This window comes from Haliotis cracherodii, unplaced genomic scaffold (assembly GCF_022045235.1).
Source record: "Haliotis cracherodii isolate W230 unplaced genomic scaffold, xgHalCrac1.p SCAF_10, whole genome shotgun sequence".
In the NCBI taxonomy this organism is placed as follows: Eukaryota; Metazoa; Mollusca; class Gastropoda; order Lepetellida; family Haliotidae; genus Haliotis; species Haliotis cracherodii.
Genome location: NW_027266265.1, coordinates 40804735 through 40866054, shown reverse-complemented (window position 1 = coordinate 40866054; position 61320 = coordinate 40804735). Strand labels below are relative to the sequence as shown.

General features: G+C 39.8%; 2 protein-coding genes across 2 annotated transcripts; one reads left to right on the top strand and one right to left on the bottom strand.

The window, feature by feature from the left end:
- Positions 1-19168: 19168 nt before the first annotated feature.
- LOC139452163 (uncharacterized) lies at positions 19169-22261 on the top strand. The gene is made up of 3 exons (XM_071233517.1): positions 19169-19769; positions 20696-20869; positions 22038-22261. The coding sequence occupies exons 1-3, from the start codon at positions 19169-19171 to the stop codon at positions 22259-22261; spliced, it is 999 nt and encodes a 332-aa protein (XP_071089618.1).
- A 16968-nt stretch (positions 22262-39229) lies between these two features.
- LOC139453821 (sodium- and chloride-dependent betaine transporter-like) lies at positions 39230-59582 on the bottom strand. The gene is made up of 15 exons (XM_071235280.1): positions 59544-59582; positions 58822-59091; positions 54974-55118; positions 54698-54829; positions 52369-52657; positions 49927-50059; positions 49469-49603; positions 49038-49141; positions 46505-46629; positions 46165-46277; positions 45676-45813; positions 43506-43605; positions 42163-42263; positions 40651-40818; positions 39230-39352 (listed from the first exon to the last, which is right to left on the bottom strand). Exons 1-15 carry the CDS (start codon positions 59580-59582, stop codon positions 39230-39232), a joined length of 2115 nt encoding a protein of 704 aa, XP_071091381.1.
- Positions 59583-61320: the final 1738 nt, after the last annotated feature.

The following is a 61320-nucleotide window of genomic DNA, read 5'->3' as shown; positions in this document are numbered from 1 at the left end:
TGTCATGACTAACAAAAGTGTTGAGATGCTCATAATTTTGTGCTGACAAATATTTTATCTGGAAGTACAGAGGACAATTGGAAATTACGTGCGCTTCATCTTCAAGTTCATTACGTTTATTTAGAAATCGCATTCACGTAGCTAGAATATTGCTGAGTGCTGCGTTAAACAACTAACGAATAAGGGACATACAAGCACGACATACTTGTAATAAAAGGAGCATTTGACGATGGTAAGATTTTATGTACTTGCAAATTTAAGTTCGTCGTCATATTAGTAAAGTAATTGTAGCCCACTCCATCACGCAGCGGATAGTTGACGAGTTGACGATCGACACGGAGACTCACGAGGGAGCAGCTGTGCAGCAGATGGTGGCATTGCCTAAAAGTCGGGCCGGGCCGGGCCGGGCCAAGACGGGCCAAAGTGTTATTGGCTAATTACTTCATTATCGGCGATCATACCTACATATTATTGATGCAACATACACACATGACATTAATGAACAATCACCAACCAAAAACGTGAAACATAATTAGGTATTTCGGAGTAAATCGTTTGAAATCCCGAAAGTGGAGCTGTGTGTAAGCGTCGCTGATCTAGGTAACATGTAAAAGAGCAATCGTTAAACGAAATAAGATTTGAAACGTATCAAATACTTCTAGCTATCGCGATACAAATTTCCATCTGTCGGCATAGCGTTTATATTTATAGGGTAGTACTATATCTATGTAAATACCACTTAATAATGTCACTTTTCATCGTGTATAAAGCAGACACGTTGGTTAAAGTAGACCTCTTCTCCACATACTCTCAACAGTCTCACAAGTGTTCGGTCCGACTTGGCCCCGGCTGTCAAAATCAACTTAAACCTCACAGATGTAACATGAAATGGATTCACACATATAGATTAGTATTATATCTACCTAAATATCTCTTTATAGTGTCTCAGATCGCGGTTTTTAAAGAAAAGGTGCTCAAAGTGAAGCCCTTTTCCCTCTACATTCTCAACATAGTCTCTATCAGAAGTGTTTGGCTTGTGCTCGGTCCTACTTGTCCCGGGATGTCAAAATCAATTATACACACAGATGTATCATCAAATGTGTTAACATCTGTAGCTTAGTATTGTATCTACCTATAAAACACTTCATAATGTCACAGTACATCGTATTTAAAGAAAACTTGGTGCTCAAAGTGAAGCCCTTTCCCCTCTACATTCTCAACATAGTCTCTATCAAAAGTGTTTGGCTTGTAGTGGGTCCGACTTGGCCCGGGCTGTCAAAATCAACTTTAAACACACAGATGTATCATCAATGTAGAGGGAAAAGGGCTTCACTTTGAGCACCAAGTTTTCTTTACATACCGCGATCTGAGACACTATAAAGTGGTATATAGGCAGATATAATATCATTTTCTCTTGGAACATCTATAAGATGTACAGCTACATGTATTTACCAAAAGAAAGAATCTACGTTTTTACTTCATTATATAAACATTCACTCATTGAACATCTCCAACAGTTTTGTCCATGTTGAGATCCACTGAAATGGTTAGTTCACTTGTTACATTTATATAGAACAGAACGATATTTGTGATTAAATATGATTGTGGATACATTTACCTTGGCTATATTTTAAAATTCAACAATAGCTTGAGTGTGGTTTGTTTGGAAGCATAAAATCAACTATTGTTTGTAAAAACCATTTGTGTTTGTTAATATATATGTTTTTTAAAGGAAGAGAATTGTTTACAGTTAAGTAAAATTCTAATTAAGATTTCTTAAAGCTGTCACGGTGGCAAATTCAAACTTCGATATCATGGTACACAGTTCTATTGTAAAGTCAGATTGGGAGTTCGAGATGGCGCTATGTATTTTTATCTCGAATTTGAAATAAGCTGTTAAATTTACATGTTTTGTTGGTTTGTTTTTTTGTTTAACGCCACACTCAGCAATATGCCAGCTATATGAGGGAGGTCATGCAAATAATCAAGTCTGGACCTGACAATCCAGTGATTGACATCACGAGCATCAATCCACACAATTGGGATAAGATGACATGCATCCAATCAACCAAGTCAGCGAGCCTGACAACCAACTCGATCCCGTTAGTCGCCTCTAACGACAACCATAGTCTCATTTTAATACAAGCATTGGTTGCTGAAGATCTGTTCTAACCCTGATCTTCACAGGTCCAAATCTATATGTATTTTTATGGTGAGGCGGTCGTGATCGGAGAATAGGTTCGAGAGTTCGGTACACACATTCGTGGTCAATATCTCTCATGTTGTGGATGATAGGGATTTTGTCATGTTTTGAAGAAATGTCATCACTGGCATGCTTTTGATGGTACACAAAACGTAAGCTTTACCTCGAACATGCTAGTTCCGGTCACAAAATATATGCTTTATCTTTTACTGATTTTTGTATTAATAATATTACAACGTTTCTCAAGGTTACAGACTCCAAGGATTCATTAAAGTGCATTTTAAGCACCTAAATTTGACAACTAACATCCTGATCGCAAAACTCCTAACGATTTTTACTAAAAATAGATACGAAAACTTTTGCTGAACCCGAGATTTGAATGACTGACAAATCCGTACTTTCTTGTGTTCTCATACATAAAACAGCAGTGTAAACATGATCTAACATGGCTTAATGTGGAATGTGTCTAGGATTGTAAACTGTCCATATTATTCCAAATTGTATGCATACACATGTGTCATGTCTTTATTTGGTTTTGTGTCTCTACCCGCAAACATATGTGGCAAGATACACCTTCCAGGATAGTTACCAAACAGACAGAATCCTATGCTTTCTGAAAGTGAATCCAGCACATCGTTGTTGTCGTTGTCGTTTTTGTCGTCTACGTCATCATTATCCTTCAAGGACAGTGGACGGTATGGACACTGGGATATTTCGAATATTTGGAAATGTGTGCAATTTAATTAATATCAACACTATTTTAAGCGTCAGGAAACGGGATTTTTCATTTTTGTCATGAATGGCGATATAACAACTTGGGAAGCTAGCTTGACATTTCGTTAGTACGGTCCTCATACTGTCTTTGCCTTGTTTCTCCTGAATCTCATTAGTTTCAAAAGAAACAGATAAATCGGTCATACAATGCTTTCATTGGATTTATCAAAAAGGACCATATCAGGTTTGACTCTGTATGTTGGCGTATTCCAAAGAATTTTATATGTAATTATCCTTTCCCACGACGCCCTCTGCATATTCTGGGTCGTACCATTGATGGTCTCGGAGTCAAAACCACACATAACGGTAACAAGAGGATCAAACCATGCCAAATATACTGTGTTTGTGTCAAGCTGGACATCAACTTTGACACAAAATCACACATTGACGTTTTCGAGTGGCAAGTGACTGGTTCTGGGTCGATTTGATATGGCACTTCGCTTGATTGACACTCATTTCTGTACCGTCCAGCACCATCAACAAAATAAACATTAACATTGATATTCAGTACCACATCAATGGGTCGTTTAGGAAAACCAAGTGAATGACTTGTTTTCAGTCTTGACATTCTTCACAAGAGGATTTTCAGATAAATAAATATGTGCAATAGTGCACGATTAAATTCAATCATGAAAGGCCTCCTTGTTAATCACACCATAGACGTTAAAATATGGTGACGATCCTCATCATAAACAACTATCATCATCATTATCATTATATTGTTTATGTTCCCGTCACAGTACATCGTATTTAAAGAAAACAAGGTATAGATATAAACACATTTGATGATACATCCGTGAGTTTAAAGTCGGACCCAACACAAGCCAAACACTTTTGATAGAGACTATATTGAGAATGTAGAGGGAAAATGGCTTCACTTTAAAAACCATGTTTTCTTTAAATACAGCGACTTGAGACACTATAAAGTGGTATATAGGTAGGTATAATGCTAGTCTATAGATGTAAACACATTTGATGAAACATTTGTGAATGTGAATGTAGAGGGAAAATGGCTTCACTTTAAAAACCATGTTTTCTTTAAATACAGCGACTTGAGACACTATAAAGTGGTATATAGGTAGGTATAATGCTAGTCTATAGATGTAAACACATTTGATGAAACATTTGTGTGTTTAAAATTGATTTTGACAGCCCGGGCCAAGTCGGACCCAACACTTCTGACAGAGATTTTCTTAAGAAAATACAGTAAAAGTGTTCTTTTTAACGGACCAGTTTTCTTTAAATACGATGTACTGTGACATTATAAAGTGCTATATATGTAGATATAATACTAATCTATAGATGTTAACACATTTGCTGATGCATCTGTCTGTTTAAAGTTGATTGTGACATCCCGGGCCATGTCGGACCCAACACAAGACAAACACTTTTGATAGAGACTATGTTGAGAATGTAGAGGGAAAGGGGCTTCACACTGAGCACCTTGTTTTCTTTAAATAGGATGCACAGTGACATTATAAAGTGGTATTTAGGTAGATATAATACTTATCTATAGATGTGAATCCATTTGATGATACATCTGTGAGGTTTAAGTTGATTTTGACAGCCCGGGCCAAGTCGGACCGAACACTTCTGACACAGATTTTCTTAATAAAATATAGTAAAAATGCTTCACTTTGAGCACCTTGTTTTCTTTAAATACGATGTACCGTGACATTATAAAGTGGTATATAGGTAGATTTAACACTAATCTATAGATGTTAACACATTTGAAGATACATCTGTGCGTTTAAAGTAGATTTTGACGGCCCGGGCCAAGTCGGACCCAACACAAGCAAAACACTTCTGATAGAGACTATGTTGAGAATGTAGAGGGGAAAAGGGCTTCACTTTGAGCCCCTTGTTTTCTTTAAGTACAGCGATCTGATACACTATAAAGTGGTATTTAGGTAGATATAATACTAATCGAAAGATGTGGATCCATTTGATGATACATCTGTGAGGTTTAAGTTGATTTTGACAGCCCGGGCCAAGTCGGACCGAACACTTCTGACACAGATTTTCTTAATAAAATACAGTAAAAATGCTTCACTTTGAGCACCTTGTTTTCTTTAAATACGATGTACCGTGACATTATAAAGTGGTATATAGGTAGATATAACACTAATCTATAGATTTAAACACATTTGAAGATACATCTGTGTGTTTAAAGTTGATTTTGACGGCCCGGGCCAAGTCGGACCCAACACAAGCAAAACACTTCTGATAGAGACTATGTTGAGAATGTAGAGGGAAAAGGGCTTCACTATGAGCACCTTGTTTTCTTTAAATACAGCGAACTGAGACACTATAAGGTGGTATATAGGTAGATATAATGCTAGTCTATAGATTTAAAGACATTTGATGATACATGTGTGTGTTTAAAGTGCATTTTAACAGCCCGGGCCAAGTCGGACCCAACACAAGTCAAACACTTTTGATAGAGACTATGTTGAGAATGTGGAGTGAAAAAGGCTTCACTTTGAGCTCTGTGTTTTCTTAAACTACTGAAATATGAGACAATAAAGTGGTATATAATTAGATGTAACACTAGTCTTTAGATATAAAGAATGTTAGGAACTTTAGAAGCGCTTGGACAGTTATTAACACATGTCGTGTCAGTCCTTTGACATTCGCGAATATCCACTCCCAGGAAACATCCTGTGTTGGTTTTACACGAATTAGTAAAGGTTAATTACCGTAACACGTTAATTAATGAAAGAAGAGTAGTCAAAACACTGTCGTTTCCTGCCCAGGACATCACACCCCTACACGCTAAGGTCGGTGAGAAGCATTCTAATCAAAGAATACACACACTCAAGACACTGACTTTTCTACGAGACTCACGGTATGTAGTCATAATCATCAGTTTATTACGTTGTTGAAGGTGCATTTTTATTAAAACTCAATTAAATGAGCAAAACTATACGTTTGTGGACATTTGAGATCTGCCTAGATATGCGCGTTTCGTTTTAATATTCTGCAATCCATTTTTAGTATTACCCGCTGGCCCGGCCCGACCCGACTTTTCTTGGCCCGACTCTTAGGCAATCCCGCAGATGGTGGAGACAGGTGTGATGAGACATATGTGGCAGGTACTGGTGGAGTGGCATATGTTGCCATATATGACCTAGTTGCGCTTGTACGAATGATGTCAGTTTATTATCGTTAGCGTTAGTAGAAGTAGGATGCAGACCAGCAGTGGATAGGGAAACGCGTTATAACCAGCAGGTGAAATTTTGTAAGAGATTCGTAGTAAGTTGTTAATAAAGATGTTTGTATGCTATATCTTTATGTGTAGCGGGAAAAGCTACTGCGTTTGAGTTGAATGCGCGCGCGTGTGTGTGTGTGTGTGTGTGTGTGAGAGAGAGAGAGAGAGAGAGAGAGAGAGAGAGAGAGAGAGAGAGAGAGAGAGAGAGAGAGAGACGGGGATTCCAGATGTACTGTATGTATGATTTTCATAATTTTCAGGATGGGGAACTATTCCGGCGTTTCAGAGGGTGCCTTGAAATGATATATCAACATTTATGCAATAACTATGACATGCACGTCCCAGTTTACTCTTTCGACCACCAAACGTGGAGACTATCAGCCGAATTCAACCCCACAGCAGAGATATATCACACGCGAGCCCAGATGGTGTTCCCTGAATATCAAGATTCAGGTCATTACTCGCGTCACATAGGCAGGATCCATGCGTCATGTCAAACGCCGACATCATACAAGAACATGTATCTGATTTTAATGAGATTGAGGTAATCTAAGCATGTGATTAATCCTGTTTTCTTTATCTAAAGCATTAACTGTTTATTATTAAGCAAGTTTATCTCTGCAGCCAGTGTAATATGCATATACCAGCCGACTCGTCTCGCATCAAGAGCTGTGTACTCGCGGGCAGATGACCACGGAGTACGCTGATCACTGTGGCGGATTAACGAGACTGATTGATGAGTGATTTCGGTAATTCGTTGCAAATTAGGTGTGTCGGAGTCGGAGCGCGAGATTAATAGGTCTAAATAGCACTGATTTAATCGGTTCCCGTCATTAGTGTCGGATAAAGTCGATTGTCGGATTAACGAGTGTCGGATCAACGAGACATGCCTGTATATGGTTCCAAATGTCTTATGTAATCAGTGCACTCAATGTGTTTGTGTTTTCTTTATATTTGGATTTGGTCACATTCGAGTCAATGTAAATTAAGAAATAAAATCGTGAAAATGAGCACAGCAAAGTTTATTGAAGGTAGGAATTAATTACAGGGGTAAACGATGTGAAATACAAACACGTCCATTACTGGAGTACGTGGTGCAATGCCTTTAACAACGATGTCAAAGCCATGTCCGTGCACAAATCGATGCGTCTCAGCAACTGTGTCACTAGGTGTAAGGGAGATAACTCAGTAAGGCTGGTGATGTCTCACGACGTGACATGTGACTGTATTTTAGGTATCGTGTCCCACGGTTCTGTCTGTATGTATCCAGGCATTGCTGCAAAGGAAGCACATTGCCCTAGTAAATAGGACTCAGTTACCTATAATCCCTACATAATAGGGCCTTCCCGTAATTACGTTAAATTAATTTCATTTTCATGCTTCCTACTTTTTATATTTCGAAATCCAACTAACTAACTAACTACAGATGCTTACATACAATAGGCCGTCATTGACCCAAAGTACATTATATAACACCAACAAACAAATTCATATCAATTAGAAACGCACTGAATACAATACTGCAACCTACGGTGGCCTATAAGGGACATGGAGTCTGTTTATCCATATTTTGATATTTCACTTACTTTTATCGTAACCTTTTGCAAATTAACACGATTTGTCTTACAAATATGTGATAAATCATGTGTAAAGAAGATATTGAATCGCTGAAAAGTGAAAATATAGAAAACTATTTCCACCGCGGTGATGATATTCCCACCGCGGTGAAAACTATATAATAGTTTTCAGTGGTTTCGTTTTAGATTTTTTGACATTTTCGTTTTTGTTTTGACATTTTCATTTTAGTTTTTGACATTTCCATTTTAGTTTTTGACATTTTGGCTTCACATTTCAGAGACTCAATAGCTACTTGAAAGTACATTTTCTATGTTTTCGGTTGTTTTTATACGTGATTTATCACATATTTGTATGACAAATTGTGTTAATTTGCAAAAGGTTACGATAAAAGTAAGTGAAACATCAAAATATAGAAAAACAGACTCCATGTCCCTTATGGGCCACCGTAGCAACCACACTAACAATATAAACACAGCCTAAACATTACATACAATAGATAAATATTACACGCGTGCTGTACAGAACACATGCATACACTTGCAACAACAAAAACACAACACACTAAATATAAACAAAGAATATAACTATGTACATGCCATGTATTCATAACCGCTTGTACAAAGACTACATGGCGGTCAACGTGGTGGTGGCATGCGGTGCCATGTGGTTCTCAACACATTTTGCGGAGAGTAGTTGGATGGGTGGTTTGACTATTGGGAGTTTCTAATGCTTCGGACCTTCCCCACACTGAATCATATGCAACACATGTGTGAGCTCCTCGAAATATGCCTCCGTTCACCCAGCAGTGAACGGGTATGGTGACTTATCCTTCCAACACCTCACAGGAAGCTTGTTTATTGTATACTCCCCAGGGAGGTGAGAACATAAATGGAGCGTATACTGATCAATTGACAGAGGTAATAATTTAGACTTGCTTACTTACTTATGTTGGAGATTTTACGTGCGCTTTCCGACTGAAGCGTATTTCGCACACGGGGTATAATTATACTTTAGAGATTTGAGTATACTTTAGGATGAGGATGTAGCGCATAATATATATGCACATTATATTTACATACACTCCTGTGACATAACTTAAAAGGCATATCACCGAGTTTGCTTATCTATGTAATTGGAAATTGAAAGAACTGTATTATGGCTATTTAACCATATCTCATCGCTACAAGACTTTGTGAAAAGTAATCAATGGCTGGGTAATTTTGTGTAAAAATACATTTGTTTAATGAAGACTAGGCTGAGACCTGTATTTTCAACCACATAGCCCCTACCATGTTTGAAATGTTATAAATTTGTGCCGAAAACAGCAAATGTATTGATTTTCAAAGATAACATGAGTACGATATCCATCAGCAGATGGCAACATCGCGCCATAATATCGATGTATTTGCAAACGTCCTTGAAAGTCAAGGGGGGCACGGGTGGCCCAGTCGTCTAAGGCACCGCGTTCGCTGTGCAGAGTTGCGTCCCTTGGGCACGCCTGAAACCTATGATTGTGGGTTCGAATCCCGGTTCGCCCCGATTATGTTTCTAGGTCTGCCAGCACCATACTCCTGCTCGTGGGTTTCACCGAAGTGGTAAACGTCTGAGACCTGCATCACTTCGGGCTTTCCTCCCAAATCAAGCTGACACGCCGTGATGTAACTGGAATACTGTTAAAAGCGGCGTTAAACCCAACTCACTCACTCACTTGAAAGTCAAGAGAACAAAGAAAGCTGTTGGTGCAGCTGACCCTGCATCTCTTTGTACGGGTCCCACGTGATCCAGGCAGTGAATGTTCTGCAATATTACGGTTGTAACAGGACAACCTGAAAATTATCGAGCCATGACAAGGCAATCTGGTGACAGCAAGCACTTAGTCTAGCAACATCACACACTGCCTAGACGCAACGAAACACAATCATCCGACCGTCCGATTCAAAATAACACCAGTTTGCAGGCAAGCAATGGGATCAAACTCGTTAAAATCAGATTTTTACTTCGAAACGATACCTCTCTGCGTGAAGATCTGAGGATCTAATATATCACTGCGGCCTATCAATAATAGAGTCTGTACTTTACCCTTGGCTTCTCCCCGCTCAAACAGAACTAGCACATTCAGATTCATATCTACATGACATGTACTTCGAAATGAAAATGTTCAATTATTCCTCAAAAATGACACTTATGTCACTGCCAAATCAATTCAACATACAGACACTTCCAAATGCCGTTTTAGACAGTAATCGTGTCTGTAAGAAGCATACAATTCTGTAAATTTGGTAGAACATAAGGTCTTAAACAGTCTACTTAGAACTCTGGTGTTGTCAATATCCTCTCCAAAGTCCCTGTGAGCTCTTGAAGCTGCAAGGGCGGTCGGTTATCCTACTGGTTAAAGCGTTCGCTCGTCACGCCGAAGACCCGGGTTCGATTCCCGACATGGGTACAATGTGTGAAGCCCATTTCTGGTGTCCCCCCGCCGTGATATTGCTGGAATAATGCTAAAAGCGGTGTAAAACCATACTCACTCACTCTTGAAGCTGCATATTTTACACTCTAACTCTTCATCCCATCATGGAGGTTGATTCTGTATTGTTCTAAAGTAAAAAATAACTATAAGACTTACATAACCTTTTAGTGTGACATGAAGGAGATCTGTATGCATTTTGAAAAAATTAGTTCTTGAAAATTGGTCAGTTGATTGTCATCATTCAACTCACTTACTTACTCCAATGTGTACTGTTATGGTTTACATGATTCACTGTAGAAATATCATGTTTCTACAAGTCATTTCTTACAGACAAATATACCCTGTAACAGCCAAACAAATATCAATTTCCCAACTTTCTTAAGCTGCAAGGACCGAAGCCAGAGCCAAAACAAACAGCTCACTCTCATGCAGAACTAGTCCAGTCATATTCATCTCCAGATGATAGACTTACACTCAACAGATATATTTGGACTCATGCAAATTCACACTAATGTCACTATCGATTCCATTCCATCCTGTCGATTCCTCCAAACGTCGTTTTGGAGAGTAATTGTGTCTTATTCCCAGAAGCAAGCATACTGCTTTGAAGGGCTAAACGTCTATTAAAAGTCTTCCAAATCTCTGCAACACTCGAACATTAACAACTGCATAAATGCTCTACATTAAACTTTTATCATTGGTATGTCAGTTGTCTATAGACTGATGACACATGTAGAGGAAATGGCATGGCTTCCATATTTTAAATTCAATTAAGGACGGTTTGTGTGTGTAGGTATATTATAGTTGTGTTACTTTGAGGAATAATAATTTATAAACATTACGTTTGTATTTAAAAAGGTTATAAATGTATATACTACTCATCTGTGTTAAGCTGAAAAGAACATATATGTGTATGAGCATTCACCGTGTTCTCAGCTTGCACATTTCTTCTATGGAAAGGAAGTGATGGCCCGAAACATTTATTTTTGACGGAACATTTGAAATTGAGCAGTTTTATGTTCATAGCATTCTTTGGGGATATTTGGTAGCTCCGACAAGAGCTTTTGGTCTTCATTGACAAGAGTGAGTAAGCATGGTTTTACGCCGCTTTTAGCAATATTCCAGCAATATCACGGCGGGGGACACCAGAAAAGGGCTTCACACATTGTACCCATGTCGGGAATCGAACCCGGGTCTTCGGCGTGACTAGCGAACGCTTTGACCACTAGGCTACCCGACCGCCCCCATTGACAAGAGAAATAAGTTGTCAGCTGAAGGGACATCTGGTGTCCCATGCTGGTGTCGCTCTCGTAGTCTTCACAGTCGGCCTCTGTGTTGACGGCCACATAATATCTCAGCTCAGCTATTTTCTCGGCCTTTTCACAAGCATACGCGAAGTATGCATGGCGAACGCCTTCCATACTGGCCATTCGGAGAGGGAGGTTGTAATGGACAGAACGGTGGTTTCCTTGACAGGCCTGTTATGTCTTTATGTACACTCAATGTAGTGGTCTATGGGAGATAACTCCGGACGGCTTAATGTGTTCATGGTATGGTCTAGGGGAAATAACTCCGGACAGCTTATGTTTTTAAATGTACTCTCAGGACGGCTTAATGTGTTCATGGTATGGTCTAGGGGAGATAACTCCGGACAGCTTATGTTATAAAATGTACTCTTCAGTTAGGGAGTAAGAGAGGGGAGAGTTCCAATATATCTGCCTGCATGTATGCCATGTGCTCTGTGTGAATTAAAACCCTAGTTCTATATTTCCTGAATCCATTATACAACAGGGCCTTGTCATAACGATGCTGCAGTCCTTCAATCTTGTCGTTCAACAAGACAACTTGCAGGAATAATACATTATATCCTGTAACAGCCAGCAAACATAAATTTCGTTTTTTTAGTGCTGATCCCTTTAAGCTAGTTGATGCAATTATTCTTCCAATTCTGTGCTATGGATCTGAAGTGTGGGGTAACATCTTACTGACAAAACAAATATAAAATTTCCAAAGCAAAATATTTAAATGGTGCTTAAGAGTTGGTGAAAATGTAAAAAGCAATATTACAATTGATGAATGTGGGTGATTGTCATGGCATTTCACTTATATGTCAAAGCCGGTTAAATATTGGTGTAATTAATCATTCAGATTGCCTCACCAGTGTTTTTTTATGTTAAAATCTCTCGGTGAATCAGGTCGAACTACATATTCTTTCGAAGTTCGGTCTTGGTTATGTTAGGCTTTCTCAAGATCTTATATATGCAACAGTTTAAGCTTTGTATTTCAGACTAACTACGACAAGCATGGCATGAATCCAGTGACAGTCAATCTGGTTCTTATACTTCTATAAGGTACAGGTCACTTCTACACATAGCGAGTTATCTCCCTTCACCAATGACCATCTTAAAACTTTATTAGTTAGATTTAGATGTAGTAACTTTGGTTTACAAAAAGAGTCTAGAATGTATTTCAAATACCCCTCACGAGCACAGGCTATGTACTTTTTGTCAAGGTCCCGTGAAGGCTCCAGGTTAGAATTCGTCTTCAGCAATCCATGCTAACCGTAAGAGGCGACTAACGGGATCGGGTGGACTAGGTTGATGCACGTCATTGTATCACAAATTGCGTAGGTCGATACTCATGATGTCAGTCACTGGTTTGTCTGGTCGAGACTCGATTATTTACAGACCGCCGTCACATAGCTGGAATATGAGCGTGGCGTTAAACAACAAAAACTCTTTCTCACACAAACACAAACAAGACTTATGTAGAATGTTTTCTTGAAGATGAAACCAATGTTTTGTGTTTTTGAACATTTCATTGTGATGTAAGAAATACTTTTATCACTCCTTCTGTTCGTAATTTAGAAAACCCACACAATCTAATACACATAATTAGTAAGAAAAATGAAAATGTCCATACAAATCTCTGCTAATTTCTTAAAAGTATAAATAACTGTAGAAATTCTGTATTCTAGATTGTAAACATTTTATGAGCGCTTAAATCTGTTCCTGAACATGCATTCTGGGTCGGTTGCCTTTATCCCGAAATAAAACGGTCTGTGTGTCTGAATAAACATAACTTTTGTATTTGAAAAGGTTACATATGCATATCCTCCTCATCTGTGGAAAGTATGCATATGAGCATTGACCGTGTTCTCAGCATGCAAATTTCTTCTGTTGAAAGGAGGTTTGAGCCATAAACTTTCATTTTGACGGAACCTTTGCAGTTGAGTAGTTTCATGTTCACAGTATTCTCTTGGGAAATCTGTGTACCTCTGACCTCCCTCCAGCATAACCACCCCATTCACATTCATCTCCATATGATAGCCTTACACTTAAAAGGTATAACTTTATTGATGCGAAACTGAAATTAAGTTGTAATTTACTTACTGAGTATCAACCAAAGACGATTTGATAATTCTTGAAACAAACGGAGATGCCCTCGCAGTTTCCTACCCTTACATTAATGTTGTAACAGGGACCAGTATACATAAAAACTACAGTGGTTGAATACATATTTCTATCCCTAAATCTTGTCAACAAACTTTACATATAACATACATCCATGCACGCACGTTCGCACGCACAAACACAAATATACGCGTCTAAGGTTATCACGGGAGTGTTTTGGGATGTTTTTTTTGGTTTGGTTTCTTGTTTAATGCCGCAATATTCCAGCTATATGACGGCGGTCTGTAAATAATCGAGTCTGGACCAGACAATCCAGTGATTAATATCATGAGCATCCATCCACGCAATTGGGATCGATGACCACCCGATCCCGTTAGTTGCCTTTTACGACAAGCATAGTCACCTTTTACGGCAAGCATGGGTTGCTGAAGACCTATTCTACCCCGGAATCTTCACGGGTCGTTTTGGGATGGTAATTATCCTGTATTAGGAATACCACCATGGTATTATCTCGCCAAGGCTCGCTGAATGCAATTATTATAGGTCATAGTGTTTATGTCTAATACATTGTATTTAGCATCCCAAAACTCAAAAGTGATAACCCTCTTATCATATAATGTCATTTGTAAATTTTATCGTCGAAGCAAATATTCTCATCTCTCACAAACGCTAAATATACATTTGTCAGGAATTTTCACATTAATACATCACATCAGTAAGTGCTAACATGCCATATAATTCCAACTAAAACTTGTCCTTTAGACAGTAACGTTTAGAGTTGATGTGTGTGTGTGTGTGTGTGTGTTAGTTTGGTTTAACGCCGCTTTTAACATTATTCCAGTTATATCATTATATAAATGTGGGAGGAAAGTCCGAAGTGATGCATGTCTCAGACGGTTACCACTTCAGTGAAACCCACGAGCACGGGTATGGTGCTGACAAACCTAGAAACATAATCGGGGCGAACCGGGATTCGAACCCACAATCATAGGTCTCTGTCGTGACCATGGGACGCAACTCTTCACAGCGAATCGCTGCTCCTTAGAAGACTGGGGGCCACCCGTGCCCCTTACGCCAGCAATGAATGGGTACTCGGTGGGTTACAATGTTGTTTCTGACTGTTAGCCTTTTAGCACCCCTTCCAAGGGAGCTGAGACAGAGAAGTCGAGTGCACACTGATCCATTCACCCAGGTAATAGTGGTGGGAGCTTGGCTCCTATAGTGCCTTACACATATCCCATTTTTATTATTATTACATACAGATTAAAATAAATAAACTGCAGCAAAGAGGGTTTTGGTGAACCTGGCACTGTCAGGCGCATCATCAGCTGAGGGCCCTTGCCCCCTCTTCACGCATATTTGCTATGTTTTTCCTGAATCAAACACATTAGTGTCAAAAGGGACAGAAACTTCAATGATATACAGGATAAGATTGGATTTATCAAAAAGGACATGATCAGGTTTGTTGGCCTGGATACGTCTGAGGCTGTATACGGGCCTATTCCAAAGAATTTTGTATTAATCATTTTCCATGACGCCCTCTACATATATTTTCAAATTAAAATATAAAATGCAGCAAAGAGGGTTTGGGGTGATCCTGGCACAGTCAGGCTGGTTAGGCTCATCATCAGCTCAGGGCCCTTGCCCGCTCTACACGCAGCCCAGACATCGACTTCTCCCAGGAAGCGCTGCCTAGTCAAACCCACCCAGCCACACTCCCCAACACTATTGTCAGAAGGGCTGTACTCCCAGGTACTCTCCCAATGTCAGTCAGCAGATTGGGGGGTACCAAACCTAAGACGTTAAGAACAATGGGAGTCATGGACAACTTGGTACTGGGGATGCGAGCGTGACATTCGAAAGCAAAGTCTGCACATTTGCCACGTTTTTCCTCAATCTTGTCAATCACATTGGTGTCAAAAGGGACAGAAAATTCAATAATATAAATGACTTCATAGGATTTATAAAAAAGGACAAGATCAGGCCTATTCCAAAGAATTTTGTATTTATTATTTTCCATGACGCCCTTTACATATTCCGGGTCGTACCATGGGTGGACCTCTGTGTCAAAACCACAAGCATTGCGAAGCCGGTAATAAAATGATCGAGCTACACTATCATGTCGTTTAAGATACTGTGTTTGTGCTATAGCTGGGCATCCACTGACAATGTGTTGGGCAGTCTCATTAAATTCATTACATATCTACATTTCATATTTACTGTTTCGAGTGGGAAATGACTGGTCCTGAGCAGCAAACTGAAAGCCTCCTGTTTCACTTTTCACCAAGACGACCTCATCCAAGCGAAGAACTCTGCAGGGTTGCAAGTCTTCCCAACACACTGCACATAAACTCGATGCAGTGATCGTTCAGATAGCCTCTCCTTGAAAAACTGAGTCTTGACCGAATTGATATGGCACTTCGCTTGGTTGACACTCATTTCTGTACCGTCCAGAAGTACAGATCCATCAACAAAATCAACACCGACATTGAGATTATGTCCCACATCCTTGGCTCGTTTTATAAAACTGTGGAATGCCTTGTTTTCATCATGAGTTTTGACATGTTTCACAAGAGGATCATCAGACAAATAAATGTGTGCAAAAGTGCACAAAACAATTCTATCATGAAGAGCCCCAACGTTAATCACACCACGTCCTCTCATAATGATTGGTAAAAATGAGCGATTGAGGGAAGAGCGAGGGTGGTGGGATCTATTGTCTGGCATGATTCTTCGTGTGAGCGTGTCAATACCTCGAATTTCCTTTTTCGTCCAATCAACAACACCTAAAGAATATAAAATAACGGGCACAGCATAAGTATTTGTGGCTTTTACTTTATTGCGAGCGTTCAGCTCTGAACTCCAGATTTTCTTAAGTCTACATTTGTACTCTGCCCGAAGTTTCCCTTGATATGGGCATTCTGGAGTTTGTCCCTAATCTGCATCCTGCATCCTGACCTTCCACGAGATGGTCAATAACTCCTCCTCCAAGTAAATTGACTGATCCTCCCGATTCTACCTTGCTACGTTTCAGATGAAGAATGTTGCATTTGTCGAGTCCAAAGGATATGCTTATTATTATTTACAGATAAATATATAAAATGCAGCAAAGAGGGTTTGGGTGATTCTGGCACAGTTAGGCTGGTTAGGCTCATCATCAGCTCAGGGCCCTTGCCCCCTCTTCACGCAGCCCAGACAGCAAATAGGACTTCTCCCAGGAAGCGCTGCCTAGTCAAACCCTACCAGAACTTTTCGGAGAATGTGATGACTCCCCAGCACTGCAACCTTTTCCCTTACCCAGATTGTCAGAAGGGTTGTATTCCTGGAGCAAACCCTACTATTCTTCCAATGTCAGATAAGCGTGACATTTCGAAACCGAGGTCCGCATATTTGCCATGTTTTTTTCTCGTTCTTTTCAATCACATTAGTGTCAAAAGGGACAGAAAATTCAATAATAACGTAGAACACAGAATTATATATGCTACCGACAAAAAATAAGGAAACTGATGAAATGATAGTGAAGGTGTTATGACGATAGTGTCAGAAAATTTAATTTCGGGTGTGTAGATCAATATCTGTTGTGTCCACCATGTTGGGCGAAACATGCACGACACCTTGGTGACATACTGTTGATGAACTTTCGTATGGTTGTCCTTGGTATTGCCCCCCATACTGCCTGAAGAGCTGGGCCACCTTGGCGGGCGTTGGGTCTCTGGCGTACACTCTCCACCCGAGAATATCACACATCTATTTGGGACATGTCCGGGGACTTTGCGGGCCAGTCCAATGCCCGTATGCCTTCTCGTCGACCTGGGCACGTTGTGGTCCGGTCATCTTGCCGTTCAAATGTTCTGCCGATAATGGAACAACGAGAGGACGCAAATATCCATTCACAGTAACCAAATCCGTTCGCCCGTCATGTGTGAAACCCCTTTCACCATGACATTACCGCCCTCATACCGATCGTGGTCAAGAATTGTTGCCCTGGCAGACCACTCGACATTACGTCGCCAAGGTTTTCTGTCAGCTATGATTCAGCGCCAAAATCTTGATTCGTCTGTAAACATTGGCTCACAGCCCGTCCCTGGTGTTGACTAACACACCCCAATCTTTGCCGTCTATGGTAAGCAGTTAGGGTCACACGTGTAACAGGACGCCTTCCTTTTTACGAAATTCTCTACTGATAACAGGAGCAGTTTTTATTTGTTGAGTAGTGCAATTAATGAGATGATCTAGGAGTCGTTGTTTTAGGCCTGCCACGCACATGTCATTGTAATCCCTGCCGTTTAACTTAACTTGTCCCTCTGTCGCCAAATTGCATTTTTGCCAAACAGTTTGGCAACGTCCCCTCTCTAACCTACCATTCGCCATTTTGTTTGTTCATTGAGATGATGTCTCGGAGGCATTTTAAGCATGTGCTTAGCTCAATTGCATTACTTTGGCTTCCGTGTGCACTTACATCACGTGCTGTTCGTGCATGATGTAAAATGGCATGGCGGTTAGATGTTGCTCTCAGATGCAACACCACGGTATTGTAAATGTACATCTCAATGATAGCTACATTCAAATCATTAGTTCCTTTATATTTTGTCTGTAGCATATTATAACAATAGCTTGAAAATTCATGTCACAAGAAATAGTGACTGACAAGGGGAATTGCATTACTATTGATTCGTCTCCCTTTGCGGATTACGAACTAGAAGTGACCCCAGGAACCTGTGCTGGTCGTAAGAGGCAACCAAATGGATCGGATGGTCAGTGACTTGGTTGACAGCGTGTCATGGGTGTCGTGGATCATTGCTCACAATATCTGCTGGATTATCTGTTCCAGATTCGATTGTTTGCAGTCCGCCGCCATAACTGGAATATTGCCGAATGCAGGTAAACAACAAACAAATAAACAAACAAACATAAATCCGGTCAAATTGGTCAATATTTTTAAACCTCTCGAAACTGCAATATCAAAGAGCCCATATATTTTGTTACGTTAATAGGTATTTAGTCTCCCAGCTTACAAAGTGACGTTAAATGAGCAAATTGATGGATTTATATTCAAATACGTTCTAGCTTATGGATACGTTAAGAATACAATTTATCAAATTAAAGATATCACAGTATAACAGTAATCATTGCCTTTACTACTGGATATGCGAGGAAGGTAGACGAAAAAGTACACTTCACGAAAAACACTGACATAAATGTTATCGAGGTATACCAGCAACACATTCAGGCATTTTCATTTATATTATTACGACACTTGTATAACTTTGATATAATAAAAATATGAAACGCAAACGTCAAAGTGGAACATAAACTTTAAAATGAGCCCCAGCTTGAAGGCTACAACCTTTGATCTCACTAAATCACCACATATGTATTCAACACGTTTCCTTCAATTTGCCTTGGTATCAACAAGAAAGGAAAATATATGCCTTTGATGTGAATGTTCAAGAGCAAAACTGAAAAACAAACAGAACATGCTTGGAACACACGTCTTTGAAAAGTAAGTTTGCTTTGTCTTGATGTCAATTCTCCACGTCATTTTCCTTGCCCTGACTCGTTTTATAAAGGCCCGGTTTCCTCCCGATCAATTACAGCATAGCCTCATCTGGGGATATCGACAAACGATGATACCCAAATTATGCCTGTTTTTCCTAACAGTCATACAAATATCAGCAGCCATGGAGTTCCAAAGCCTACTTCCATCTTCTTTTTCTCAGAACCAATTTCATCCACCTTCAGACACTGGCAAAGAGGTTAAGGATGCTGTTAATGGTGTAAGGAGACATGAAATTCGCCTTGAGAAGCAAGAAGAACTTCTGGAAAAGCAGGAAGGGCGTCTGAGTTGGCTGAACGATTCACTGAAAGCCTATGGAAAACTCAATGAGGTCCAGGATCAGTTGTTGTCTACGATGCAGGCATCGCAACTGGACGAGAAGTCGCGTTTGTCAACCATTGAAGAAAAGCTGCACCAGCTGGAAGATAAACTCGTTATTGCTGAAAACGCTAGCAGTCCACTCACTATGTCCACATCATCGGTTTCTGTGGAGACTGACGACACCGTTGTCACGGAGCAGGATGGCGAATCTGGGACTGACGGAACCGTCAAGAAGCGGCAAAGCGGTAAGTTTTCCTTGCTATACTATTATTAGTATTGAGGTGTTATACCTTATAATTTTTTTTCCATTCCCGAACCAACTGTTGCACACATGCAGTGCACAGTTGTCCCACCTGGTGTATTGTCTGGTTGTATTCATGAAAGAAAACATATGAACAGGAAAAGTTGAGAACGGAGACAACCGCTTGAGTTAACGGGATTAATGTATCCAGACATCACATGTTTCACATTTTAGATGTATTTCATTTCGTACATAATCTATCCTTGAGTCAAATTATTAAGTGCCTAAATTATATAGTAAATGTAGGGGCTGTGTTTCTATAACGCACTTATATTAAGTATTTGACCAGGTACAGTATTATTCTTTTTTTTAAATGTGACCTCTTGACTAATATTCTGTGGAAATATATTCTGGGAGCAAGGAATTATTTATTATCATGACAAATATCAAACTATACAGGATAATGAAAACAACTTTAGTCTAGTATTTACGAAGCAAAATAAGTTTGGTTTAAAATGGTGGTACAAAATTTATCGTGTGTGGACATTATAAAATTGTTCGACTCTTCCTGTCATTGACATGAATTGTGTGTTGAGGTGAGTGAGAGAGTATGGTTTTACGCCGCTTTTAGCAATATTCCAGCAATATCACGGCGGGGGACACCCGAAAAGGGCTTCACACATTGTACCCATGTCGAGCGAATGTTTCAACCACTAGGCTACCCGACCGCCCCGGGGGACACCAGAAATGGGCTTCACACATTGTACCCATGTCGAGCGAACGTTTCAACCACTAGGCTACCCGACCGCCCAATTGTGTGTTGACACTGATACAGAGCAACAATACAAATCGCCCTCCTCCCAATCCATAGATATTAAATGGTCAGTCCCTTAGACTGCTTGATAGAAATTCCATCTTCGGTATTTTCAGTAAACTTCACCTCAATTCAGGACGCGGGTCTATCCTTCGCTCTGATTATGGAATCAATGGAATATTCTGAAGTAAAAGAACGTTGTGCTCAAATGGTTGATGGGGGTCGACTGATTGCCCTTGACTCAGAATCAAAGTTTCAAGCAATGAAAACATATCTGACCGACAATGTGGGTAAGTACTATTATGTGATGAAAGTGATTAAGTATTCACATGGAAGTTCCCAGTATCCAGCAATCACACGGTTTAAACACATCGTATCAATCTAGGGTATCAAACTTGGATATTTGGCTTGAGGAACGAACACTTCACCCAAACGATCCAACTGGTTACGCTGAAACACGTCCGTTAATTCAATTAAACTGGATATTTCAAGAATTCTAATTTTGGATAGTTGGTTGATTACGGAGCAGTGATCGACGGGGAAAGACTATTCCTATTTTTACATTGACCTCTGTAGAATACATTGAACATATCTGCAGGCCGGAGTTATTGCTGACATATACGATTAACGTCAGGTTTAGTTAATTACATTTTACAGCGCCCTGTATATGTCGTGCTAAATATGATAGACAACGAGGGGAAAGGGAGCACAGTGGTTAAGGAGGAGCCGCAGTTCTTTGCGCAGGTGTCGTGCCCATTCGTGACCAACTCGTGTTATTCCGGGACATGCCGAATTGCAGGTTACGGAAAGGAACGAGTGGTGACGAATGGTGTCATGCCATAGAATTGAAAACTCAACCGTTACTCTTCTTTCACATCTGTTACGTATCTCCTTCGGGTTGAATCTCCAGGAGAGAAGTGAAAATTAGATTAGGCCATATTTCTTGCCCAAATATACGTAAACGCTATGGGCCAGTCAAACCAGTGTTTGTTAGCATGAAGCTTCGGGTAATTACAACACCCATGTCATATACAGTAAACTACGGTTATAACGAACTCAAAGGGACTACTAATTTTAATTCGTTATAACCGTAGTTCGTTATAAGCATAACTACAGCAAATAGCCGGGACCAAAAAAGTAAGTTCGTTATATCCGTCAGTTCGTTATAAGCGTGTTCGTTATAGCCGTAGTTTACTGTACTTTTAAAACCCGATCCTTATTAGTCAGCGTCAACAGTTAAAGTTTTGTGAGTTGGTTAGTCAGAATACTTTTATGATGAAACCATGGCTTCGCTCACATTCATGACCTAACGTGCTCACCCAATACAAATGAATGAGCTCTCTATTCCTATTGATTTGTCACAAACGTCTCCAGGAATTATTTCGCCTTAAAATAAGTTATGTTATTGTGTACGATGTAAAAATATATGAACACTTTTAAATTTTATTTTCATTTTAGATGGGAATCCTAACTTCTACGTTGGGTTAAAAAAGGCACGTGGACAGAAGGTACACCACTGGTCCATTGGAAAAAAGTCTGACGATAACCTTTGGTGTAAGGGACCTGGGAAGAAACATGCATATCGTTGTGCGATCCTCAGTACGAAGCGCCGCAAGGGATACTGCCTTTCTGCGAGTAGATGCAAAGTTAAAAGATACGCCATTTGTGAGAACCCTTTGTAATACCGCAATAAATTCAATAAAGGATGCATACCTCACATTATTTGTTGCTATAAGCACAACCCCCATGGGGACTCCGTGTTCAACCTGGTCCCCATCTAACTATGCTGCTCGTAGGATGAGACTTAATGTTCGGTGATTTGTTTGATTGCGTTTCAATGTAAACCCAACGGTTCATAGCAGCAATCAATTATTTGGCAGGTCAAACTCGAGTATTTGGAAGCCGCCATCATAAAACGGCGTTGAAAAATATGTTTTGAGCAGCCTCATATACAGCCGAGATCACAACATATTGGTGAATGTTCTTTATACCAAGTCTACACTAAAGTCAACAATATTCCAGCTATGTCGTGGCAGCCTGTAATTTATCGAGTCTAGCAAACCTGTGAATGACAGCGTAATTATATAAAAGCGACAAAACCCTTTTCGTATTCATAAGAAATCGGCTAAAAGCAGAATCTGCTGTATAATTCCGACAGTATCATGACCTTAGCTTTATGAATCACTATTAAATAGTGATGACATCAGGTGTTCGCGAAATCAACTGCCTCTGCACCCGTCACAAACACATGCAAAGGCAAATCAGTTGTTCACCTTAAAAATACGAGTACATATGATACAAGCAAAATAATGAATTATATCGGACATCATTTTTGTCCTTTAAAAGATGTGAAATGTTGACCAAAGCCAAGAACTGCTTGAATAGTGCTCGACATAAAGTTGAAGTCACCCCTCTTATCATACAGTCTTGTGGAGAAGCTTTTGGTCACTCTGAATCTTTATGCATAGTTCTAAATATGAAACATGTAAGGCGGTCTCACTGTTCTGCTTGTTTCTAATTCATGGACAGGAATTGGTTACTGAACGATATCAGATCATCGATACACCCGAACCGTGAAGATCCGCCTTCAGCAACCCTTGCTTGCCCTAATAGGCGACTATGCTTGTCGTAAGAGGTGACAAACAGGATTGGGTGGTCAGGCTCGCTGACTTTGTTAATGCATGTCATCGTATCGACGATTGCGTAGATCGATGCTCATGATATCATTCACTTGACTGTCTGGTCCAGTCTCGATTATTTACAGACCGCCGTCATAAAGCTGGAATATTGCTAAGTGCGGCGTTAAACAACAAACAAACAAGCGAAATTCGATATGCCTGAAGCTTAGAATAAACTTCTTGGCCAAACTGCCTTGTTTTAATTTTGCAAATCCGAACAGAAATCCCGATTCAGATGCATAAAGAAACAGAATAGCAAGAGTTAGTGAGCGAGTTCGATTTAACGCCGCCTTTAACAGTATTCCGGGTACATCGGGTGTGTCAGTTTGATGTGGGTGGAAAGACCACGAGCACGGTAATGGTACTGACAATCCTAAAAACATAATCGGGGACATCCGGGATTCGAACCCCCAACCATGCGTTTCTGGCGACTGGTTATGATGCCAATGCCATTTTGTTTTCAGAACAAACATTTATATTTCTATGGTATTATGGGGGGTACGGGGGGGCCCAGTCTAAGGCGCCGCGATTTGCTGTGCAGAGTTGCGTCCCTTGGGCACGCCAGTATGATTATGGGTTCGAATCCCGGTTCGCCCCAATTATGTTTCTAGGTTTTTCAGCACCATACCCGTGCTCATGGGTTTCACCGAAGTGGTAAACGTCTGAGACCTGCATCACTTCGGGCTTTCCTCCCACATTAAGCTGACACGCCGCGATATAACTGGAATACTGTTAAAAGCGGCGTTAAACCCAACTCACTCACTCACTATGGTATTATGCCATTTGGGGATATTTTTTTTAACTTTGACCCAAAAAAAAGAACATGGAATAGTTTGGTGATAATCCCCTCTTTTAAATCCAAAAACTAATTGCATTGATCCTCACACAGAGAATCATTCATTTTCTTAAAATAACAAAGTAGTTTGATGTTATGGTAATATCTTTTTCTATAACCTTAAATTAATTGGCATTTAATCTTATATCATGTCAGTCAGGTCTGGTTATAACCTCCATGGTTATAATGCCACATTTTCCGCTGGACTAAAGGTGGCATTATAACCAGGGAGGTTAAAACCATTTAGGTTTTATCTTCGGGGGCTTACCTCCTTGGGCGAAAAGTAAACCAAAATGATATTTTTTCTGGATAAATTACCAGAAAAAAGGACCTGTCCACGATGAGAAAGTAATTTGGGGAGAGGGTATCATGCATCGCGTATATATGGGTCATGGCAAGACCTGGATGATGTTATTCCTGAAAAAAGGCTGTTGTCCGTCTTGACGTGTGAGATCGGGCGTTGTTTTGTTGAAAAATGCCGCTCGTTTGCGCGTAAACAGTCCCTCACTGTCTGTGATAACATCCTAGGCAATCGTGGTGTTGCCGCAGTTGTAGACGTGGCCGTGGTGATTATTTCACGGAAGTGACGTATCCGTGTGACTCTGTCCTGTGCTCTTGCACTGATACGTGGTCGATCGGATGTGGGAAGATCCCGTGTATCCGATAACAGTTCCACAGTTTTGTAATAGTGCTTGGTGCTATGTTGAAAAATCTGACTATAGCTGAAGATGATTCTCCTGTTTGCAGTCGGCCGCTGGCGTTGTTGCGTTGGGCTTCCGTCAGTCGTGGCATGTTTTCGCTGTTCACTTACTGTTTGCTTAAGATTGTGGGGCATGCAAATGAATACCCAACGTTTTTATAGCACAAGTGATATTGAACGTGGATGTCATGTTGGTGCGTTTCGACGCCAGTCTCTCACGCGGTTATGCTTTTGCGATGTTTCTATCTTTTTACCAAATTTATGCAGTATCTCATTCTTTCCACGCAAATCAATCCCAATCCATGCAGAAATGACCAATTCATTTTTGGGATTAATTTTGTATGGATGTCGGCAACGCTCTCGGATATTGACGATTTTACTACTTTTGCGTAGAGCATACCAATACTAAGTATGTCAGGAGATGTACCCACATTAGCACATGATTCGTCGTGTATGTATATCAACACTACAATGCATCACGTATTTAAGGCCTCATATAAAAAATAAATACACAAAGAGCACCATTTGTACATATAAGATTATACACCGAGATGCAATGCCTAATTCGATATATTTTATGTGTTAAGATATTAGAAGAAGAAAAAAGAAAAAGGAAGAAAAAACACAATTCACTTTTCAACGTTATCCGACTAGTATGATGACATACGTGGACAACACTTGGACAGTTCAGTCTCGTTAATTCATGAAAATATGAAGGGACCTAATGTTGATTTTAGAACATAGAGGAAGCATATAATTCCATGAGTTTACTGTGTGTCGCATTATCTATGTCAACAACAATATTCAAGAGCAGCCGATCCAAAGTTGAACATTTCCCCGCGCCGTTACTACTTACATCTCGTCCCCTCTCTCGATGGCGAAATGGCGCAAGTCAAGGGAGATGCTTGGCAGGATTGGGATTAGAATCACGAATATTGCCATATCATTTATGGCAATATGCGAGAGCTTAAAAAGTAATGTTGCTGTTTTTAAAATGTAAATTGTCACTTCCACATGATAAAGTATACGTATAACAGAAACGTGTTGTTATGTGTAGGATGATAGATTCAAATGCATCAATATGTTTACTTTCAGGAAACTTGACTGCGACGTTGAGTTAAAACTCTTCTTGGCGCCAAGTTAAAACTAAACTTTGGTAAAATATCAAGATATTTAAAAATGTGTCAACGTAATTGAACTAATCACCAGTTTCAAAACAACATCTTATACATTCGTCATAACATATTGTATTTCGTACATTTCAGTCGATATTTACAAATGTGTTTCTCATGGATCGCAACAATATATGTTGCACGGTACTCGTCGATTATATCAAAAGCATGTGTACCAAGTGATAGCTTTTATGTATAATCTGCCTATAGATAGGACTTTGACAGGTCCAAGTTAGATGCCTACTATCAGTCACAACAGAACTGATACATGGAAATAATTTACCCTTTCACAATCAGTACGGCAACCATGATACGTAGCTTATGATTTGTAGATATATACGGTAGGTTTATGTTGATGAATCGTACACATCAAGATTAGAACAGTGGTAAGTAAAATATACTCAACAACAAAGGTTCCTGTGACACCAATATTTTAGTGTATTTTTCAATCAAGTAAAGTTTGGTTTTCAATATTGTAGTACGTGTATGGAATCAAGTCCCAAAAACGCAACTGCTACAGAGAAGCATGAATTCCATGCAAAAGTTGCCTTTTATGCAAGCCCCATGCATTTCTCTATCCAAGAATGGGTATTAAACATGTGCGTTAACGGGATTCCATATGCATTGTTTAGCATCGTGCTGACAACAACCACTCAGAAAAACAACAAATTGACGCAATTATTCAACATTACGAAATACAACGCCTACCCACAACTGAGCGTCTGCGAACCATTGGTATGCTTGAAGCAGGATCGAGTCAACGTGATGTTGCGAGACAATGTAACGTCCACAGAAACACCATTTGGTGTTTATGGCAACGTTGGCAACAGACGAATACAGTCAGAGACCATCCTCGAGAGTGGCAGGCCACGTGTAACCAATAATCGACAAGACAACTGGATTCGAACAACATACCTACAAATCGATTCCAGCCAGCAACAGTGACTGCAAGAAGCATCCCTGGCCTTCGACGAATATCTTCACAAACCGTACGTCGTCACCTCAGATGTGCAGGGATTGTCCCAAGAAGACCCGCCTGATGTCCCATTTTGACAGGAAACCACCGCCAAGCACGTCTACAGTGGTGCAGACAGCGTCTACGCTGGACGGCCATGCAATGGGGGAAAGTTCTATTCACTGACGAGTCTCGTTTTCACCTCAGCCACAGAGATGGACGGATTCGAGTGTACCGACGTCGAGGTGACCGTTACGTCAATCATTGGCATGGAAGAAGATCGGGGGCGGCAGCGTTATGGTATGGGATGGGATTACAGCAAGACAGAGGACCCGTTTGATAGCGGTAGAGGGAAATCTCAATGGACAGTGCTACCGCGACGAGATCATCGGCCCTGTTGTTCTACCGTTTTTGGGTCGTCATGGCCCAGGCATTATCTTTCAACATGACAACGCCCGGCCTCATATTGCTCGACTTCTTCAGGATTCTCTTCAACAAAGCAACGTGAATGTCATCCCCTGGCCGGCTCGCTCCCCTGATCTCTCACCAATCGAGCACAAATAGGATGAGATGGATCGGCGCCTTCGACGTCAACCACGTGTTCCACAGACACTCCAGGAAACATGCTTCAGCAGATATGGACCGATATTCCACAGGACTTTGTGCGACGCCTGGTCCATTCCACGAGACGAAGATGTGTTGCTTGCATCGCAACCAGAGGTGGACACACACGCTATTGATTTGTAAAATGACATTTTGGCATGTTCATCTTTCTGATGAAATCACGCTTTTTCTGAAGAAAGTATGACAAATAAAACCATTTGAACACCTACAGGCGTCTTTTATCTGTTGCAAACCGAAATTGTTTCAGATTTGGTAAAAAAACATAACTTTGCATTAAATCTTATTCAATGTCACAGGAACATTTGTTGTTCAGTATATAACTAAAATGGATTTCATCAGTCTATTATATTGGGCGGAGCATCTGGTTCTCTAAGTTACCCCAACATGTACATAAACAATCTTTGATGCATGTCATCAATCCCAATTGCGTGGATTGATGTTCATGATGTCAATCACTGGATTGTCTGGTCCAGACTCTATTATTTACAGACAGCCGTCATACAGCTGGACTATTGCTGAGTGCGGCGTTAAACAACAAACAACAACATATACTTGTCTGATGCGTGTCTTATTCACAACTATGTGACTTGTTAAACAAAAGTATGAAAACAGATCGGTAAACAAGTGAATAGCCTATGTTAATACCGTGCTGTGACACATATTAAGAACTGACTTTCACGTTTAGTTCATTGGAGTATGAACCTTCATGGGACGAGGGCCAAAATGTATGAACGTCGGTGCTGATAATTTTTCATTTCTTATAAGCTTTTGTATCACTGGTTAATATTCTCGAAGGATCTGGATCGATACACATTCTATTTCGTACGTGTGACGTCTTGTTTTTACTGCAAGCCATACAACAACCACCTGTCTCGTGAAATGAAATAGTTCCTCAAAAGGATAGGTGCCATGAGAGTATGTATTCCCACAGTGGCATCTTTTGTAGTTTGTTTACAGCAAATATGACCGCCTCCGTGGTCTAGTGGTAGAGCGTCCGCCCGTAGAGCGGAAGGTCCGGGGTTCGATCCCCGACCAAAAGACGTTAAAAGATGGTACTTGTTGTTACCCTGTCTGTCGCTCGGCATTAAGGGGCTAAAACAAGGACTGGTCGGCTCGGAGTCAGTATACTGTGTCTGAGTGGGGTACTCATGTTAACCTGCGGCATGGTATCTCAGTGAGCTAGCACTATAAATCGGCATCAGTCCGGACTAGTACAAGCAGCCACACAAACACACACACGTACATGCAGGTCGCTATATTAGTGCAATAATCTTGGACGCGACGTTAAACACCATTTCACCTCACCTTACAGCAAATATATTCACCTTTCATTATTAGATGAGAAAGGTCTGTGACGAACTGGCTCAGTAAATCAGTAAATGTGAGTATGGATACACAACGTGCTCTTCTTACGCAACACATGTGTTCAAATAATATCACTATTAGATGAGAAAGGTCTGTGAAGAACTACCTCGGTAAGTCAGTCACAACGACAGCGCGTCGTAATACATTTACATCAAATACAAAACGTCTAAATGGCCGACACGATAAACGTGACAGGAGAGATTATCGAAGTCGTTAATGAAGCTGTGGCGGTTACATGTGTTAGTCATCACTGATCCATTGGCCGATCATTGAAAGGTGATTGATACTAAAGTAAACTCACAGATTGCTGTAGACTGTCACTGTGAGTCTAGGCACGGATCGAGTCGATACTACGATAGTTTGGATGTGCATTTCCTCGTTTTGTTCTCAAGGATTGGTCGCAGCGAGGATGCCTTCAACAGACATGCCATCAAACTCTCTGACTTATACCAATGTGTGCTCAAACGGCAAGTTCAAGACTAAAAGGTCGAAATGATAAGAAACAACGCTTCTGTATTTATTCGTGCCAGGGAATTCATTTACGTCATTTACGTCATTTCAAGACTACAGTCTCGTGAGAGGCGAATGAACGTCAAAATCTGTCGTTCATACACTTTTTAACTTCAGTTTTGCGGTCATGTGACCGACCTCTCCTCCAATGGAAAAGTCATTTATCGTGTAAAACTTTACATTGAAAAGATATTACATGACCCAATTTATACACCAGTGAACAAACAAATTGTACAAGACAAGCAGGATGTGCACTAGTATGTATAATAAATTAATATTAGTTGACTGACGGATATTGTATAATATATCAGAGAGAAACAATGGGTGATTCGTTCAAAGAAACTATGTATACACGCCCGAACAAAAGCAATTGGAAAAATACGTCCCTTGCACGCATGGTCGTGTCAGTTACCGCCAGTGCAAAAGAGACTGTATTACTATAAGTATTAAATATCTGCATCAATTCACCAAATATAGAATACTTTTCTTTAAAAAATGTAAAAGAATTTACACAAAATTCATTACATGTATCATGCATAGACATACCTATGCTGGGTTCATTCATGGAGCTTAAGCTACGACTTAAACATTAATTATATAGTAATAAAAGCGACAAAACCCTTTCTATATGCAAGAGTCGATTGACGATTTTGATTATATTTTGAGCATTTGTTTATGAATCGCTATCAAATAGAGATGATACCAGGTGTTCGCGAAAAGGTGAGCGTATCCTGCTCTATGCAAAGGTAGGTCAATTGTTCACATGAACAAACACGGGGACATATAAAATAGGGAATTGCATCGACATCATTTTTGTCACTGATGGAAATGCACTCCACATGTCTACTAGAAAACGTCTTGAAAGCTTTCGTTAGGCCTTGAATGCAGCAACCTTGATCAAACAACATCTGAGTCGTATGGCGCTCTTTGAAATACTTTTAGTGAATATAAAGAAAGTCCTTCTTTGATTGTATTAAGGATTATGGTTAGTCTTTGAGATAGGGATTTTGGTGGTACATTTGCTGGACACAGCAATGTATCTTTCACAGTAGGGTTTAATACAAAACATGTACACTACGAAATGAATTAAGATTGATTGAATAATATATCGATAGTTGATATGATCTAAGGTATCGACATTCCCCAAACAATATCACAAAGACCAAATCTTTCGTGAATACCAGTAACATGTTTGAGTGAGTGATTTAGTGAGTATGGTTTTACGCCTAAATAACATATTAAGCAATGTTCCAGCAATATCACGGCGAGGTATACCAGAAATGGGCTTCACACATTGTACCTATGTCGGGAATCGAACCCGGATCTTCGGCGTGACGAGCGAACGCTTGAACCACTAGGCTACGCGACTGCCCCTACTTGTTAGAGAAGTCGAGATCGAAAGAATGTAATTTTTTCAACAAATAAACCCACTGAAAAACAATATGGAACCGAGATTTTTAAAGTCATGTCATAATTGGCTTGATGGAATACAGGATAAATAAAGAAGAAAAATCCCAAATTAATACTGCCATAAACAAATTGGTCTGGCGAATTCGCCGTAGCTTCTGACATATATTCATCGTAAGGGGCATTTAAATGGATTTCGGTAGTCCGCAATTTGTAGTTCTTCTTATTTGCGTTCCTCTTCTGTTTCATGGTCGTAGATTCGAAACTAAGATTGCCTTGGTTTGTCAGTGTCATACTTTTTCAAAACAGGTGCCCTTGTAACCGATTCAGGATCTGTGTAAATGCATGGTTAAGCTGCATGCAGGACACATTGCCATAGCAGCACAACAGCGTCAACGTTTGTAGCGACACTGCACAATCACGCACGCTACGTTGAAGAAATAAAAGAAGAAAGTAATAGAATGAAACCAAAAGCAACGAAATAATGGAGCAATGGTCGCCGTAAAGAATTGAAATTTTACGCATCGGCGTGTAACCTTACCAAAAAAATGTTGATATATGTCAAAATTAATAAATAAAAGCGAAAATGGTGTCTTACATTACAGGCGCGTGGATTTTGTTGTAATGCTTGAATAACTGCATCAATTCCAGTTTTCTTGCTAAGGGGAAGTGTTGACGACAAACATCCTATGTAAAATGTTTACATGTCTGTAAATCTTAACAAGAAACCCATCCCGTAACTAACACGTGCCACATATGTGCGTAGCGTGTCATCATTCTTGATTTGAGCTTTCAAGGAAGGTTGATCAGTCTCGGTGGGCCATTTTTCTCTGTCAATCGTGTTGATTCTGCTTATCAAGCAGTTGCGATATACTTGATTTCATTCATTGTTTGTGCATGAAAGAACGATACTGCGTCCGCAACGCGCGGAAAGTCAAGGGGCTATGGCCATATGCTGGATACTGGCGGAAGTCAGCGTGAACTGGTCAATGCGTTCAATGCTTCACAATCTGTAATTCGCAGACTATGGAACAGGTAGCAGTAAACTCATAGTGTTGATGATCGATCCCGTTCCGGACGTCCCAGGTCAACGACAAGAGTACAGGATCGATTGATCCGATCCGAAACCAAGCTCAACGAAACCGAGGTCTTACACTTATCGTCCTTCAAGATCGTTGACGGTCATGCCATCTACTGTCCTACTTCACAAATAGTTGTCATGCGTTCCCAATTCGTTCATTATTAACATACAACTTGTATTAGAAACAAATCTATCTTAAAAATGTCAGTTATTTTCGAGTCTTTTTAAAGGATGTATATGCTGTTAGTAAGGGGCATTTGAAAGGAACGGGTATTAAGAGCCGCATCAACTTACCCCAACGACATGGGACGTTGCTCATCCTGCTAATTATTTACATGCACTACAAGTTCAGCACAAGCTAAGGGGCACAATGGAACGATGGCAAATGAATACGTAAATGTAAAGGCTTGTTAAATAAATTTCTTATTTCTGTTCTAGCTCAATTCGTTTCCGCACCGTAATCCGACTTTATGCATTTCGTGGAGTGACCAAATGGGCTCACCTGTTACATCAGAATGAGTATTTCTTTCAAAGATGTACTACCTTATATGGTTGCAAAAGAAATAAAACGAAAACTAAAAGCCCCCTTCCTACCCAGACAGTTTGGGAACAAATCCTGAGGAACAAAAATGATTATAATTGGCCTAACAAAGACCATGCTTTAAGAGACTTCAATCAAGGCTTATGAACAATGGAATTTTCAATGGTTTTGAAGTACAAAGGAGAAGGGTGTTTCAAATCCCGTGTCAAGATTGTCCTTGGGTAGAGTTTGGATTAGATCTGGGTTTTAGAAACGCTCTTAAATCTCTCACTGCTGCAGGCGAGCCCATTCGACTGGCGCATGGTCAAAGAACACCCCTAATGAAACTAGCAATAACCGTTTAACGAGTAGGATTTGCGTATCATGTAAGTTACATGCTCAGCTTGCAAAATATTTTTAAAAATCACTTGTTTATTTTGTGACCATTCTGCATTTATTTGTGTTTTTAACTTATTGAGTAACTTGTGGTTCTGGTTGATGATTTCAAGATTTGATGACGTGTTGCAATGAATAAAGTATGTATGTATTATTTATACTTATTTTTGCGTTTTTAATTTTTGCGATTGAGTCTCGTTCGCAAAACTCGCAATAATAAAACGGTCGCAAAAAATTCCCTGTTTACAGTACCTAAAAAGGAAACATCGCGAGATAAGAATGTATCGGCCAAATGTCTGTGCACACAACTACCAGAGACGGCCATTGTTGACTTTTGTCATTTCATGTTCAGCGGCATGCAGTCCGATATTGTCTTTATCGTTTTATCATTTTTCACATTCAGTCATAATTGTTTGTTTCTCGTTGTAAAGACATCATCGATTGGATGAAAGATGTACGATCATGGCAACAGCGGTAAACAAACAACTCAACATGTATTGGTGATCCCGAAATACTACGTGTTACAGTCCTTTTTATATATCTAAATTAAATTTGCAGAATTTTTTACACGTATATATAAATCTTTGTATAAATATGTTTCATTTTTATCGAGTTTGCAAATGATTTCGTTTGGGCTAACTCGCGATTTGTTTAGTTAAAACACTGCGAATAATCGCAGTGTTTTAACTAAACAAATCGCGAGTTGGGTGATACGCAAAATCTGAACTGATATACATTCTAGGTAAACTATTTAATAGCAATGCAGATTACGTAAAATAATAAAAATACTTGCAATGTTATCTATCTTTGCTGAAACAGGAAACAGTACCGCATGTCACACGTCGAGGCAAAATATGCAAAAGTTGGTAAGCTGTCATCAATAAAATTCAGAAATAGATTTAGATTCAAAAGAAATTACATTATTTACTATTTATGGTCACCTGTTTACTATATATTTACCTAGGTAGCATTCTTTACTATATTTTATATTATTTCGTGATTGCCGCCGGTGAATAACATCCAATTTGTAAGTCTATATCCGAAATCGAATTGGATTCCACGTTCGAGGATTTTCGAATTATTTTCTGACAACGACGGCAGCGGGGAGCGATATGAAGTATTGATAGGACATGATATAATTGTATTGTTTTAATAGGAAAGTGATAATAAATTAAGTTTTGGATACTTAACGTAACGTGTATCTCTGAAACTAATACAAGATTATTCTTGGTACAAAATCATGTCGGTTTGAGTACTAAATCACAAGAAATTTTGAGTTACAAAAATCACTACATTTCAACTGGGTTGCGTGGAACGAAAGGACAAGAAATAATTCTCGTCAGTAGGATTTCTTTTCACATTTTAAGCGAGTATTTGTTTATGTAACCAAACAGGCGGGCGGCTCATGTTTCGTCAGAAGAAGAATACTTTTCTGAAATTATGGACACCTCAGAAATGAGGGCTTTTAATGTTATAATTCTATCTATCATGTCAGATGGTTTGATAGTGGTCGATCAAAAACATTCTTCATGTGATTGAAATTTTTTTTTTTTTACACTGAACATATCAAGCACTTAACGAAAGATTATTCAGGGAATGACAAATATGTGTTTTTTATTGACAATTCGACTCTTTTGTCAATTCTTGCTTCATGATGGCAATGACACTTTTACACAAACCAACCGAGGAACGTGTGACACACGAACTGAGGAAAGTGTGATATTGTGATTGCAAACAAGGGAAAACAGCTTTACCACAGTACATGCATGTGCAACAATAGTGAGTGAGTGAGTGAGTGAGTGAACGAGCGAGTATTGTTTTACGCCGTCTTTAGCAATACTCCAGCAATATCACGGCGGGGGACACCAGAAGCCCATCAAATGATCATGGCTGTCAGATCCAACGCTGATTGTGATCTGCATTTATTTTGAATTGTTGTACATTACAATGACTGACACACGAAAACCTGTTGACCACAGTTCTCAGTGGTTCATGGAATGTGTGAAGCCCATTTCTTGTTTCATTGATAGTTTGTTTGTTTGTTTGTTTTTTTGTTTGTTTTGTTTGTTTTGTTTTTTGGGGGGGGCGGTGGGGAGCCTAGTGGTTAAAGCGTTCGATCGTCACGCTGAAGATCCGGGTTCGATTCCCGACAAGGGTACAAGGTATGAAGCCCATTTCTGGTGTTCCCCGCCGTGATATTGCTGGAATATTGCTAAAAGCGGCGTAAAACCATACTCACTCACTCACTCACTCACTCACTCACTCACTTACTCACTCACTCAGTGGTTCATGGTCCTCTAGGCACGTGCATGAGCATCACAGTCACTCACTCATATTGCAACAAACCTTGAAAGTCACGCCCATTTTCGCGCACCTGTTGTGGAAGGTGATAATTGCCGATCGACGATATCTGTAGACGTATCGCGTGGGACACAATTATTTTAGTAAAAACAAAATCATCAGCGTGTACATCACAGATACATGAACCATAATGATTTTATAATTGATGTAACATCGAATGGTGATCCTTGAATATAAACAAAAGTTCAAATAAAAGATACCAAGAAGCTTGAATGTGGCATGTTGATTCATCGTCACCCGTTTCTGGGTCACGGGAGCATGCAATGTCAAACGGGTTTAATAATACGCCAATAATATCGTCAAAGACACATCGTTATTTCATATTAGTGGTGATAACTGATACTATGGAGTGATTTGTGTTTATTCTTGATGTGACAGGCGAAATATTTCAAAATTTACTGTAATTATTTTGTCACGAAGGATTATTAGCAGACTACCCCTGTCTGTGACATCACATCCAGTGACCTTTCCACTTACTGCAATAATGCTGTTAGAATTTACGATCTTTAGTTTCATATTTCTGTTGACATATCAAACGGAAAATGACAATTGGAGCATTCTTCGATTAAGAAGATGGTCAACTTTCGCCAAGGCAATGTAAACTTTGTTGATATTAAAATAGCAATAAGTGATGCCCTGGTCAGGCGATGCGCGCCATGTTTGATTTTCGAACGTCTGGCTGCATTTGTAATTTCGTATATCGTAAACACTCAACTAAAACACTTGAAATTTGTATTGGTGAATATCCATAAGTCATTTATTGTTTTCTGCAAATGTTATAACATGAAACGTTAGATTAACCCTACTGTTCTTATTTCTTCAACTGACATAATTACCTCGAAAAATAAGTTTTTGTTGTGTTTAACGTTTGTATAATAAATTTACTGAAATGGTTCATAATTTACCATCGAGCCGTTATTCGTTCATACAAAATCGGATTTTTACACAGTTAAAGATATCGGAGATATGATTATTGAAAACAATTTGCACAAATTTAACTATTAAAACAGCTTCCAAACATGAAACACATACCGCCCTCAATGACACAATTTAAGTTCAAGAAAATTTACAAATTTTGTGTTTTTATATGGTAATGATAGTCCCTTCAATTGTCCCTTGTTCAATGAATCAACTCTTCACGGCGCCTTATGCTGAAACAAACCAGCAGACTAAAGGTTAACATCTGAAAATGACAGACTTAGTGTGTATTTAGATATAAGGACATAATAATTGTATGGTCTTCTGAGAACTAAGTATTTTAATAAAACATTTAAATAATATCTTTGGAGTACTTAGTCTTATCGATGTTCACAAAATATATACGTGTCTGGGTTAACCTCAATCCCATTGCCATCGTAGCTCTTAGGGCGGTCAGGTGTGTCAGTTTTCCTTTTTAAATGGTCCGTTTTATGCTGTTTCTGTTTTTCGAATTTAACTTTGGTCAAGCATTTGTGATTAAGTATGCCCTAAAGTATTTAAATCTGCAAAGTTGCTATGTTGACTTTGCTGACAATATTGACGAACAAACTCTGTTCTGTACGGTTTTGGGGCACGGGTGGCCCAGTCGTCTAAGGCGCCGCGATTCGATGTGCAGAGTTGCTTCCCTTGGGCACGCCAGAAATCTATGATTGTGGGTTCGAATCCCGGTTCGCCCCAATTATGTTTCTAGGTTTGTCAGCACCATACCCGTGCTCGTGGGTTTCATCGAAGTGGTAAACGTCTGAGACCTGCATTACTTCGGGCTTTCCTCCCACATTAAGCTGACACGCCGCGATACAACTGTAATACTGCTAAAAGCGGCGTTAAACCCAACTCACTCACTATACGGTTTACAGTGAAATTACACACCATTACTACTCCATTGTTGCCCTAGGTGTTGTGAAGGTAAGGTATGCCTAGTGTACCGGAATGATCTACCTTAGATCGTTGTATTGTGCCCTGCTGGGATGGATTTTGAAATGAGATTCCAACATGGAGGACAATGACAATTTTAGGCTTAATATAGACAACGCCTCACCACTCTAAATATGTTCTATTACCAAAGGACTTACAAGTGTTTATGTCGACATGATCAAAATTGAAATAACTGGCTGTAATTTCAAAACCGGACCGGTCATTGTATAATTCAGTTAAGTATCTGCCACGTCTCGTTCCGCAAGGGTGCACCCTTAGCGTTCCTAAAATATCTTGCAATTTAGTATGGAACTCATATCTTGCAACAGAGCAGATATTATTTTGACGAGAATCGACATATGACGTATAAATGACCAAGAACTTTTATAGTCCTCATTACAGGATATACTTTGATGTCTAACAACCGAATCTTCGGTATTTTGGCATATTGGCTTAGAATATACAAATTGTGAAAGCTTCTGAAATTCGAGGAATATCATTTTGCAATATAATGGAATTCACCCCTGTCCTCATTTTGGTTCCACACGCTACGTATCCCGTTATTTACAGAGACGCTGTTCAATCCTGTCTCAGTCGGTAACGTGTAACAGTAAACAAAATGGTTTACACTGGTTTTCATTAGTTTCAGCGGTAGACGACGTTCATGTGAGATCATGCGCAGAGTTTAAAATCCATGATATTGTCTAAAGCGTACATAAAATGCTTTTGGGGATTGAAAAATGAGTTATGCCTTCGACAAACTCAAGAATATTTCTTGCCTCTGCTGCAACAAACACAAGAATATTACTTGACACTGCTGCAACAAACACAAGAATATTTCTTGCCTCTGCTGCAACAAACACAAGACACAATACCATACCACAGTTTAACATGAATACCACATTCAGACACAGTATGATGACTCCGAGCGGACCGGTCCTTGTTTTGGCCCCTTAATGTCGAGCGCCAGGCAGGGTATCAACAAGTACCATCTTTTAACGTCTTATGAAGCGCCCAGGTATGAAACACGGACCTTCTGTTCTCCGGGCGGACGCTCTACCACTAGACCACGGAGGCGGTCGAGAAATGTAGTGTATGTAAACTCTTGATGATGAAAAATGTGTATATCTCGCACAAATTCATATAACTCATGCTAATGAAACATAAATTTTAATATTTTTTTTAATTTGACGTTTACACGATATACGGCTTTTCCATTGGACAAGAGGTCGGTCACATGACCGCGAAATTGACGTTCATATGTGTGTAAACGACACATTTTGATGTTCATATGTTTTTTCACGAGACCGTGTTCTTGAAATGACGTAAACACTGACGGACTACTTCCACATTCCTAAGGAAACCCATGGGAGTCCCCTAGCACGAATACATACATGAGCGTTCTTTCTGATCATTTGGTCTCAGCGTTTCAGGATACATTGAGAAATGTAAGATAGCTTGACTGCATGATTGTTCACGAATGTCCTCGCTACGGCCCATCCTAATGAACAAACGAAGAAATGCACATCCAAACTATCGACTCGATCCGTGTCTAGGGCGACAGTGACCGTCTCCAGCAATCTAAGAATTTACCTTAGTGTCTGTTTGACGCATCTTTAATCACCTTTCAATGATCGGTCTGTTGATCAATGATGACTAACACATCTTACCGCCACAGGTTCATTAACAACTTCGGAAGTCTCTCCCGTCACGTTTATCGTGTCGGCCATGATGACGTCTTGTACTGGATGTAAATGTATTACGACGCGCTGTCATTGTGACTGACTTACTGAGGTAGTTTTTTACAGACCTTTGTCATCTAATAGTGATAATATTTGAACACATGTGTTGCAGAAAGATGATTCTGAAGAGCACGTTGTGCATCTATAGGCTCATGTCACCTCTTTTTGAGGAACTATTTTATTCCGCGATATGGTTGTTGTATGGCTGTCAGCGTAAACATGAAGTCACACGTACTAAAAAAATTGTGTTTAAATCTTGGCCTACATCCTATGAGGTAAGACAAATATATTACAAATATTGACAAATCTGGTATAACAAAAAGTAGAGTGGTGGCAATCCGCTCTCTGTGTTTCCCTCCAGAACACAATGGCTTCTATTTTGATGCAACACTTAAGGATGTTCATTGAGTATTATCGACCGAAGATGAACAGGAAGTTGTCCTTCAAGGATGCAGACTCAGGTGTAAGCTCCACGCAGTGTCGTTGTCTGTAGCGTGTCCTGGCAGAGCTGGGTCTCGTGGCTGCTCTCACACGCTGAAACAAGGTACACTCAGGGAATTCTTGAAAATAATAATTATGCTTCAGGTCGTTGAAACATACGAAATTGCCTGTGACAATAATTACATTGTTGCGAGGCGTTTTTCTTCAAACATATTCTGGGTTATGAGAAAATATCTGGGTTTGTAGCTGTTGCAGAAAATATAACTGATATTGAGAAACATTTTATATAGCTTTTATCAGCATCACCTTCGTGAGTTTCAATCCTTTGTTTTAACACAACGATTTGCTTTATGCTGAGGCTCGGGAACTTGAAAGGTGAGTGGGTGATTGTGTGTCATTATGACCCGACCGTTCTTCATTCTACCACTCTCAGTTTTACTTGCCCTGACTTCTTTATTGACAAGGGGGCACGGATGGCCCAGTCGTCTAAGGCGCCGCGATTCGCTGTGCAGAGTTGCGTCCCTTGGGCCCGCCAGAAACCTATGATTGTGGGTTCGAATCCCGGTTCGCCCCGATTATGTTTCTAGGTTTGTCAGCACCATACCCGTGCTCGTGGGTTTCACCGAAGTGGTAAACGTCTGAGACCTGCATCACTTCGGGCTTTCCTCCCACATTAAGCTGACACGCCGCGATATAACTGGAATACTGTTAAAAGCGGCGTTAAACCCAACTCACTCACTCACTATGGTATTATGCCATTTGGGGATTATTTTTTTAACTTTGACCCAAAAAAATGAACATGGAATAGTTTGGTGATAATCCCCTCTTTTAAATCCAAAAACTAATTGCATTGATCCTCACACAGAGAATCATTCGGGCTTTCCTCCCACATTAAGCTGCCACGCCGCGATATAACTGGAATACTGTTAAAAGCAGCGTTAAACCAAACTCACTCACTCACTCACAATTGGAATACGGAACTCATCTCTGTTGTCGTACAGCTTCGTACCTCCTCCTATACATTATGAGGACGAAGTTCTCTTAAGATTACACAATTACAATCCACTAATATAAATATCTTTTGAATCTGATTCAAGTAAGAAATACTCCCTAAAGCAGAATATCAGTGTAATAAACCGAGTTGCAATTAGAGGTTGGCATTTGGCAAGCTAAAAACGGTGACATTCTTTGAAGCAACACTTTTCAAGAGTCTGACGCCTTAGATCATCAATGAACAACATACAATTTCGATATATTCATTAATTTACCCAAACTGGACCAAATACCGACATGTTTGCACTGACAAAATGTGAAATGCTTATTAAGTAATTTCATTGGAGTATATCAACATCATCAACAACTTCTGAGTACAGTTCTGAAAGCACACCCACCTGAGCCAGGGACCCTTCCCTCTTGAATACTTCAATCACCATGGTAACTGGTATGGGAAGAACCGGCAGGACTGCAATAAACCAGCCGAAGACACGGGCAGATTCGGGGTAGTCATATTCTCCGTACTTAGGCGGCATGTATGAAGACAACGTCAACCCCAAGGCAATCTGAAGACATGTTCCATTATTTTATAGACTGCATTCCTCACCAGACGTAAAGACAGAAATGTAACAATACGTCAGATTCACTTTCAATTTGTAGGATTCAGTTTAAGCTTGTAGGATTCAGTTTCAATTTGTAGGATTCAGTTTCCATTTGTAGGATTCAGTTCAGTTTGTAGGATTTAACTTCAATTAGTAGGATTCAGTTTCAATTTGTAGGATTGTTTCATTTTGTAGGATTCCGTTTCAATTTGTAGGATTCAGTTTCAATAAGTAGGATTCAGTTTCAATTTGTAGGATTCAATTTCAATTAGTTGGATTCAGTTTCAGTTAGTATGATTCAGTTTCAATTTGTAGGATTCAGTTTCAGTTAGTAGGATTCAGCTTCAATTAGTAGGATTCAGCTTAAATTAGTAGGATTCAGTTTCGATTTGTAGGAATCAGGTTCAATTTGTAGGATTCAGTTTCGGTTTGTAGATTTCAATTTCAATTAGTAGGATTCAGTTTTAGTTAGTAGGATTCAGTTTCAATTTGTAGGAGTCAGTTTCAATTTGTAGGATTCAGTTTCAATTAGTAGGAGTCAGTTTCAATTAGTAGGATTCAGCTTCAATTTGTAGGATTCAGTTTCAATTTGTAGGATTCAGTTTCAGTTTGTAGGATTCAGTTTCGGTTTGTAGGATTCAATTTCAATTAGTAGGATTCAGTTTCAGTTAGTAGGATTCAGTTTCAATTTGTAGGATTCAGTTTCAATAAGTAGGATTCAGTTTCAATTTGTAGGTTTCAGTTTCAATTAGTGGGATTCAGTTTCAATTAGTAGTAACCCGAAGGTTAGCAACGTGGAAAAATAAGTTATGAGTATCACCATCACCATCGCCTCATGGGCTTTTACTCGTTTCTCGTTTTTAATTTTGGCTAGATTCACATTGTATATATATATATATCGAACGCAGGACCACATGTAAATGCAATGAGCCATTCTGTATTAAGATGTAAGCATATATTCAATGAAGAACAACCAATTGAATGATGAGTAAGTGAACGGTGATGCATTTTGTCTTCATTGATGGTTTGTTTGTTTGTTTGTTTGTTTGTTTGTTTGTTTGTTGTTGTTGTTGTTGTTGTTGTTGTTTGTTTTTTGTTTTTTTGGGGGGTGCGGTGGGGAGCCTAGTGGTTAAAGCGTTCGTTCGTCACGCTGAAGAGCCGGGTTCGATTCCCGATATGGGTACAATGTATGAAGCCCATTTCTGGTGTCCCCCGCCGTGATATTGCTGGAATATTGCTAAAAGCGGCGTAAAACCATTTTCACTCACTCATTGATGTTTTTAAACTGAACTTCAACAAGCCACCTACAGTTAACAGCAATGGAAGGATGATGAAGCACACTATCTTGAAGATTGCAGGCAGGCGCTTTCCTGTCATGGCCTCCACATCAGATGAGAAACGTTCAGCGCCTGTCAACATGAGGACAAAAGGTGCTTACTGGGTATTTATATAAATAGTTTCATTACACATGTATTATCAGAACTAAGGGTGTTCCACCAGTACCGATCCAAAAAGCCAGGACAGCAAATGAATAATACTTCATGGCTGTTGAATATTTAGACGTTCAGAAACAAAGAACTGTAAGGATATCTAAAGCTTGGAATGAAATTGACGACTTATCTCCACTGTAATTAGAAAATGCCAGCTTCATAATTATACATGATTTAAGAAAGTACACAAAATGGCATTGTACCATATTAGTCCAAAGAATAACATTGAAGCATCTGACGAATTGTATACATGTATTTACATGGAAACGTTATGACTTTGTGGATGAAATTGACCCTGTTAAAAGCGGCGTTAAACCCAACTCACCCACTCACTCACTCACAATTGGAATACGGAACTCATTTTCAATTTTCAATTTGTAGGATTCAGTTCCAATTAGTTGGATTCAGTTTCAATTAGTAGGATTCAGTTTCAACTAGTAGGATTCAATTTCAAATGGTAGGATTCAGTTTCAATTAGTAGGATTCAGTTTCAATAAGTAGGATTCAGTTTCAATTTGTAGGGTTCAGTTTCAATTAGTATATCGAACGCAGGGCCACATGTAAATGCAATGAACCATTCTGTATTAAGATATAAGCATATATTCAATGAAGAACAACCAATTGAATGATGAAATTGATCCTGGACATTAGCAACAACGTGGCAAAATAATTACCAGGTCTTTTCAGGTGAAAAACATTACATGATAACACTGACATTTCCAAGCACTGCATGGTTTCAAAAACAGATTGCAATGACAGCAGTCATATTCGGGCAAACATTCAAGCAATGCCATTTACATGAAGTAACTACAATGTGGCTCATTTCTAGCTTAATATCAAAGTGAGTGAGTGAGTATGGTTTTTAGCAATGTCCCAGCAATATTACGACGAGGAACACCAGAAAATGGCTTCACACATTGTACCCATGTGGGGAATCGAACCCGGGTCTTCGGCGTGACGAGCGAACGTTTTAACCACTAGGCTACCGCCCCTCAGAATGATAAACAGTATATTCAAATAGTACTTAATATCATCTCATGATTTGATATTTTGCAAACGTTGTGAAAGTCAACTATAGCAATATGCCACGTCACTCAAAGAGGACAACGTGTTCTTTGACCAAATAGACAAATCGACTATATATGTTGAAATGTTCAATACCGTAGCACCAGCCAACGATCACACATTCAAGTATGGCAATGACGAAACTGGTCACTGCCCAAGTGTACCAGTCGGTTAACTGATATGCGTAGACTCCTCCCTGGAATAAACATGTACACCCACACATTTATCAAGGCCTTCACACAAGAAATATGACTGTTATGAAATAAATTGGCGGGTAGTGTGATTTCAAATTACATTGACAACAGTTATCACTGACGCTTGATGGCAAGGAAACTAATTTTATAATTGACTAAGCAGGCTTTGAAATTCTCCCTGAAACCAAGTGGGATGTACGGTGGCCTACATAATTATACATGATGGAGTGGAAGTCATCGGTATACACGTGTTGAATGGAGGGGATCTACATACACAAGATGCAGTGGAAGGTATCTGTATTGACATGCTGAATGGTGGGGATCTACATACACAGGATGGAGTGGGCGGTATCTGTATTCATGTGTTGAATGGAGGGGATCTACATACACAGGAGGGAGTGGAAGGTATCTGTATTCATGTGTTGAATGGAGGGGATCTACATACACAGGAGGGAGTGGAAGGTATCTGTATACACGTGTTGAATGGAAGGCAGCTACATACACAGGAGGGAGTGGAAGGTATCTGTATACACGTGTTGAATGGAGGGGATCTACATACACAGGAGGGAGTGGAAGGTATCTGTATTGACATGTTGAATGGAGGGGATCTACATACACAGGAGGGAGTGGAAGGTATCTGTATTCACGTGTTGAATGGAAGGCAGCTACATACACAGGGTGGAGTGGAAGGTATCTGTATACACGTGTTGAATGGAGGGGATCTACATACACAGGATGGAGTGGAAGGTATCTGTATACACGTGTTGAATGGAGGGGATCTACATACACAGGGGGGAGTGGAAGGTATCTGTATACACGAGTTGAATGCAGGGGATCTACATACACAGGAGGGAGGGGAAGGTATCTGTATACACATGTTGAATGGAGGGGATCTACATACACAGGAGGGAGTGGAAGGTATCTGTATACACGTGTTGAATGGAGGGGATCTACATACACAGGATGGAGTGGAAGGTATCTGTATACACGTGTTGAATGGAGGGGATCTACATACACAGGAGGGAGTGGAAGGTATCTGTATACACGTGTTGAATGGAGGGGATCTACATACACAGGAGGGAGTGGAAGGTATCTGTATACACGTGTTGAATGGAGGGGATCTACATACACAGGAGGGAGTGGAAGGTATCTGTATACACGTGTTGAATGGAGGGGATCTACATACACAGGAGGGAGTGGAAGGTATCTGTATACACGTGTTGAATGGAGGGGATCTACATACACAGGATGGAGTGGAAGGTATCTGTATACACGTGTTGAATGGAGGGGATCTACATACACAGGAGGGAGTGGAAGGTATCTGTATACACGTGTTGAATGGAGGGGATCTACATACACAGGAGGGAGTGGAAGGTATCTGTATTCACGTGTTGAATAGAGGGGATCTACATACATAGGAGGGAGTGGAAGGTATCTGTATTCACGTGTTGAATAGAGGGGATCTACATACACAGGATGGAGTGGAAGGTATCTGTATTGACATGTTGAATGGAGGGGATCTACATACACAGGATGGAGTGGAAGGTATCTGTATTCATGTGTTGAATAGAGGGGATCTACATACACAGGATGGAGTGGAAGGTATCTGTATTCACGTGTTGAATGGAGGGGATCTCCATGCACAGGATGGAGTGGAAGGTATCTGTATTCACGTGTTGAATGGAGGGGATCTACATACACAGGATGGAGTGGAAGGTATCTGTATACACGTGTTGAATGCAGGGGATCTACATACACAGGATGCAGTGGAAGGTATCTGTATACACTTTTGAATGGAGGGGATCTCCATACATAGGAGGGAGTGGAAGGTATCTGTATTCACGTGTTGAATGGATGGGATCTACATACACAGGATGGAGAGGAAGGTATCTGTATACACGTGTTGAATGGAGGGGAACTACATACACAGGAGATTGGAAGGTATCTGTATTCACGTGTTATATCTAGTGATCTACATACACGATGAGGTGAGGGTATCATAATATACGTGTTCAAACTTTAAGACGTACATGTTTTTGACATTTATTGTTATATTGCAACCACAAACTTACCCTAGTTGTGAATATTAGGCCGACAAGGAATACAACTCCCATAAACACAGCAGCCAAAGTACTCTGAATATGCTTGGTGTGAAACCGTCGTGGTAGAAGATCCTCTATGCAACCAACAGCAGTTTCGACGTGTCCGAACTATTAATAAAAATCCGCGCTACGGTTCAAAATGCCTATGGAACTGCGTGTAAGGTGTTTGTGCATGCGCGCTTGTGTTTGTGTGTGCGTGCGTGCGTGCGTGCGTGCGTGTGTGTGCGTGCGTGTGTGTGGGGGGGTACGTGTGTGTGTGTGTGTGTGTGTACGTGTGTGGGGGGGGTACGTGTGTGTGTGTGTGTACGTGTGTGTGTGTACGTGTGTGTGTGTACGTGTGTGTGTGTGTATGTGTGTCATTAGGTTAGTAGCATGTATGTATTCTGATCCACAGACAATTCCATTTAATTGTTACATATCACACATAGTGAATGATTTTATGGTTTTGTGTTTGGTTACCAATGAGTCGATCGCCATCATCAGGACTGTTACAAAGAAAAAGACAGACCAGAGCTGAGGAAGCGGAAGTAGAGCAACTGCTTCTGGGTAGACGATGAATCCTATACCAGGACCTGAAAAGTGAAATCTTATGGACATAGGCTTTATTGTCGATTTTATTGTCATTCACAACATACTACAACATACCGAACTAATGTGTAAATGAATGGACATGGAAATTAAGTATGGCATCCTTTTCACAGGTATGACATGACCAAACTCAATGCCATACAATACCCTGACATTCTCTTCATTCAGATAAATGCTTACGAAAACTGTAATCTGAGTCTAAGATGCTTACCGGATGTGATGACGTCGACTACAGGTTGTTGTAGACTATGCGCCAGGAAACCGACTGTTGCAAAAACCACGAGGCCAGCAAATAAACTCGTCAGCGCCCCAATTACAGTCACGATGATAGAGTCCCTGGATGTAAAAGTCTCACATCACAGTTTCTTCTCGTATTCATGCTTACAGCATAACGTTTTCTTTGTTTGTTTGTTTGTTGTTCAACGCCGCAATCAGCAATATTCCAGATATATGACGGTGGTCTGTAAATAATCGAATCTGGACAGACAATCCAGTGATTGACATCATGAGCATCGATCCACGTAATTGGCATACGATGACATGTATCAACGAAGTCAGCGAGCCTGACCACCAGATCCCCTCAGTCGCCTCTTACGACAAGCATAGTCGCCTTTCACGGCAAGCATAGGTTGCTAAGACCTGGTCTACCCCGGATCTTCGCGAGTCTACAATATTACGTGATATAAAAAGCAACATCAATAATTGTTTTTCTGAAGTTTAAAAGGCATCTTTCAGCACATTTTCATGAAGACATCTACTCGACTTCAAAGTCGCGATCCACAATTTGGACATGCATGATAATGAACGGCGCACAATTTGGATGTTTGCGTTTTTTATGAGAGCATGATTCTCCCAACCGTTGAGCTATTAAGCATGATTCTCCCAAGCTGTTTAGCTATTAAGTGGTCATAAAACACTTTTGTTTAACCGTAGAAAATAATGTTAACGTAAAGCCACATCTTGCTGTAAATCAACGTCAACGTGCCGTTGGTATGCTGCGAACCGGTTGTCAGACATTGTAATGTTCAACGATGCACAATATCATCTCCTTGGAGACGTTATTAACAGCAGGGCAGCAATCATGACTTACAATGTGCCGTTCGTCCAAGTGTGACGACAACCATTTTCGGTTGGTGCATCTACGGAATTGATACCAAACTGCCATATTAACAGCTCCAACAATTCCTGGGTTGAGACCAATTGGTGGCAGAACTGTGCGCAGCCGGTTGAGGGAGCACAACATCCTATGAGTGGCGTACACTACCGGGACGATATCGTTTGAGATCATTTTCTACCCTCTGTGCAAATGCATTGATGTAACGCCATGTTGAAGCAGGATAATGCCCGCCCACTTGATACACTTGTGGTAACAGCCTTTTTGAGGCAGCATAACATTGCTCTACTGCCATGGCCGGATGTTTCTCCAGATCTCTCCCCAAAAGAACATGTCTAGGATGAGATAAAACGACGCCTGCGACAGGACCAGAACCAGCCGGTAACGCAAGCTCAATCTTTGGTTGACATTTGGAACAACATCCCACGGTATCATCTGGTGTCTTCAACGCGTTACCGCTGCTTCGTCTGCATCAACGCAAATGTTGGTCTCACCCGATGTCGACATTGTTAACTGAGTTGTTTTTTATTTGTTCTTTTAGGAGGTGTCGCTCTCCTGTTACCTTGTATGGCTTTAGTAAGTGAATGTGTTATGATAAAACACTGATCAGATGAATGACCAAATATGTTATTGTCAGTAACAACATTTATACCACTTTACATGAAGCACAGTTACTATTTTTCGTTTGTGTAGAATACCGATTATTGGGAACGTGAAGTATAAAGTGATCAAAATTACATATTTAATGTTGTGCCAGCAAATATGTCATCATCCTTTGATTCAACTTATAAATATGCATTTGTAAGAGTCATGGGTGCCTCTTAACTGATTTTTTTTCCAGCTACAGGACTACAAGTGGGTTTACTATTTTCCACAGGGGAGAAGAAAGAAGGTGTCAGAAATATTCCACAATTTATTATTAATATTAGCAGCAGTAATGGCTGGAAATGTTCTTTAAAAAATGTTAAAAAAAGATGAAATCAGAAATGTCCAAATAAACGAGAACAAAGACCCAGTTCCGTGCTGGATTAGTTTCTTTTGATTTTGTGACACATTGTACGATTTATTTATGTTGTGTTGTTTAAGTGATCATGATCAAGAACCGTTTATATTAGATGTTATGGAGGTTGCATGTTTTGAAAGGATAAGCAATATGTACAAGTGTAGGTGGGTTATCTGATACCCCCCCATATTGAAATAGAAATGACAAGGCTATAACCTTTATGCATTTGGCTATAAGGTATTGTTTGTCGTTAATGTCAATGTCAAATGGTGTTCCGAAACATACCTTTAATTCTTTTTTCTTATAAACAAAGTACAAACTATGTAAGGCTGTATTAACATGACCGCAGCATTACGATTGTACCAAATATGTCGCGTACTATCAATAGTTTATCTCTTTTTGGGAAAAAGAAAACTTAAACATTTCATCATAACTTGTGTAAGAAACAATCGGAATTGTTTGTTTACATTCTGTTTATTTCTATCTTTAAAAAAACATCCATGGCCCATCTTCAGGCCACCAGAACATTTAAATCTTCACCAAAAAGCGAGTGGTGATTAGATAATTAAGTTCCTCCAGCCATTTACGAAAATCGCTTTCATGAGAAAAAGTGGAAAGGAACTTTACCTTATAAGATTTGAATGAAATGAATTGTGGCTCGCCATGACGATTACCGTTCCCATGGCAGTACCAACCGAATTGAACACTTGCATCAGGGCCTCTAACCACACCTGAAGATAAATCAATTACAACATATTTATTTGTCCACTTTAAACGTTATGATGATATAATATACATACATAGGCTTGTGTGTATGATTAGCACGTCCCCGACACTAATAACATCATTGCAATTATTATATACAGAAAACTACGGTTATAACGAACACGCTTATAACGAACTAACGGATATAACGAACTAACTATTTAGTCCCGACTATTTGCTGTAGTTATACTGTATATATGCTTATAACGAATTACGGTTATAACGAACTAAAAGTAGTAGTCCCTTTGAGTTCGGTATAACCGCAGTTTACTGTAGTGCACATTTCCGAGTACCTGAGGATGTTGAAGGAGGTTGAAGTTGGGGGTTAGGTAGATGAGAATCCCATCCACAGCACCCGGCATCGTGCACGACCTCACCAACAACACCAGCAGTAGGAAGTACGGCATCAACGCTGTCACATACACCACCTGTTGTCAGATATTAATACAGTGGCACCAATAACAATGAACAGATTCAGGACGGATATAAATAAGAAATGTGTTAATGACATGAAAAACAATTAGAGGGGATGACTATATTTTATTTTCTATGTTGTCTTCTGCTAATATATAGAGGGCAAATGAATTCTCTGTTGGGAGTGTCAACGAGACATATATATCGTCGAAACGAACATGAGAAAGAAGTTGTTTATACGTAGCATTTAAAGCTTGTTTTGGTTATCATACTCCCAGATTCCACTCAAAGACAGTTCATGCCCTTTTATCGTAATTTGACAGCGGGTGAATGATACCTTTCCAAGAGATCTGATTCCTTTCATCATACAAAGAAAGATGATAGCACACGTGAGGAACCAGCAGATGACGAGATGTGGTTGCATTTCCCCGAGGTCATCTATCCCTGACGAAACACCTAGAGCCTTGTACCTTGGATGGATGAAGTAAGTGGATTGGGATCAACGCTGACTTCTTCAGCAATATTTCTGGAATATGGTTCTTCCACATTATTATAAATCCGTCAACTTAATTCGCCTACAGACAAAGGAAGTAATTTGGATGCTTGGCATCGTCTGGCATGTAAGATAACATGGAGATTATCTGTTTTCTGCAGTTTAGTTCAGAAGTTTTGTTGTTTTTTTATAATTAAAAATAATGGTTAGCTTTCTCTTAATCAAAACAATATTTCAACTGAGCGAAGAAACTCTTTTGGTGTAATGACAATAAGTCGGCTAAATCAGTAAGACAATACTCATATATATAATGAGTAGGGCATAAGGTTTGTGAAATAAGATGTTTATCTCATTCAATTATAGGCATTGTGGATATAATAGCATATGGTCTTACTTACACCGTTTCTATTCCTTTCTCATAATATTTGTCAGTAACAGTTCATAGCGGGTAATTCTAACTAAAGTATGTGGAATGGATACTATTTTTATGTGAAGTTTACACGATGTGCGGCTTTCCGATTTGACGAGAGGTCGGAAACTAACGTTAATAAGAGTATGAACGGCACCTTTTGACGTTCATACGATATTCACGAGACTGTATTCTTGAAATGACGGAAACACTGACGGACTACTTCCACATTCTTGGGGAAAACATTTAAGGCAAAGCAAGAGATGACGATTACATGGAAGGATCTCTATAACTCAGTGATGATATCAGATCTTCGAGGAAAGGGTATGCACGTCCTGCCCCAACTGCAGCGCCCGGCACTCACACAATGTGCATACAGATGTGAGTTTGCTGTCTGCCGCCGCACAGCAGTACTCCTTCTTTGAGTGGGATTTAGAAGTTGGAGTGATGAAGTAAGACGAGTTCTATGGATGAACAACTTCTTTATTACAATTAGTGCGACGTTTCGGTGTAGATCCTAACACCTTTATCACTTGCTTGATAAAGGTGTTAGGATCTACACCGAAACGTCGCACTAATTGTAATAAAGAATTTCTTCATCCATAGAACTCTTCTTACTTCAGCAGTACTCCTGTCATACAATGGCGGACTGTAAAAGAATAGAGGCTTGACCAGAAAGTCAAGTGACTCGACAGTGGGTTTACTGAAGTTGTTGGAACTAAAAACGATTTCTTAGTTTTGAATTACATTTGATGTGTACAACGCGGAGATTCTGCTGCTTATGAGTGAAGAGAAACGTTTACGAAATATGTTCGTTTTGCAAAATAGTTTGGAACCGCTTTTTAACTATTCACCATGAAATAATGTTGCACAAGCAGTCATATGTGTAATATATATATGGCGTCTGTTACTTGTAATTAGATATACAACGCTGATGTCTTATTATCTGCAGCAAATTAGCAATATTTCAGTAATGTCAAGGTAGGAGACACCTAAAATGGGCTTCGATCTCAGCTTCAAGTGAGAGGAAAACCCATCCACTTCAGAGATGTTTACCACTTTTATTAAATTAAACCCACGAGTACTGACTTAGTGTTAAAAAAGGAATCATGTCGAAGCATGGATTTGGATTTATGACCACAGGGGTCTGACACGCCTCAGGCACGGACATTAGATGACCGGACATCAATGCAACACAATGTGAACCATCAAAATTTAATGTCACCAAATCAATAGGCCTCTCTCGTTACACATCCGGGCTCATGGACTAACAGACGGACAGACATTGCTTTAAAGGGTACATGGACAGGTAGAAAGTTAAAGTAAATAAAATTTGAAAAGAAATCAGGATTCAGTGTGTTTATATGGAAATGCATTTGACAAGGTTTTCAAACTGTTTGATTGGCATTGTAGAAGTTGGTGAGTAAATACGAAAACATGCGACTTAATGATTATAAACCTCTGGTTTAAGGCATTCATGATCAGTGATACTCACACTGAAGTTTCCATGTGCCGACACCCTTTACAACTCGGACCACATCTTCATAAACCATTTGAAATAAGGAGTGAGTGAGTGAGTTGGGTTTAACGCCGCTTTTAACAGTATTACAGTTATATCACGGCGTGTCAGCTTAATGTGGGAGGAAAGCCCGAAGTGATGCAGGCCTCAGACGTTTACCACTTCGATGAAACCCATGAGCACGGGTAAGGTGCTGACAAACCTAGAAACATAATTGGGGCGAACCGGGATTCGAACCCACAATCATAGGTTTCTGGCGTGCCCAAGGGACGCGACTCTGCACAGCGAATCACGGCGCCTTAGACGACTGGGCCACCTGTGCCCCTATATGAAATAAGGATACTGGGTAAAGACTCACTGCCAGAACTCTTCTGTCGATGTATGACCAAACTTGCGTGGAGACTCCTGTTTGCTGCTGCTGTTTCCACGAAAGATGTCTTCACTTGCATATTCGGTATTATTAGTGTCTGTATATGTTGTCTTACCACCTACATTCGTACACTGCAGCGTGTTCCATGAGTTGTCACAAGTGGTCCAGGGCAGGACGGTAGAGAAGGAGCTGTACAGGTAGTAGAGGGCCCAGGCAAACACCATGCTGTAGTACGGGACGACGATGCAGGTGACGAACAGTATGCAAAAACCAATGCCTAAATGTAAAAACGTGAGAAATGTTCTTGATGTAAGTAGATCGTGACGGAAACTTCAGTGACAATATGTGACAAATGCATGACATAGTGTTATATGTTGATTCCCAAACTGAACCGACCGCCGCCGTGGTCTAGTGGTAGAGCGTCCGGGGTTCCTTCCCTGCCCGCTTCATACGCAAAGACGTTAAAAGATGGTACTTGTTATTACCCTGTCTGTCGCTCGGTATAAATGGCTAATACAAGGACTGAGTCAGTTTGCTGTGTCTGAGTGGGGTATTCATGTTAAACTGCGGCATGGTATCTCAGTGAGCTAGCACTATGAATCGGCATTAGTCCGGGAAAGTACACGCAGCCACACACACACACACACACACACACACACACACACACACACAGGTACATGCACAAGGACTGAGTCAGTTTGCTGTGTCTGAGTGGGGTATTCATGTTAAACTGCGGCATGGTATCTCAGTGAGCTAGCACTATAAATCGGCATTAGTCCGGAAAAGTACAAGCAGCCACACACACACACACACACACACACACACACACACACACACACACACACACACACACACACTAATGTGATTTACAAGATTTCAGGAAGAACAAGGCAAATATGTGGACCTCACATCCGAAATGTTACGCATGCATCCTAAGTACCAAGTCCTCTGACTCCCCATTGTTCTCGGTCCCTTATGTTTGGTACCTCCCAATTATTAAGACTGTTCTTCATCCCAAATAGATACAAGGTTTCTCCTATTCATAACCTTCGCACCTTCTGTTTGTATGAGCAAGTGGAAATGTCCTGAATAACATGTCATAAGTAAATGATGAAATGACATTCTTATCAGATCCAGAATCAACCAGCATATCAATATTCTTCCCGTTAACATCATAACAGTGGGGGCGATCGGGTAGCCTAGTGGATAATGCGTTCGCTCGTCACGCCGAAGGCCCGGGTTCGAATCCCGACATGGGTACAATGTGTGAAGCCCATTTCTGGGCCGTGATATTGCTGGAATATTGCTAAAGCGGCGTAAAACCATACTCACTCACTCACTCATAACAGTGGATACATCTGAGCAAATGTAATGATAAAATTCACAATATTCTGAAAAGGAAACTGTATCTGAGCCTCAGGGTAGTAACTGTCCAACACCTACTGATGAGTTCTATTAGGTCTATGGGGTATATTAGAAACATGTCTCCCCTGTCTTGATTTTCAAACTCTTGCAAGAAGTCCCTTCTAGCCATATAAAGAAGAATCCTTCATTGCCCCACAATAATTTACCTTATGATCTGGAAAAACACAACTGTAACACTTAAATTTAAGGGTTTAAGGACTGAAAAGAGTTGTTAGAATTCACTCTATTAATTACTAATGGTGCAATAGTTTTAGAATTTTGTTGGAGGAGAGACGTGACGACTACAACCGGCTTTGTTGGGAACCTGCTTATTGAGATGAGATCGGGTGACATCCGGTTACATCAGTAATGTATTCCGGGCAACTAATCAGAGTAACATGAATTATATATCATTACTCTATCGGTATCAATAAATCATATCTGAATTACATAACTACTGAACATTTAACTGATACCGACCTTATCACGACCTTGATTTGTTCAGTACATTACTTAAGATGCAACAAGCTTAATGTATGCACCTAAGTTTTCTATAATAACCTGAACAATGGTACTGACCTGTGACATAAATGGCACTGACCTTTGTATTTTAGAAAATAGAAATACAAAGTTTTATTCGCATAGAGAAACTTGTGTCTTGGAAACTAACAATGACATCATCATATAGAACTGTGAACAGAGTAAAACCCCATTACAGGAAATGTATTTACAACATCAAATGGGTTATTAGAATTCTAAAAACTCATATTATGTCAAATATTTGGGCAGTACTCACATTCCGGAGCAACTTCTTTGTATGCTGTTCGATATTAGTTACTGAAACATAATCAGTGTCAAAATATTAACCATTACACTAAAGGTATACTTTACACTTTGTGTGTTGTGGCCTTACCTTTCATCAGTGGACATATTGCCCAAACCTTGATTGGTCCTTGGGCTGAAAACTGACCGAGAGCAACTTCAAGAATAAAGAGCGGGACGGCTACCACAGCTGTCGAGATGACATACGGAATCAGGAACGCCCCTGTGAAATAAACAGGGATAAAACTAATGTGCCAGTTCTTGTTTCATTGATAAGATTATAGTGGCCCTGACCCTTGTTTGTAAGGTATATGACCTCAACAAATATTAGAGAGATTAAGCTGCACATCCATAAAAGTCTTATCACCACCGTTCCTTTGACAGAGATAAGGGAACCTCCACAGGTTGCCTAGACCCACTGAGAATCCGAGAAGAGCAAGGATACCCTGCAACTTGTTGGACCATTGTGTTTTCCTCAGATTCACATCTTCATGATTTTCGTGATTATCTTCCTGTAATAGTATTGTATTCTTTGTTATTGTTACATTTGTGCAAGCAGTATATATTTAGGAAAAGGGCTTTGCTTTGTTCATAACTGCAGAGTCTTTTTTGTAAAATGTGCAACATGTTTTTTTTGTTTTTTCAGGTGAACAATTGACATACCTTTTCGCGAACTCCTGGTAACCTCAATTGTTGATAGTGATTAAAAATAAACTTGCATATTGGGATATAGTCTTTGGATTATTTCTTTAGAAACGGCAATGTTTTTGTTGCTTTTATTTATTTGCACAGACAGACACATGAAGTTTATTACAGCTAACCTGAATTATGATATGACAGGACATAATCTTACCTTAGTATTGGGGTCATGTGTGGATAAAACAGTACCTTCCTCTTGAACTTCCATAGTTTTAAGGGGTTAGCTGAAGAAAATACAATATTTTGTAGTGAGTGTCCTCCATCATCAGCTGCCTGTCAACTCCAAACCAAATGAAGACACCTTCCAGTTTACGAGTGTGTTAACTTGTAACTCCAAACCGACAGAAGACATGAACCTACCAGTTGAGCAGTGTGTTAACATGTAACTTCTCCAAACCAAATGAAGACATTAACCTTTCCAGTTTAGGAGTTTGTTAACTTGTAACTTCTCCAATCCGACTGAAGATACGAACCTTCCAGTTTATGAGGGTGTTAACTTGTAACTTCTCCAAGTTAGGAGGGGGTATTACTTTCTCCAAACTGACTGAAGACTTGAACCTGCCAGTTTGGAAGTATGATTCGCACAATAATGACGATCCATGATAAAATACTTTTACAAAATTGGTATATTTATTAAGAAATATAATTATCAAGTTAAACGGATTATTTTCTCTGAAGCCAGCAGATGCATATTGCTGACATATACTGAACATAAACAGCAGGGGATCACGAATATTTCCTATTTTGGGGAGAGGGGGGATATATTCTTAGGTGAATAGTAAGCACACGATTTCATAAAATTATCTCCAAACATATTCATGATCCCTTACTTTGTTTGTCTGGAATATAATCAGTTCATACTAGTTACATGTAAAACAGCCATTTTTTTTTAATAATTGATAATAAAGTGGACCCTATATATCTTTATCTCAGAAATAACAACGTATTGAAAGATAGACATTTAAAATGCGTGTGACAACACATTGCAAGGAAAATATATTTTATATATGGCAGGCGAGTTGTCCAGACGTCTGTTGGTTTGCAAAAGTTGATTGTTGACTTGAAACTTCGCAGGAAGCAGCTGGGAAGCACTATTATTGAATGTCGGGCACTTTTGTATGACAGCTGGCATTGCAAACGACATAACTGTTTAAATGCAATACATTGTACATCTTGGTGAATTGGAAAACTCCTAAATTGAACCACTTTACATATCGACTCCTTGTCTTTGCTTAGTATTTGTGACTCTAAATTGTAACTCATTCATTCACTCACCCAACTCTTTGCCTTTCAGTGACATTCATTTGGCGGTTCAGTTTCTGCTTACAAGTTTAAGGAATGCAAGGTTGATTGATTTTGTTTCCTCTATAACAGTTCTTATTGATGATGAACTACTGACGTTACATTTCTGTCTAACAGCTGGGCCGTTGAGAAAATATTCATGGTAGTAGTTAAAACAACGAATATGAGTATTCCTGTGTGAATAAGATATTCAAAGGTGCGATTGTTCTTTCACACATATACAGCTAAAACATCAGTAATGTGTGCTATCACGCTGCGCTACAGGCATTCAAGCGTCACAGTTACAGTCAGATGGACACTAGATAATTCCTACAATCCAAAGTAAGTTGAGTATATGCGAATATATGAATTGACAGCGTAATAGTCAGTAGATATGGCTGCTGGGATTGTTAGTTTTCTTTCCGCTTCTACGCATGCAAGGAGGTGACCAATCTGAGACAATATATTTTATTAATATTTAGAATTATAAGTATTTTCGGGAACAAATATGAACATGAAAATGTAATGGTCGACGCCTTACTAACTAATGACCATCTTACAATGTATAATGACCATGGGCCAAATTGGAAAGGACTTATAAATAAAAGAAAAGTATTGAATATTCCACATAACAATACTTGCAGTACACTTGTCTCCAATTGTTTACATACTTGCAAGACTTTAGTTTGTCAGTTTATGGAGGACATTAGTCCTAATCATCATAAGATATTGATGAGACCACAAGACAATACTTCACAACACATGTAACGTGTTGGATTTGGCTGACCTGATACATAATTCATTAAATATTTGTTCATTTTCCACAACTCATGATGTATATTTGTTTTTGTTGCTTTTTAGTCCAAGACGCCAGTAGTGGCAGGACCCTAAGCCACTGTCATAAAAGACACATGATTTAATAATATACACTCCTAACACACGCATGCAAACATGCACGCACGCACGCACGCACGCACGCACACACACACAAATCGAATAACTTTCCCTTTGTCCCATCCGAGTCCTTTGCTTATAATGTTTTGGCACCAGACCATGAAGACTGGAATACTCGAATCTCAAACAAATTGAACACTGGATACCCAAAGACACGAGTCATTTAACTAGTGCTATAAGGTTAAAAATGCATCTCAAAAACATTAGAAAATGATAACAAATAAAACCATTATAGCTGCAATGAGGAGTTGCATTAGATATAGTTTGTGACAGAACTTTTAGTTTGAAAGGAATCAATAGATAAAAGACATTTCACATTTATCACAAGTGTATTCTGGACATTTCATAATTATCATTGGATTGGTTCCTGGCTATCGTCCATTAGTTAATGAAACAAATAGAGAGTTTCAAGGTATATTTCATTTGGAGCTTCCGGATGCGTGTCATAAAATCAATAGAGAGATGAGCAATATGGCACGTAGGCTTCTGTATTTTTCCGATTACGACACACATGAGTTCATGGTCAGATCTAACTTTTAACGAATCAAAAGGAGGTATTGTGACATGTGACAAGGACAGGACAGGATCGAACACTATAAAATGATACCCTCAACATTAGGAGAGGAGAGCGCGGTTTGCAATCGATCGAGTCGAATCCCGATCGTTCTAAGTTTCCCCAGTTAGTGACGAGTCTAGTCGGTCTGATCCTGTCCTGTATTGATAGATGGGCTGAGAGTAAGTAAAACTATGTGAGTATAAAACTGGTGTTGTCATAAATCAACCGCCCTCCCAACCACCCCTACCGCCCACTCCTCCCCAGGACCCCTCTCCTCCTATTTCTGAACAGAATTTGGACTTATCACCCTCTACCGACGAGCTTTTACATTAGTTCTCCCTGACGTTTCCTCATTAAGTTCGTTCTCAGGCCCCGACGCACAAAATCCACCCCCTGACTTCAATATGGGAGATTCGACCTTGATGCCAGAACATTTCACTGGCAGAAACACGACCCATGCTGCGGAATGGCTTGACCGTTTCCTTCATTTTGGAAATTATAAACAGTGGACTGACGCACAGAAAGTAGAAGTTTTTCCATTATTTTTGAAGGACAAGGCGAGTGGCAATGTCTTGGCGTAATTGACCACGAGGACAAGGAACGGCAATACATTTAGTAACTGTATTAGGGTCGCACATGACGCCCGAAAGCAGTTACGACACTATGCTTATTTACTTCTCCTTAACTGTTAACGCTGCACTTCGCAATATTCTCGCTGTATGAACCCAGCCTTTTATAAGTCCAGTATTGGCGAGGTAACCTGCAACTGATATGTCTTCTTGTAGTTTTCTGATTTTGAGGTTGGTGGTGAGGGCTTTGACTTTTTCCCACTGGTGGCTTGTGGCTTGGGTTGTCACTGTTATGGTCTGATAGAGCTGATTAGGATTCATCTTTGGAGACTGAGCTTTGATGTTCTTTAATTCGGGTTTTGAGGGGCCTAGATGTTTCTCCAATATATGCTTGTCCGCAATTGCACGGAATGTGTTACACCTCCCCTGAAAAAAAGGATTATGACTGATTGTCCTGATGGTTCTAGTTTGTGGCTCGATGAAAATTACATCAACAAACCACCATCCAGCTACAAACTAGAACCATCAGGACAATCAGTCATGATCCTTTTGTTTATATTACGGGCTTCGTAGGTCAATATGTTTACTACCCTTTCTGTGTACATAACAGGCTTCTCCGCTCCAGAGTAACTACATCTGATATCTACTCTACTGTATAAACACTGCCTCCTACCTGTATATACTAGTCAACCATACTCCGTATATCACTTGCTTGATAATGGTTGATGCATGTTATCGTATCCCAATTGCCTAGATCGATGCTCATGGTGTCAATCACTGGACAGTCTGTTCCAGACTAAGTTATTTACAGAGTGCCGTCATTTGATAGCTGGGATATTGCTGAGTACGGCGTTAAACAAAAAAACATACAAACATACTTTGTAGCTCCTCTCAAGTAACGTTTGCAACATGGCCATAGTTCGCCCATTCATACTTTCAGGGACACGGACGTGATCAACAAGTGCGCTATTTCGACTATAATAAGGAACAAGGTTTTAAGGCTCGTGTCGATAGTTACGCATGCTATCAATCGTTGGTTTGCCTGGCCTCACTCACTCACCCCAACGACATTAGTGTACAACTTCCAGTTTCAAACTATAAAACTGCTAAATAAGGTTAAAGCCAGCAATCATATTGAAAAATAAGAAAAAATAAGACATTTTACCTACCCCAAGTTCTATGGCAAGACAAATTCTATCAACAGTATTGCTATGAAATCAGTATCATGAACGTTGTCGACCTCAGTCTTCACTGTCTGCTTCAACTGTCTGAACTGGCTGCCTCGCGTTGTCTACCTCTCCCAGTTATGGACCATCTGCCTCTCGTTGGCCACCTGCTTCATTAAGAACAATTATGACAAAGCCGTGAAAACATTCTCATAACTTCTGGCTGGTAATATAACACGTTTAGACCACGTTTACGAATAATACATACTCAGTGGACGAGACTGCTGGTAACTCTTGTGTATGGTCAAATATTGCAATCACCTTCAGGAGGCATCATATTGTTGGGTTTGAGAATAATTCAGTATTGCTCGCTGACGATGCAGTCCATGTAATGATACCTAACGCAATTACAGGGCGTTTCACATATGTTCCATGATATATGTAACGCTAGAAATTGAATTACTCAATCAATCATAATTGTAAAGGCTATACATGATATTCTGGTTGAAAGTTATGTAAATATGTACCAGCTGGTGAATCTGCAGGGAGTTAACATTGTTTAAGGTTTGTAATGTTAGTGTGTTCTAGCGTTAAATCATTCAGGATCTTAGAAAGGATGTCTACGAAGACTGCACATATATTATACATACATTTTATACATAATTATGCAAACTTTGTAATGTCCATTTTGAAGGAGACATCATTTTATATATATCTTATGTAAGCAGTGGTGTGGAAGTTATTATATTTAGATGCCCTAATTATCTGTCAGCTTCTGGAATAGCATGTATGAATGTCAAACGTAATCGAAAAGTGGAATATCCTGTGATGTTCTTGTGACACTGGGCTGGTCTAGCACTGTGTGGAAAGTGCTGGAAGCTAGTTGGACTATGCAAGTGGAGAAGGAGCGTGCCTGTCGGATCTCACATTTCATCTGACATTTCATCAAGAACAGCTTTCGTGTGAAGATCACCTTTTCACCCTGGTGTTCTGCCTCCTTGGTCTATCTCGGAAACTTGACTACTGCTGGGACGAGGTGATTATTATTCTTGTCACGATCATTTCCTCCGCTCTCACATGTGATACTGCCATTGAATATTGTACTACCACTCTATTATGTATAACCACGGTAATTGCTGTGCAGTAATTTGTACTGATTTGTTAACCTAGTTATTGTAATACATTATAATATTATTTGTAACACAATTTATATATATATATGTATTGTTTTTTCCTCTGCAGACGAGTTTTGCACTACTATGCAGAAACTTAGCGCGGCATCGTCCCCAGGTGTGATATCAACCCAGGCCAACACACCTGGTATGTTTACATGTCGTTATCTAGTGTATGCATTTGATCATATATCAAGACAGAATATTTTCTAATTAACATGTAAGTAAATATATTCTACCCAGTGCATTTACAACAATACTATGTACTGTATCTCATCATACTAGTATACATATGAATGGTATGTATATATCTGTGT

Excerpts from the sequence above, each read along its gene's own strand:
- LOC139452163 (XM_071233517.1), top strand. The coding sequence starts at position 19,169 with ATGTCAATTCTCCACGTCATTTTCCTTGCCCTGACTCGTTTTATAAAG. Across the intron at positions 19,770-20,695 it reads CGTCAAGAAGCGGCAAAGCG|TAAACTTCACCTCAATTCAG; the intron begins GTAAGTTTTCCT and ends CGGTATTTTCAG. Across the intron at positions 20,870-22,037 it reads ATATCTGACCGACAATGTGG|ATGGGAATCCTAACTTCTAC; the intron begins GTAAGTACTATT and ends TTTTCATTTTAG.
- LOC139453821 (XM_071235280.1), bottom strand. The coding sequence starts at position 59,582 with ATGGCCATGTTGCAAACGTTACTTGAGAGGAGCTACAAA. Across the intron at positions 55,119-58,821 it reads CTGGACTTATAAAAGGCTGG|GAAGATAATCACGAAAATCA; the intron begins GTTCATACAGCG and ends ATACTATTACAG. Across the intron at positions 43,606-45,675 it reads GCCTAATATTCACAACTAGG|GGAGGAGTCTACGCATATCA; the intron begins GTAAGTTTGTGG and ends TGTTTATTCCAG.